Here is a 71,694-nt window from a genome sequence, read left to right on the forward strand (position 1 = left end):
TCAAGCACTAATGTCAATATTAATCTCCCACCTAATTTATTTATTTTTTTTTCTCAGGGAGACTTTAGAAACCAAATAATATTAAAAAAAAAAAAAAAAAAGGCTTTCTATGGCCCACAATTAGAGAGAGAGAGGTGGCACAACCAGGAGTCAAGACTGGCGCACAAGCTGAAAGGGCAATATTACTCTCCCACTGTTTTTTATGTTTTTTTTGTTTTTTTCAGGGAGACTTTAGAAACCAAATAATATTAAAAAAACCAAAAAAAAAAAAGGCTTTCTATGGCCCACTGAATGAGAGGGAGAGAGGTGGCACACCCAGGAGTCAAGACTGGCACACAAGCTGAAAGGGCAATATTACTCTCCCACTGTTTTTTTATGTATTTTTTGTTTTTTCAGGGAGACTTTAGAAACCCAATAATATTTAAAAAAATAAATAAATAGGCTTTCTATGGCCCACTGAATGAGAGGGAGAGAGGTGGCACACCCAGGAGTCAAGACTGGCACACAAGCTGAAAGGGCAATATTACTCTCCCACTGTTTTTTTATGTATTTTTTTTTTTTCAGGGAGACTTTAGAAACCCAATAATATTTAAAAAAAAAAAAAAATAGGCTTTCTATGGCCCACTGAATGAAAGGGAGAGAGGTGGCACACCCAGGAGTCAAGACTGGCACACAAGCTGAAAGGGCAATATTACTCTCCCACTGTTTTTTTAGGTTTTTTTTTTTTTTTCAGGGAGAATTAGAAACCAAATAATATTAAAAAAAAAAAAATAGGCTTTCTATGGCCCACTGAATGAAAGGGAGAGAGGTGGCACACCCAGGAGTCAAGACTGGCACACAAGCTGAAAGGGCAATATTACTCTCCCACTGTTTTTTTATGTATTTTTTGTTTTTTCAGGGAGACTTTAGAAACCCAATAATATTTAAAAAAAAAAAAAAATAGGCTTTCTATGGCCCACTGAATGAAAGGGAGAGAGGTGGCACACCCAGGAGTCAAGACTGGCACACAAGCTGAAAGGGCAATATTACTCTCCCACTGTTTTTTTATGTATTTTTTGTTTTTTCAGGGAGACTTTAGAAACCCAATAATATTTTAAAAAAAAAAAAAGGCTTTCTATGGCCCACAATTAGAGAGAGAGAGGTGGCACAACCAGGAGTCAAGACTGGCGCACAAGCTGAAAGGGCAATATTACTCTCCCACTGTTTTTTATGTTTTTTTTTGTTTTTTTCAGGGAGACTTTAGAAACCAAATAATATTAAAAAAAAAAAAAAAAAAGGCTTTCTATGGCCCACAATTAGAGAGAGAGAGGTGGCACAACCAGGAGTCAAGACTGGCGCACAAGCTGAAAGGGCAATATTACTCTCCCACTGTTTTTTATGTTTTTTTTGTTTTTTTCAGGGAGACTTTAGAAACCAAATAATATTAAAAAAACCAAAAAAAAAAAAGGCTTTCTATGGCCCACTGAATGAGAGGGAGAGAGGTGGCACACCCAGGAGTCAAGACTGGCACACAAGCTGAAAGGGCAATATTACTCTCCCACTGTTTTTTTATGTATTTTTTGTTTTTTCAGGGAGACTTTAGAAACCCAATAATATTTTAAAAAAAAAATAAATAGGCTTTCTATGGCCCACTGAATGAGAGGGAGAGAGGTGACACACCCAGGAGTCAAGACTGGCACACAAGCTGAAAGGGCAATATTACTCTCCCACTGTTTTTTTAGTTTTTTTTTTTTTTTTCAGGGAGAATTAGAAACCAAATAATATTAAAAAAAAAAAAAAAATAGGCTTTCTATGGCCCACTGAATGAAAGGGAGAGAGGTGGCACACCCAGGAGTCAAGACTGGCACACAAGCTGAAAGGGCAATATTACTCTCCCACTGTTTTTTTAGGTTTTTTTTTTTTTTCAGGGAGACTTTAGAAACCAAATAATATTAAAAAAAAAAAAAAAAAAAAAAAAAAAATAGGCTTGCTATAGCCCACTGAATGAGAGATAGCACACACAGCAGTGGCACACAAGCCCTGACTGAGGCCAATATTTTTCTCCCACTGATTGATGTAGTGTTTTTGTGTTGAGGTAGAATTTAGAACACAAATCACGGAAAAAATAAATAGGCTTTCTATGGCCCACTGAATGAAAGGGAGAGAGGTGGCACACCCAGGAGTCAAGACTGGCACACAAGCTGAAAGGGCAATATTACTCTCCCACTGTTTTTTTATGTATTTTTTGTTTTTTCAGGGAGACTTTAGAAACCCAATAATATTTTAAAAAAAAAAAAAGGCTTTCTATGGCCCACTGAATGAGAGGGAGAGAGGTGGCACACCCAGGAGTCAAGACTGGCACACAAGCTGAAAGGGCAATATTACTCTCCCACTGTTTTTTTAGGTTTTTTTTGTTTTTTCAGGGAGACTTTAGAAACCCAATAATATTTAAAAAAAAAAATAAATAGGCTTTCTATGGCCCACTGAATGAAAGGGAGAGAGGTGGCACACCCAGGAGTCAAGACTGGCACACAAGCTGAAAGGGCAATATTACTCTCCCACTGTTTTTTTAGGTTTTTTTTTTTTTTCAGGGAGACTTTTGAAACCAAATAATATTTAAAAAAAAAAAAAAAAAAAAATAGGCTTGCTATAGCCCACTGAATGAGAGATAGCGCACACACAGCAGTGGCACACAAGCCCTGACTGAGGCCAATATTTTTCTCCCACTGATTGATGTAGTGTTTCTGTGTTGAGGTAGATTTTAGAACACAAATCACGGAAAAAATAAATAGGCTTTCTATGGCCCACTCAGTGAGAGATGGCACACACAGGGATGGCACTGTAGCAGAAATGCCAATCTTAATCTCCCCCAAAAAAAAATCAAAAAAAAAAAAAAAACTGTCCTACAATTACTATCTCCCTGCAGTAATGTAAGCCAGGTATGGCAGGCAGCAATAGGAGTGGACTGATGCACAAATTAAATAAAAAGTGTGGACAAACAAAAAAGATAGCTGTGCAGAAAGGAAGGAACAAGAGGATATGTGCTTTGAAAAAAGCAGTTGGTTTCCACAGTGGCGTACACACAGCAATACAGCTATCACGGAGCCTTCTAGGGCAGCCCAATGAGCTACAGCGCTGAGGGGAAAAAAAAAAAAAAATAGCTTCCACTGTTCCTGCACACCGAAGGTGGTGTTGGACAGTGGAAATCGCTGCAGCACAAGCGGTTTGGTGGTTAGTGGACCCTGCCTAACGCTCTCCCTGCTTCTGATGAAGCGGCAGCAACCTGTCCCTAAGCTCAGATCAGCAGCAGTAAGATGGCGGTCGGCGGGAACGCCCCTTTATAGCCCCTGTGACGCCGCAGACAGCAAGCCAATCACTGCAATGCCCTTCTCTAAGATGGTGGGGACCAGGATCTATGTCATCACGCTGCCCACACTCTGCGTTCACCTTCATTGGCTGAGAAATGGCGCTTTTCGCGTCATTGAAACGCGACTTTGGCGCGAAAGTCGCGTACCGCATGGCCGACAAGCACAGGGGTCGGATCGGGTTTCATGAGACGCCGACTTAGCCAAAAGTCGGCGACTTTTGAAAATGATCGACCCGTTTCGCTCAACCCTAGCCGCCACGATTAGTTGCCTGTTTTCACAGCCAAAAAGATTCTCTTCATCTCTTTATGGAGATAAAAAAAAATCCAGAAAACGCAAAGAAAAGTGCACAAAACCCGTAGGAAAGCTCAGGAAACCACCAAACATGCGAATGATGGACAAATCGGGGCTAAAAACCTCTAGAGAAAGAGACGTGGGCAAAGTGTCTACTGCTGGAGAAGGCGCCCAGCTGTCCTGCAGGAGACCAGCTGTGGGCAGTGATCAGAGCCCGATGACCAAGGCCACGTGCAGCACACAGCGACCCACAGTGCCGGGATCACGGAGCCCCGCCTTCCCACAGCGCGGAGCCACGCCTTTCCACAGCGCAGCCCGGCCTTCCCACAGCGCGGTGCCCCGCCTTCCCTCAGCGCGCAGCCCCGCCTTCCCTCAGCGCGCAGCCCTGGCTCCTCCCACTCTCACATTTGACAGATACACATGAATGGATCTCCAACTATTGGCTGACCACGCCAAAGACTTCACAAACGTGCGACACACCCTCAGGCTCTGATTGGAAAACGCCCAGCAGCTGAGACTCCGCCCCCCGCACGGGCCGACACTCGGTTTGGCATTGGTCATGGTAGGTTAGGTTATGTGACCACGCCCCCGTCAGTTAGATTACGCCCCTTTCTTCAGATTTCTGACGTCTCCTCCCGATCAAGACACGCCCACTGTTGTGTGCTCGCTGCTTGGTGACACTGTCTCCTTCAGCCAATAACCGTCCTCGTTCCCGGGGAGCCGGGCGTGCCTCTGTTGCCGTGGTAGCCGGAGAGTGCGGCGGAGCGACACATCTAGGGGAGTCACCATGGAGGATGTGGGAGGTAAGGAGGGGCTCCGGGGGGCTCTAGCTGTCAGCGGCGGAGGAAGGGTCACCCCGGGCTCACGGCACCGGGTCGGGGCTAATCCGGGAGCTCTGCAGGCTGGCGGCACAGATGGCCGAGGATGCTCGGTATAATCCCTCAAGAAGCCGCACTGGGCCTGCGCCGCGGATCACATCTGCCACTGGCGGATACCGGCACAGGGCGGCACTGATTGCTGCGGGCGCCCGGGGCTACAGCTGACGGTGCACGTGCCAGTGACCCTGGGGAAAGGTTACATTATGCCAGTCTCTGCTGTGTGCCAGTCATGCCAGTCTGCTGTGTGCCAGTCTCTGCTGTGTGCCAGCCGTGTCAGCCTCTGCTCTGTGCCAGCCATGCCAGTCTCTGCTGTGTGCCAGTCTCTGCTGTGTGCCAGCCTCTGCTGTGTGCCAGCCGTGCCAGCCTCTGCTGTGTGCCAGCCGTGTCAGCCTCTGCTCTGTGCCAGCCATGCCAGTCTGTGCTGTGCCAGTCTGTGCTGTGTGCCAGCCTCTGCTGTGTGCCAGCCGTGTCAGCCTCTGCTCTGTGCCAGCCATGCCAGTCTGTGCTGTGTGCCAGTCTGTGCTGTGTGCCAGCCTCTGCTGTGTACCAGCCATGTCAGCCTCTGCTGTGTGCCAGCCGTGCCAGCCTCTGCTCTGTGCCAGCCGTGTCAGCCTCTGATGTGTGCCAGCCTTGCCAGTCTCTGCTGTGTGCCAGTTTCTGCTGTGTGCCAGCCATGTCAGCCTCTGCTGTGTGCCAGTCTCTGCTGTGTGCCAGTCTCTGCTGTGTGCCAACCATGTCAGCCTCTGCTCTGTGCCAGCCTCTGCTCTGTGCCAGCTGTGTCAGTCTCTGATGTGTGTCAGTCTCTGCTGTGTGCCAGCCGTGTCAGCCTCTGCTGTGTGCCAGCTGTCAGCCTCTGCTCTGTGCCAGCCTCTGCTGTGTGCCAGTTGTCAACCTCTGTTGTCTGCCAGCCATGCCAGTCTCTGCTGTGTGCCAGCCATGTCACTCTGCTGTGTGCCAGCCATGTCACTCTGCTGTGTACCAGCCATGTCAGACTCTGCTGTGTGCCAGCCATGTCAGCCTCTGCTGTGTGCCAGTCTCTGCTGTGTGCCAGCCTTGCCAGTCTCTGCTGTGTGCCAGCCTCTGCTGTGTGCCAGCCATGTCAGCCTCTGATGTGTGCCAGCCGTGCCAGTTTCTGCTGTGTGCTAGCCTCTGCTGTGTGCCAGTCTCTGCTGTGTGCCAGCGTCTGCTGTGTGCCAGTCTCTGCTGTGTGCCAGCCGTGTCAGCCTCTGCTGTGTGCCAGCCGTGTCAGCCTCTGATGTGTGCTAGCCATGTCAGTCTCTGCTATGTGCCAGTCTCTGCTGTGTGCCAGCCGTGTCAGCCTCTGCTGTGTGCCAGCTGTGTTAACCTCTGCTGTGTGCCAGCCTCTGCTGTGTGCCAGTCTCTGCTGTGTGCCAGCCATGTCAGCTTCTGCTGTGTGCCAGCCTTTGCTCTGCTGTGTGCCAGTCTCTGCTGTGTGCCAGCCGTGTCAGCCTCTGCTGTGTGCCAGCCATGCCAGTCTCTGCTGTGTGCCGGCCAAGTCAGCCTCTGTTCTGTGCCAGCCTCTGCTCTGTGCCAGCCGTGCCAGTTTCTGGTGTGTGCCAGTCGCTGCTGTGTGCCAGCCGTGTCAGCCTCTGCTGTGTGCCAGCCATGCCAGTCTCTGCTGTGTGCCAGCCAAGTCAGCCTCTGTTCTGTGCAAGCCTCTGCTCTGTGCCAGCCGTGCTAGTCTCTGCTGTGTGCTAGTCTCTGCTGTGTGCCAGTCTCTGCTGTGTGCCAGCCGTGTCAGCCTCTGCTGTGTGCCAGCCGTGCCAGTCTCTGGTGTGTGCCAGTCTTTGCTGTGTGCCAGCCAAGTCAGCCTCTGCTGTGTGCCAGCCTCTGCTGTGTGCCAGCCTCTGCTCTGTGCCAGCCGTGCCAGTCTCTGCTGTGTGCCAGTCTCTGCTGTGTGCCAGCCATGTCAGCCTCTGCTGTGTGCCAGCCTCTGCTGTGTGCCAGCCGTGTCAGCATCTGCTGTGTGCCAGTCTCTGCTGTGTGCCAGCCATGTCAGCCTCTGCTGTGTGCCAGCCTCTGCTGTGTGCAAGCCTCTGCTGTGTGCCAGCCGTGTCAGCCTCTGCTGTGTGCCAGTCTCTGCTGTGTGCCAGCCATGTCAGCCTCTGCTCTGTGCCAACCTCTGCTGTGTGCCAGTCTCTGCTGCGCCATCCATGTCATCCTCTGCTGTGTGCCAGCCTTTGCTCTGTGCCAGCCGTGTCAACCTCTGCTGTGTGCCAGTCTCTGCTGTGTGCCAGCCGCGTCAGCCTCTGCTGTGTGCCAGTCTCTGCTGTGTGCCAGCCATGTCAGCCTCTGCTGTGTGCCAGCCTCTGCTGTGTGCCAGCCTCTGCTGTGTGCCAGCCTTGCCAGCCTCTGCTGTGTGCCAGCCTTTCCGGCCTCTGCTGTGTCAGCCCCTGCTGTATGCCAGCCTCTGCCAATGACTATTGCAGCTGTGATCATACATGTGCAGGATGATTGTGCCTATACCCATCGACTTAGGGGGCTCCCAGTTGCAGGGGCTGGACCCAACCCTGTGGTAATGTTGCCCCTCGAGTGCCCATTTTAGAATGTATTTTTGTGTCTCTAGCTGTAATAATGCCCCCTTGTGCCATTCCCCACAATATGAATAAATAAGGTTTATACTGACATAACCCATGTGACAGATTCCTCCCAGCACACAGAGCCGGCGGGCACAGGGGGCACAGTGACGTCACCGCTCTGCCTGCGCTGGATGCTGAATTCTGTGGCCTGTAGTGAATTGTCCTGAGCTGTGATACCGCACACTACCTGTACACAGACGTGGCGCTGTTCTGTGGAGGAGAGGTGCCGACGCTCTCTCTTGTCCTGGACAATCCCTTTAAATGCTGTAAAGATTCTGATATTCTATAGCAGAATGCGTCCAGAAATTGTAGATTTTGATATCCTGGGCATGCGGATGAGATTTGTGCACATTTTTATAATCCGCAGCAGATTTTCCATACACAAAACCACATCTGCTGCATTTCTGTTCGGTGTGGCCGCTGCCTGCCAAATTGTGGCAGTTTCCATCCTTACAAATATATTATTACTCCCGAGAGCAGGAGTCCTGCTGGGAGCTGCATCAGAGCCCCCTGTATGGATGTGACAAGCCCCCCGACCATCAGATGGGGCGGTAATCGTCGCCCTTACTGGTGACCAGCAGCAGCCAGGAGGACAGCTGAGAATCTGCTCTGGAGGTCACCTCTGCTGCTGAATCCCAATCCTCTCCTTCATATAAGAACTGTTGGGGAAAATAGCGCAATAGGGTGTTATCCGAGATTAAGCCGTCAATGCAAGGTAAAAGCACTCACCAGACGCAGCTTAAGACCAGCATTGGAGAGATTCACTGCCGCAGATCCACGAGGGACCGGCCGAATACAATGTAGGAGAACGTGGTCAAATTCTGCGCTGCTGCATGTAATCCAAAGGTATTATTAAAGGTGGTCTTTATACAACGCGTTTCTGAGCTTCAAAGAACTCCTTTGTTCTTTTGTGGTATTTCCTGATGAAGGAGTTCTTTGAAGCTCAGAAACGCGTTTAATAAAGACCACTTTTAAAGGGACTCTGTCACCTGAATTTGGAGGGAACAATTTTCAGCCATAGGGGCGGGGATTGCCTTGTGCAGGCATGTACTACGGAGGACAGAGAATGAACTTCAATCCGATATTGCAGCCAGCGGGTAAGAAAAGGGTGAATCAAACACCCGAAAACCCCGCCCATATGGCTGAAAATTGTTCCCTCCAAATTCAGGTGACAGAGTCCCTTTAAAAGTGGTCTTTATTAAACGCGTTTCTGAGCTTCAAAGAACTACTTCATCAGGAAATACCACAAAAGAACGATTAAGTTCTTTGAAACTCAGAAACGCGTTGTATAAAGACCACTTTTAATAATACCTTTGGACTACATGCAGCAGCGCAGAATTTGACCACATTCTCCTACATTGTATCATCTCCTTTGTCACTGGTGGGGGGTGTAGTCACCAATCCTCCTATATACCACTGATGTAGGGGTGTAGTCACCATCCTCCTTTATGTCACTGATGTACGGGTGTAGTCACCATTCCTCCTTTATACCACTGATGTAGGGGTGTAGTCACCAATCCTCCTATATACCACTGATGTAGGGGTGTAGTCACCATTCCTCCTTTATGTCACTGATGTACGGGTGTAGTCACCATTCCTCCTTTATACCACTGATGTAGGGGTGTAGTCACCATCCTCCTATATACCACTGATGTAGGGGTGTAGTCACCAATCCTCCTATATACCACTGATGTAGGGGTGTAGTCACCATCCTCCTATATACCACTGATGTAGGGGTGTAGTCACCAATCCTCCTATATACCACTGATGTACGGGTGTAGTCACCATTCCTCCTTTATGCCACTGGTGGGGGGTGTAGTCACCATTCCTCCTATATACCACTGGTGTAGGGGTGTAGTCACCATTCCTCCTTTATGTCACGGGTGGGAGGTGTAGTCACCATTCCTCCTTTATGCCACTGATGTAGGGGTGTAGTCACCATCCTCCTATATACCACTGGTGGGAGGTGTAGTCACCATTCCTCCTATATACCACTGGTGGGAGGTGTAGTCACCATTCCTCCTTTATGTCACGGGTGGGAGGTGTAGTCACCATTCCTCCTTTATACCACTGGTGGGGGGTGTAGTCACCATTCCTCCTTTATGTCACTGATGTAGGGGTGTAGTCGCCATTCCTCCTTTATGCCACTGATGTAGGGGTGTAGTCGCCATTCCTCCTTTATGCCACTGATGTAGGGGTGTAGTCGCCATTCCTCCTTTATGCCACTGGTGGGGGGTGTAGTCACCATTCCTCCTATATACCACTGGTGGGAGATGTAGTCACCATTCCTCCTTTATACCACTGGTGGGAGATGTAGTCACCATTCCTCCTTTATGCCACTGGTGGGGGGTGTAGTCACCATTCCTCCTATATACCACTGGTGGGAGATGTAGTCACCATTCCTCCTTTATGCCACTGGTGGGGGGTGTAGTCACCATTCCTCCTATATACCACTGGTGGGAGATGTAGTCACCATTCCTCCTTTGTCACTGGTGGGAGATGTAGTCACACCATTCCTCCTTTATGTCACTGGTGGGGGGTGTAGTCACCATTCCTCCTTTATGTCACTGGTGGGAGGTGTAGTCACCATTCCTCCTTTATGCCACTGATGTAGGGGTGTAGTCACCATTCCTCCTTTATGCCACTGGTGGGAGGTGTAGTCACCATTCCTCCTATATACCACTGGTGGGAGGTGTAGTCACCATTCCTCCTTTATACCACTGGTGGGAGATGTAGTCACCATTCCTCCTATATACCACTGGTGGGAGATGTAGTCACCATTCCTCCTTTGTCACTGGTGGGAGATGTAGTCACACCATTCCTCCTTTATGTCACTGGTGGGGGGTGTAGTCACCATTCCTCCTATATACCACTGGTGGGAGATGTAGTCACCATTCCTCCTTTATACCACTGGTGGGAGATGTAGTCACCATTCCTCCTTTATGTCACTGGTGGGGGGTGTAGTCACCATTCCTCCTTTATGCCACTGGTGGGAGATGTAGTCACCATTCCTCCTTTATGTCACTGGTGGGGGGTGTAGTCACCATTCCTCCTTTATGTCACTGGTGGGAGGTGTAGTCACCATTCCTCCTTTATGTCACTGGTGGGGGGTGTAGTCACCATTCCTCCTTTATGTCACTGGTGGGAGGTGTAGTCACCATTCCTCCTTTATGTCACTGGTGGGGGGTGTAGTCACCATTCCTCCTTTATGTCACTGGTGGGAGGTGTAGTCACCATTCCTCCTTTATGTCACTGGTGGGGGGTGTAGTCACCATTCCTCCTTTATGCCACTGGTGGGAGGTGTAGTCACCATTCCTCCTTTATGTCACTGGTGGGGGGTGTAGTCACCATTCCTCCTTTATGTCGCTGCTGGGGGTGTAAATATAAAGAAACCCGGCACTCAACTTATAGTGAATCTCGTAGGATTTATTAAAGCAAGAAACGTTTCGGCCTGTATTGGCCTTCTTCAGTCAACTATATACAAAAATTGAGAAATTATATAATGAGTTAACATCACTCAGAAAAGGAAGAAAATAAGGTATATACACAAACAAAGGACACAATGGAACGGTCAAATAAAGGAATATGTGGTATAATATAACAGAGGTAAACCAGACTATTGCACAATAAAATACAGATCTCTGACTCAGGATGTATGTCCCCCCAGACACTGAATGTGCTGTTGTACCTGTTATGGTAATAAAATAGATGTGTAAAGTCGCTTAGTGGACTGTAGAACATACCGTGCTGCCTGTGGGAGCTGTAGAGAATAGGGCAGAAAAGATCTGCCAGTGCTGTTTATCTATGGGGAAGGTGAAAATAGCGCCAGTAAATAAGAGGCAGAGAGGTACAGAAAAAACCCCTGTTGGTAGTATATAGGTACGCATACCAGAGGATTGTAATGTGTGCAGGCTCACAGGGTCCGGCTGAATAAAGATTAATGAAGTCCTCGGTGGCCTGGATGAAGGGAGTACACTATTAGTGCCAATGCTATACAAAGCGTGCGGTGCCAGGGAGTTAGGGTACAGACCTGAGAGAGAAGAATGGAGGGCGTGCGAGTCCTGGCGACGCGGTATCCACCGCTTGTCTGTCCGGACTGTGGGCGCGCCGTGACTGATGTAAGAGAGTGGGCGTGGCTTAGGTCCGTGATTGGAGCAGTCCTAGCATGGAGTGAGTGAGGGAAGCTGGGCGTGTGCACTGTGTGCGTTCCAGTGACCTCATTATGCGTTCCACAGGACTATGGTGGCTCAGAACGGACAAATAAAGGTCCCAATGGTGTAGGAAGGGGCCGTGAGTGATTTACGTAGATCCTATGTGGTGAAGATCAGTACCGGTGACTCTGTAAAGGGAGAGGCAGAGTTAGTACACAGTATATGACATATATGTATATATACACACGCCTAAGTAGACAATGGATCTATAAACAATTTCAATAGGAGTAAACGGATAGCTTTAGGAATGTAGCCTGGCATAGAGCAGGTCTAGGATTAAATAGACATTTGGGGCAAAATGACATAAACATAACAGTAAAGAAGGAGATTGTACCCATGTTTCATAAAAACGACAACAGGTCATATTCTCTGTTGAGACCCCTTGGATGAAGGGTCCCTAACGTGTGGATCCAGTATGCCTCACGTTGTTTCAATCTTTGGATTCGGTTGCCACCTCTCCGTGATTCTGGTACATGCTCAATAATCTGAAATCTCAGTTGAGAAACGTTATGATTATGTGCAATGTAATGTTCGGGTATGGGGAGAAGGAGGTTCTTGCAACGAACTGTTGACTTGTGTTTACTTATTCGGTCCCTAACGGGCTGTGTTGTCTCCCCAATATATAACAAGCCACAGGGGCATTTGATGAGGTAGATGACAAAAGCAGTATCACAAGTATAGTAACCCCGGATCTTTAAGCGTTGGCCTGAGTGAGGATGGTGAAATGAATCTCCTCTGATGACATTGCTGCACTGGTTGCAGTGGAGGCAAGGGAATGTACCGAATTTTGGATTTTGTAAAAACCGTTGTTGTGGGGTGGTTTTTGGGGGAGGTATATCCGCTTTAACGAGTTTGTCTCTGATGTTCGGTGCTCTTTTGAAGCAGGGAAGAAACGGTGTACCGAACTCTGAGACCCTAGGATATGCTTCATGGAGCAAATGCCAATGCTTACGGATGGTTCTATGAAGTATGTAGGCATAGGGGTGGTAGGCATGTACAAACGGGATTCTGTTAGACCCTCTGTCCCTATTGCCAGAATTGGTTGGAATTGTGTAGGGAAGGACTGAATTCGGGTAGCCACGTTGACGAAACTTAGCATGGAGCTCCTCTACCCTAATAGAGCGTGTAGTGTCGTTAGACACAATACGATTGATCCTTTGGACCTGAGATTTTGGTATCGAATTTTTCATGGATTTAGGGTGAAAGCTGTCGAAGTGGAGGAGGCTGTTTCTGTCAGTTTCCTTAGTGAAGAGGTCTGTGGAGAGCGATCCATCATTTTCTTTAATGACCCAAGTGTCAAGGAAACTCAATTTTTTAGGGTCATGGGCCATGGTGAAAGATAAACCCGGCCAAGAAGTATCAAGGAACTGATGGAAGGTCTGAAGAGACTCAAGTGGACCCACCCAAATACAAAAAATGTCGTCAATGAAGCGTTTCCATGACCGAATGTGGTTACGGAAGAGAGGATGTGTATAGATAAGTGTAGCTTCATAATCCGCCATGTAGCTGTTAGCGTACGGGGGCGCGACGTTCGACCCCATCGCGGTCCCCCGTATCTGTAGATAGTATTTATCCTGAAACATGAAAAAGTTGCGTGAGAGTACGAGTTTCAGCAGGTCAACACAGAGATTAATCTGATCACTAGCCATGTCAGTGGAGCTAAGGAGACGACGTATTGTGTCTAAACCTTCCTCATGTGGGATTGAGGTATATAGGTCTTTTACGTCAAAAGACACCAAGAGGGCTTCATTACGTATAGTACCTAGTTGTTTAATATGGGATAAAAAGTCACCCGTGTCAAGAATGAAAGAGGGTGCATTTTTAGTCAAAGGTGTGAGAACCTTCTCAAGGTAGACTGATAAGGGAGATAGAATGGATTCAGTCGAGGCCACTATAGGTCTCCCTGGTGGACTTTGTAAACTTTTATGAATTTTGGGGAGTGTATAGAAAACCGGAGTAATAGGATGTTGCTGAGTGAGAAATTCACATGTTTTGGAGTCTAAAACTCCCAGATCTGTATACTTTTGTAAAGTTTCTGATATAAGTGCCCTAGTCTCGCTAGTGGGATCTCTTAATAGTGCCTTGTATATTGTGGCATCTTCCAATTGTCTCGATATCTCATTGATGTACTCTATTTTATTCATAACCACGATGGCTCCCCCTTTATCAGCAGGTTTTATGACAAGATGAGGGTCATCTTGTAGAGATCTCAAAGCCTGTTGGTCGAGGGCTGTGAGATTAGGGGCAAAGTGTAGCTGACCACTGTTGATATTTGAGCATAACTCATGAAAGGATTTGTACACAAGATCAATGAATGATTCAAGAGTGTGGGAGCCACGTGGAGGTCTCAAAGAACTTTTGGTTCTTAGACCCAGGCTCGCTGCGGTTAATAGTTTAGAATCTGACCTTATGGGTACGGGCGGTGTATCATGTGGTGGCACCTCTGAAAAATACGCTTTTAATCTGAGTCGACGAAAAAATTTAAGTAAGTCCATTTCGAGTTCAAATGTCCTGCACCTGTAAGATGGGCAGTATGATAAGCCCTTTTGTAGGACATTGTGTTCGGCTATCCCTAAAGTCCTGGAAGAAATATTGACAACTAAAGGCCAGTTACCTGGGAGCGGGTCACGCGTTGTTGTATGCTGTCTCTGCCTGTGTCCTTGGCCTCGCCTCGTCCTCTTCGCCTGGGTTGTCTGCGGCCTCTCGAAAAAAAATGACTCATGGGTGCTGGTTCTCTCCACTCTGGTTCTGACCCCGAAGTGGAAAAGTCTACTGAAGATCTGGAAACATTTCTGTTTGGGGCCCACCTGGTAGAGGGTTTGCTGCGCCATTTGTAGACTCTGTCCAAGTCGTAGTCCTCTGTGTCCCGTGCGAACTTATTTCTTTTCTTGTCTTCCGTATCCTTACGATGTAGGTCCAGAACAGTTTGAATTTGAGTTTTCAGGGCACTCAATTCTTCTGTAGTGCTGGCCGCGGCTAATTGTGTCTCGATGCTTTGGATCCGGGCTGCACTGGATTCGATCTCTTTATGAAGGTGTTCTATAGTTAAGGTAATCAGATCGAAAGAGCTCTTATTGAGGATCTTTTCAAATTTACAGCAATACTCCGTGGAGTCACTAAAGAGAGTGGGGCGTAAAGGGACTCGCAATCCACGCGGTATACGCTGGACCCGTAAATACTCTGTTAATGTTGCGCAATGCAACTCTATGTTAATCAAGTGACGTTTTTCCCTCTCCAAATCTCTACCCCTGGTTTCCCTGGGGGGGATTTTAAGAAAGTCACTAGAGATGGTGGATTGTGCAATGATGTGGGAAGTCTCCTCTGCATTATAGGAGAAGACTGTGGAAGTCATGACCGTGGGATGTGCTATACGTAAGGGTATATGTGGGGTGTAGTCACCATACATCAGATATCAGGACACACATAACGATCTTTTCTCCTCCCATGTTACTAAGTATAAAATACTGTAAAACACCAGCTTCTAAAAACATTCCGTTACAATCAGAGATAGAAGTGCCCGGATCACGCTCTTCTTGAAAGTTGTGAAAATTGGAGATCTTCCATCATTTACATCTATGGATTATTTGTGCATGTATTAAAAAAAATAAATAAAAAAAAATAGGTGTGAACATGTCAAGAGTTTCTTTTGGCTAAAGATAGTCATATAGCAGACAGCTGTAACCCTCCCCTCTGACACGTGCACTCTGTTTGGGTGAAAGTGCTTGTGTTTTCATTAGGCAGAAGGGAATAAGTTGCTGTGATACCGCTAGTGGCAGCTACATCATTTGTCAGGGAAGAGTCAGGAGGCCTCCATACTTGTTAGGGGGCAGCATGGTCCCGCCATAACCCCTCGACGGATTCCGATGACATCAGGACATCCCCTATTCTTCTATTATTGTATAACTGATATGAAACGTCTTTTCAGGATTCAGAGAAAGCTGAGTGGTTACTTTTGTAGATATTTCAAAGTACCTTTGCTTTTCTTACACATTTGCTTTAAGAAGCCCCCTTTCCACTTCTGGACCATCACATTTTGTCGTACACTTGAGTTGAGAGGTGGACACCCTCTTGAGCCCCAACTGACCGTATGAACTAGGCACATAACCTTGTGGGGCTGCAGTCCATATAAAAGCTGCACATTTAGACCCATTCATTTGCAGTTTTTTTTATTACCGTATTTTTCTTTTTTTGTCTTGTGGAATTCAATGTAGTTTTTATGCACTGTATGACTTTTAGGCTAAAGCTAAAAAATGGTCTTTATTTTTGTCCTGAACCTTTTTGGGGGACTTTTTATTGTTAAAATAACTGGCTTACATGGAAAAAACTGCAAGGGGAAAATTTTTGCCAAAATTAGTGACTTTTTACAAGAACATGCAGTGGAAGTTAGAGCCCCGTCTTCCTCTTCATGTTCGGTTTGGGCGAAAGCGTGGACAGTGACGCGAGTGCTGATTGGGCGCCGGGCACCACGTGTCATAACCGCACGAGAGCCCCGGGACTGTGAGCGCCAGTGTGCAGCTCTTGACACCGTTTTTAAGGATTTCTGTTTTGAGCCAGTACTCACACCAAGCACTTTGTCAGACAATGTCACTCGGCTGCATCCGAGGCAAGTAAAAAGATTCCAGGAGAGGTTTTGTCTCCGGCTGAATCCTTGTATTATGGGAACAGCAACCACTGGTGAAAAGGTGATTCTTAGCCAGGGATGTACGGAGGATGAACATGAGACAATGGAGACTGAAAGAAAACTGAGTAAGAAGGGAGAGGACACCTGCATCATAGCTGGACTACAGGGAGACAGACAGGTCAAACTTCAAAAAGCAGCTATCAAAAAACTGACCGTCACATCCAAACACAAACCAGGTGTGAACAGGGGCTTAGCTAGAGTCGCCAACTCATATACAATCAACCAGATAAGGCAGCACTCTGCAGCACCATAGCATGCAAACTTGAAATGTGACAATTGAATTGCAGTACTGCACTGGAAATATGAAAACATTGAGAATGCTTAGCACACAAATTGGCATTGACATGCCAGAAGGATCGAAGATGAGGAAAAATGTCTTTTTACTGGTGTTTGGATTTTTGGGAGGATCTGCTGAAGCTTCTGACCTATTCCGCTCCTGTCTGGTCACTTGATTTGACTTTCATGTTTGCTCCTTCTCAGGCTGTTACATTTTTTCCGTGTTTGGCCTTTTTCCGTGCAGATGTTACATTTCCGAACAATGACTTCACTCAGATGAAACTTTCTTTCCCTGGAATAACATTTTCCCAGTTCCATGTGAGCGGCGGACCTCACAGAGGAGCCGGCTGGTTTCTGCGTCTCGTGGTGTGTTCAGCCATCCATCAATGTCCAGCCGACCTCTTGTCTGGGCTGTGAAGGGTTCCCTTTTTGGCAATTCTTTAGGGTACACTATAGAACATATAGCGGGGAGAGCAGTGGGCAGGCATGGCTTGCTACTATGGGAATGATTTTTCATTCCCCCTAATTATTGAAAATGGCTTTGACATCTCAGTCGAGAGGGGCAGCTGATGGCTAAATATGTGGGGACATTATCATGCTATGTGCAGTATTTAAACTTCTGGGACCTTCACGATTTTGGACCGTGGGGGCAATTAAAAACATGGTGGGGGGAAAAAAGCAAAAAAGATTAAAAAAAAAAAAAAGATTAAAGAAGTTGTCCACTACTTGGTCAACTTCTTCTCATATCCCTCGCTTAGCCTCAAGAAAAATTATGAAGCCTATACTCCCCTCCCGTGTCGGTGCCGTTCCCGCGGAGTCAGCATTAGGTCTCCCGGGACTTCGGTGCTATTGTTGCTACACATGACTCCGGCGTCCAATCAGTGCTGGCGTTACTGTCCCCGCATTCAGACAAATGAGGAGGAAGTCAGAGATCAGCTGCAGCCTGGACTTTCTCTTCATGTTCGATTTGTATGAAGATGGGGACAGCGCCGCCGCCATGCCATTTGATGCCATTTTTGTTCTCCATCTCTGTTCTGTGAGGAGCTGTGTAATCATCATCAGTACCTGTAATAGGAGTTCTGGACCCCTCTCTATCCCTCTTCTCTATTTCCATCATGAAGAACCTTAGTGGTAGCATCCATCCGTCTGAGTTGAATGGAGGCTGGACATGTGCACCATAACTGCATACATTCTTTATAGGTGTGCTGGAGAAAAAACAGTCTTCTGCGTTTTGTTTCTGTCTCAAAATGAAGTGAAGTTGCCCAAATTCAGCCACTGACCCATTCAGACAGAGGTCTGCAGAGCCCCGTTATTTAGATCCCAAGGGTTAGATCTCCACTGATCAGAAAGTTATTACCTATCCTGGGGACAGGTAACATCTAATAAAAGAAATAAGGCCTCATTCACATGTCAGTTTTTTGGTCAATGTTTCATCAGTGTTTTTAAGCAAAAATCAGGAGTGGAACCTATTGGGAAAAAAACTATAGCTGAAAGAAATGAACCTGTTCTGTGTTTTGGAGCCATTCCTGGTTTTGATGATGAAAGACTGACCAGAAAAACTGTTGTGTGACTGAGGCCTTACTCTTCCAACCAATCTAAGGCCGTTTTATAAAATGAGTACAATTCTGCAGATCCTCTGAATCGTGAAGATTATTTCCTGCTTTGTGACGTGTGATCTTTTATGTCTTTGTTTGCAGTGGGTAATGTGCGTGAGGGAGTCATTTAGTTCTGTCACATTGCTGACATATCCGGGGGAAATAAGTGCACCCCTTATACTACACAGATAGATCACGTAATGTAGTGCGTGCATTTCTACAAGCTTCAGCTCAGATCTGCCGCATGTTAAAGCATGACCGCCGTTTTCATTTTTATGTTAGAAATCAGTAGTACATGGACAAATATATCACTTATTAGTATATGGGATGAGGGGAATCTGTTCCTTTCTTCCAGGACTGATCCTTCTCAAAGTTCCCAATTCATAGGTATAACCTGTCTTCAGTGAATATACAGATTTTGCCATTACTGAGAGAGGAGAGGACAGTTGGTGCTCATAAGGTTCTATGGAGATCTGTAAGTGTTCTCTCAGGAGCACTTGCAGCAGAATGTCTGTGTGGCCTCGAGCTCCCCTCCCTTCATAATAAATGACAGTTGTTGTTTTTTTACCCCTATTATGATAAAGTGAATGTCTGTCCTCACTGAAGACTTTGCCCTTGAATTGAGAATGTAACATTAGTTCAAGAGGAGAGAGAAGCAGATTTCGCTGATGAGATAGATTACAAAGTTGCTGAAAGGGGTATTCCCATCCCCAAGATCCTATCCCAATATTTAGCAAGTTTAATAATAATATTAGCAAATACCTCCAATTGGAAATTCAGTACAGTTCTTCTGATTCGCTATGTCGCTTACCCCATGTGCAGTGCATTGCAGTAGCTTAGGTATTCATGGTTATGACCACTAACAACTGACAAACTGTCACTATGAGCGGTCGTAACCATGGATACCTAATGTACTGTAATGGCCTGCACATGGGGTAAGCAACATCGCTAATCAGAAGAACTATACTACATTTCTAATTGGAGGTAATATTGCTAATATTATTAGTGTTACACCTACTACATATTGCGATAGGATCTTTGAGATGGGAATACCCCTTTAATTTCATGTGTACTATTGATTTATTAAAATGAAAACGGCGGTTACTCTTTAAAGAGTTTCAGTGAGTATGTGGTCACCGGTGTCTGTGGTGTGTGGCTAGCTACTTCTGTGACTAGGCATAGGTACAGTATCTAATGTCACGTGGCCGTCATCCAGGGCTGTGGAGTTGGAAAGCCAAACCTCCGACTCCTCAATTTCCATGACACCGACTCCACCAAGATGGCCTCCGACTCCACAGGCCTTCCGTCATCCAATCTTTGCTGCAGTATTATGTCTCTATGATCTCGTCGTAGTGCAGCAGCTGCACTGTGTAGGACAGGACAGACATGGCAGAGTCATGTCGGATACTGTGGTGAGTGTGAAATGTGTCTAACTTTTATCAGGCGCGTCATTGTGATGTGTTCGGCGCACTATTAGTCATCTGGTCCTATGTATTCATCCTGCAATCTGTGTTTTTCAGAAAACATTTCCCCTGAAAGCCTCAAGCCCTGCAAAATCTGCGGCAGAACGTTTCTTCCACCTGCTTTGGTATGTGTGTCTGTGTAGTATTATTATTATATGGTAATAATTAGTAATATATATTTTTTAGTTTTTTTAGAGAGAGAAAGTATAAGTATATAACATAAAGGGGCCCTAATACATGTGACACTGTAATATGAGAGATTTAACAAAATTGAGGCGTTATCCCTAGCAACCAATCAGGCTTCTGCTTTCAGTTTTCAAAGGACGACTGAAAAATCTGAGCGGAGTCTGACTGGTTGTTATGGACGACTCTGGGGCTTATCCGGTTATAGTGGTTTGATAAATCTCCCTCAATATGGAAGAGAGATTTTTCTACTGGTGCAAAGTAAAATTGGAGCAGTTGTGTGTGGCAACCAATCAGCTTCCAGCTCTCATTTGTAAGAAGCTGTTTTAATAATATGAGCAAAAACCTGATTGGTTGCTATCGGTAATGTCCCCACTCTTTCCTTGAACCAGTTGTCCTCTGAGGACGTGTTTTTTTTTTTTTCTTAAATACGATGCATGTATTGGAGCTAAAAGTAATTTTGGACTTTGGGTTTCATTAAAAAATGTAATGAGACTTTTACAGACTCTTTGGGCCCAATTCATCAAAGCGTTCACATGAGAATTTTGGTGTAAAAGTTTTGAATAGTTCCAAAATGTAGTCACAACTCGGAGTTAAGACGGTGGGGGTGACACCGTGGCAGTGGGGAGGTGAGACGGGGGGGGGGGGGGTTACACCACAGCACTGGGGGGGATGAGGCGGGGGGTGACACCACAGCACTGGGGAGGTGAGATTGAAAGTGACACTGCGGCACTGGGGGGATGAGACGGGAAGTGACACCACGGCGCTTGGGTGAGACGGGGTTGTGACACCACAGCACTGGGGAGGCAAGACTGAGGTGTGACACCGCGGCACTGGGGGGATGAGATGGGGTTGGGACACCATGGTGCTGGGTTAAGACGGGGTTGGGAAACCACGCCGCTGGTTAGAGACAGGGATGGGACACCATGGCGCTGGGTTGAGATGGGGGTGTGACACCATGGCACTGGGGGGATGAGACGGGGGGGTGACACCACGGCGCTTGGGTGAGACAGGGTTGTGACACCACAGCACTGGGGAGGAGAGACTGACGTGTGACACCGCGGCACTGGGAGGATGAGATGGGGTTGGCACACCATGGCGCTGGGTTGAGACGGGGTGGGACACCATGGCGCTGGGTTGAGATGGGGTGGGACACCATAGAGCTGGGTTAAGACGGGGTTGGGACACCACGCCGCTGGGTCGAGACAGGGATGGCACACCACGACGCTGGGTTGAGACAGGGGTGGGACACCACGGCGCTAGGGCGAGACAGGGGGGTGACACCACAGCTCGTCTAATTCTTGACGAGCGGGGGCGTACCTCACTCCAGTCAGTGCACGGAGGTGCACACCGCTTGCCCACACCACACCATTCCTTTTAAATACAATGTGAACAAAATGTAATATATAGAGAATGTTGCACACACAAAAAGGAAAATGAACTGAAAACTGGCGTTTTGGGTCCCTGCGGATCTTATAGAAAAGCGCTGGTTACATTCATGTCCCAGACAGCGAGGCCGTCCAGTATGTCTGTATTTATTGGTCCTAATGCATTTCTTTGTCTCTTGAAACATATTTTTATTTATTTTTCTAGAAAAAACATACTCCGATATGCCAAAAATCCGCAGTTAAAAAAAGGAAAGTGTTTGACTCCAGCAGACAGCGAGCAGAAGGAACCGAAATTTCCACCGTTAAACCCATAAAGGCAAAAGTAAGTGTTGGAAAAGTATATTAAGGGGGTTATCTGGTCATAAGAAATCGATAACTTATCCTCATGATTGGTCATCAATATCAGATCATTGGGGGTCCGACTCCCGGCTCCTCCACCGATCGGCTGTTCTTAGTTCCGCTTGACAGCAATTTGCAGCTCAGGTCATTGTGTAACTTTTTTTTTTTTTCATTGTACAATGGCTGCTGTAGATCAGATCCTAAGGATGGGTTGTCAACCTCATACAGTGGGGCAAAAAAGTATTTAGTCATTCAGCAATAGTGCAAGTTCCACCACTTAAAAAGATGAGAGGCGTCTGTAATTTACATCATAAGTAGACCTCAACTATGGGAGACAAACTGAGAAAAAAAATCCAGAAAATCACATTGTCTGTTTTTTTAACATTTAATTTGCATATTATGGTGGAAAATAAGTATTTGGTCAGAAACAAAATTTCATCTCAATACTTTGTAAAATATCCTTTGTTGGCAATGACAGAGGTCAAACGTTTTCTGTAAGTCTTCACAAGGTTGCCACACACTGTTGTTGGTATGTTGGCCCATTCCTCCATGCAGATCTCCTCTAGAGCAGTGATGTTTTTTGGCTTTTCGCTTGGCAACACGGACTTTCAACTCCCTCCAAAAGTTTTCTATAGGGTTGAGATCTGGAGACTGGCTAGGCCACTCCAGGACCTTGAAATGCTTCTTACGAAGCCACTCCTTCGTTGCCTTGGCGGTGTGCTTTGGATCATTGTCATGTTGAAAGACCCAGCCACGTTTCATCTTCAATGCCCTTGCTGATGGAAGGAGGTTTGCACTCAAAATCTCACGATACATGGCCCCATTCATTCTTTCATGTACCCGGATCAGTCGTCCTGGCCCCTTTGCAGAGAAACAGCCCCAAAGCATGATGTTTCCACCACCATGCTTTACAGTAGGTATGGTGTTTGATGGATGCAACTCAGTATTCTTTTTCCTCCAAACACGACAAGTTGTGTTTCTACCAAACAGTTCCAGTTTGGTTTCATCAGACCATAGGACATTCTCCCAAAACTCCTCTGGATCATCCAAATGCTCTCTAGCAAACTTCAGACGGGCCCGGACATGTACTGGCTTAAGCAGTGGGACACGTCTGGCACTGCAGGATCTGAGTCCATGGTGGCGTAGTGTGTTACTTATGGTAGGCCTTGTTACATTGGTCCCAGCTCTCTGCAGTTCTTTCACTAGGTCCCCCCGCGTGGTTCTGGGATTTTTGCTCACCGTTCTTGTGATCATTCTGACCCCACGGGGTGGGATTTTGCGTGGAGCCCCAGATCAAGGGAGATTATCAGTGGTCTTGAGTGTCTTCCATTTTCTAATTATTGCTCCCACTGTTGATTTCTTCACTCCAAGCTGGTTGGCTATTGCAGATTCAGTCTTCCCAGCCTGGTGCAGGGCTACAATTTTGTTTCTGGTGTCCTTTGACAGCTCTTTGGTCTTCACCATAGTGGAGTTTGGAGTCAGACTGTTTGAGGGTGTGCACAGGTGTCTTTTTATACTGATAACAAGTTTAAACAGGTGCCATTACTACAGGTAATGAGTGGAGGAAAGAGGAGACTCTTAAAGAAGAAGTTACAGGTCTGTGAGAGCCAGAAATCTGGATTGTTTGTTTCTGACCAAATACTTATTTTCCACCATAATATGCAAATAAAATGATAAAAAAACAGACAATGTGATTTTCTGGAATTTTTTTTCTCAGTTTGTCTCCCATAGTTGAGGTCTACCTATGATGTAAATTACAGACGCCTCTCATCTTTTTAAGTGGTGGAACTTGCACTATTGCTGACTGACTAAATACTTTTTTGCCCCACTGTATGTCTGGATCACCCCTTTAAAACTGTTTGGTTACAAGGGTATTTACAGTAATTATGGTGATATTACGTAATATATAAAACGTCATCTGAAGTCATGATTTTGGTAAGTCCTTTTCTTTATTTGTCTTGTGGTATTAGTTACCGTTTTTGGTTCCAAATTCTTCAAAATGGCGCACACAATTCATTAATTTGGCTTCAAAATAAAAAATGTTCCTTTTTTTCCTGCCTTCAGCTGTTTTTGCAACTTTTTGCATTGATGAATCGGGGCCTAGGGTATGACTGACATTAGAAAGTAGTGTCTGCTTTTTTGGGGGGGTCTACGTTCTGACGGCTTTACCTCCGCAAGTTCACAACTTGCTCTGAACTCCATGTTCGCTCACATTTGTATAACCCAGTAAATCCCATTAAATTACAGTCTTTTCCGAACTCTAAGGCTACTTTCACACTAGCGTCGGGAACAACCCGTCGCTGTGCGTCGGGCCGACGTTCCCGACGCTAGCGTGGTCTCCGCCGCACAACGGGGGCAGCGGATGCATTTTTCCCACGCATCCGCTGCCCCATTGTGAGGTGCGGGGAAGTGCGGGGAGGTGGGGGCGGAGTTCCGGCCGCGCATGCGCGGTCGGAAAAAGCGGACCGTCGGGAGCAAAAAACGTTACATGTAACGTTTTTTTCTCCCGACGGTCCGCTACCACACGCCCAAGCATCGCAAAACGGACGCAACGTTTGGCAATGCGTCGCAAATGCGTCGCTAATGTTAGTCTATGACGAAAAAAAGTATCCAGCAAGAACTTTTGCTGGATGCGTATTTTCGGCAAAACGACGCATTTGCGACGTATTGCAGTTAACGCTAGTGTGAAAGTAGCCTAAAACGCATTGGACCGTAAGACGCACCCCAAATTTAGAGGAGGAAAATAGGAAAAATATATATATATTTTTTTAATGTGTCAAATGGGGATCCGTCTTATAGTCCAAATTTAGATTGCCGGGGGTGGCAGCGGTGGAGCGGGGTCACTGCAAACAGCGGCAGGAGTGGGGTGATGCTGCAGGCCCTTGGCAGGGAGGAGGGGGTGTCCCGGCTGTGATTTAGGGATCTAAATCTGCTCATGTGCCGCCTCAGGCAGACATTTTCTTGAAGCCAACCATAAGGACACCCCTCCTCCCAGCCAGGGCCCAGCATTGCCCCACTGCTGCCGCCGTCGGCTTCCTCCTCCTTGTTAAGCTACATTCGGACTATAAGATGCACCCCCATTTTCCTCCCCAAATTGTTTTGGAAAAAAGTGCATCTTACAGTCTGCAAAATATGGTAGATATGTTTTCTTCGTTTCAGCTTGAACCTCCAAAGAAGCAATCAAACTGGAGGAGGAAGCATGAGGATTTCATCGCCACAATCAGAGCCGCCAAAGGTCTTGATCAAATTATAAAAGAAGGAGGAGAGCTTCCTCCACCGCCTCCACCTTCATATGACCCAGGTGAATATTGAAGAGAGTGGACTGGTGTTTTATGTAAGGTCGGATACCAGTATCCACTGACAGGTCCGCATTTCTGTTAGACCAATTGGGCATAAAATACCTGTACAGTGTTGTCCTACGAACAATTAGCACTGTCATCACTCTCCTTGCCTTACATGCGGAGGAAGCGAGAGCTGCTGCTGCCCTATCACTTCCCCCGGATGTAGTACTGCTACATATGCACATATACATACATACAGCTCTGCTACATACACACAGCTCTGCTACATATGTTCATATAAACATACACAGTTCTGCCACATATGCACAAATACATACACACAGCTCTGCTACATATGCACATGTATATTACAAACACAGTTCTGTTACATGCACATTTATATACACAGCTGTTACATGCACATTTACATACAGCTCTGCTGCATGCACATTTATATACTCACAGCTCTGCTACCTGCACATTTACATGCACATATACACAGCTCTCCTACATATGCACAGCTCTGCTACTTGCACGTTTATAAACACATACAGCTCTGCTACATGCACATTTACATACACAGCTCTGTTCCATGCACATTTACATTCACACAGCTCTGCTGCATGCACATTTACATTCATACAGCTCTGCTGCATGCACTTTCACAGAGCTCTGCTGCATGCACATTTACCTTCACACAGCTCTGCTGCATGCACCTTCACACAGCTCTGCTGCATGCACATTTACATTCACACAGCTCTGCTGCATGCACATTTACATTCACACAGCTCTGCTGCATGCACATTTACATTCACACAGCTCTGCTGCATGCACATTTATATACTCACAGCTCTGCTACATTTACCGTATATACTCGAGTATAAGCCGACCCAAGTATAAGCCGACCCCCTTAATTTTGCAACAAAAAACTGGGAAAACTTATTGACTCGAGTATAAGCCTAGGGTGGAAAATGCAGCAGCTACCGGTAAATGTCAAAAATAAAAATAGATACCAATAAAAGTAAAATTGAGACATCATTAGGTTAAGTGTTTTTGAATATCCATATTGAATCAGGAGCCCCATATAATGAACCATATAGTTCATGATGGGCCCCATAAGATGCTCCATACAAAATACGCCCCATATAATGCTCCATAAAATTTATGATGGACCCCATAAGATGCTCCATATTAAAATATGCCCCATATAATGCTGCACATATGCTGATTATGGCCCCATAAGATGCTTCATACGGATATTTGGCCCATATAATGCTGCACAAATGCTGATTATGGCCCCATAAGATGCTCCATATAACAATGTGCCCCATATAATGCTCCATGCAGTTCTTTATGGCCCCATAAGATGCTCCATATAACAATGTGCCCCATATAATGCTCCATACAGTTCTTTATGGCCCCATAAGATGCTCCATGTAACAATGTGCCCCATATAATGCTCCATACAGTTCATTATGGCCCCATAAGATGCTCCATATAACAATGTGCCACATGTAATGCTCCATGCAGTTCTTTATGGCCCCATATAATGCTCCATACAGTTCATTATGGCCCCATAAGATGCTGCATATAACAATGTGCCACATGTAATGTTCCATGCAGTTCATTATGCCCCCATAAGATGCTCCATATAACAATGTGCCCCATATAATGCTCCATGCAGTTCTTTATGGCCCCATATAATGTTCCATACAGTTCATTATGGCCCCATAAGATGCTCCATATAACAATGTGCCCCATATAATGCTCCATGCAGTTCTTTATGGCCCCATAAGATGCTCCATATAACAATGTGCCCCAAATAATGCTCCATGCAGTTCTTTATGGCCCCATATAATGCTCCATACAGTTCATTATGGCCCCATAAGATGCTCCATATAACAATGTGCCCCATATAATGCTCCATGCAGTTCTTTATGGCCCCATAAGATGCTCCATATAACAATGTGCCCCATATAATGCTCCATATAACAATGTGCCACACATAATGCTGCTGCTGCAATAAAAAAAAAAAAAAAAAATGACATACTCACCTGTCGTCGCTGCTCCTCCTCCTGAACAGTCACTGCAGAGGACACCGAAGATGGGGCGGCGGTGGAACGAGGAAAGGTGAATATGAAATACTCACCTGCTCCCAGCGCCGTCCCTACCAGCTTCTCCCGGACAGATGGTCTCTGGCGCCGGCAGCTTTTCCCTCTGTTCAGCGGTCACTGGTACCGCTCATTACAGTAATGAATATGCGGCTCCACCCCTATGGGAGTGGAGTCCATATTCATTACTTTAATGAGCGGTACCACGTGACCGCTGAACAGGGGAAGAAGCTGCCGGCGCCGGAGACCATGGGACATGCAGGGACCGCGTCAGGAGCGCCGGGAGCAGGTGAGTATGTGACCGTCGTCGCTCCACCTCAACCGCCGAACCCCCCCTTCCCCCGCCGACCATGACTTGAGTGTAAGCCGAGAGGGGCACTTTCAGCCCATTTTTTGGGGCTGAAAATCTCGGCTTATACTCGAGTATATACGGTACATGCACATATACACAGCTCTCCTACATATGCACAGCTCTGCTACTTGCACATTTATAAACACATACAGCTCTGCTACATGCACAGCTCTGCTGCATGCACATTTACATTCACACACCACTCTACTACATGCACATTTGCATACACACAGCTGTTACATACACATTTATATACAGCTGTTACATGCACATTTACATACAGCTCTGCTGCATGCACATTTATAAACTCACAGCTCTGCTACCTGCACATTTACATGCACATATACACAGCTCTCCTACATATGCACAGGGCTGCTACATGCACATTTATAAACACATACAGCTCTGCTACATGCACATTTACATACACATCTCTGCTGCATGCACATTTACATTCACACAGCTCTGCTGCATGCACATTTACATACACACACATAAACACACTATACATACTGAAGGTCCATCAGCTGCTCAGGACGTGCATGCATCCATATACATCAGTGTGGAGCATTTAATTTTTGCATTTTCATTTTTCCCCCTTCTCCTAAGAGCCATAACATTTGTTACTTTTCGGTAACCATAGCCATATTATGCATTGTTTTTTTATGGGACTAGTTGTAGTTTTGAATGACTCCACTAACTTTACCATATAACACACTGAGAAATGGGGAAAAAATCCTAAACAGGATCAAATAGTGAAAATTAAAAAGCAATTTCTCCCTTTGTTTATTTCTCTTTTATTTGTATGGTGTCAATTATGCAATAAAAATGACCTGGCAGTTAGATTTCATTATGCACACACATAGAAGAGATCTGTCAATCAACTGAAATATGGCAGAGAGAAGCCCCTCGGGGGACTGGTCAGCTCTCTCACTACAGCTAGCGGTCATTTTTTCAAAATATGTTTGCTCTGAAACACTGCAGCTTTTCAGCGTGAACCATACCTGGCTGTAATCGCACCATCAGGCTGCCCATAGTTCAGATAGTGTGAATCTAATGACATTTTCCCTTCAACTGAGGCTCACGAATTAATGAACTTCAAAGGATAAAGGTACCGTCACACTAAGCAACGTCGCCAGCGATCTGTGACGTTGCAGCGTCCTAGGGAGCGATATCGCTGTATTTGACACGCAGCAGCGATCAGAATCCCGCTGTGAAATTGCTGGTCGCTGCTAGAAGGTCTGCACATTATTTGGTCGCTAGGTCGCCGTGTATCGCCGTGTTTGACAGCAAAAGCAACCATACCAGCGATATTTTACACTGGTAACCAGGGTAAACATCGGGTTACTAAGCGCAGGGCCGCGCTTAGTAACCCGATGTTTACCCTGGTTACCAGCGTAAAAGTTAAAAAAACAAACAGCACATACTCACCAGCGCGTCCCCCAGCCTCTGCTTCCTGACACTGACTGAGCGCCGGCCCTAAACTGAAAGTGAAAGCACAGCGGTGACGTCACCGCTGTGCTGTTAGGGCCGGAGCTCAGTCAGTGTCAGGAAGCAGACGCTGGGGGACGCGCTGGTGAGTATGTACTGTTTGTTTTTTTAACTTTTACGCTGGTAACCAGGGTAAACATCGGGTTACTAAGCGCGGCCCTGCGCTTAGCAACCCGATGCTTACCCTGGTTACCCGGGGACCTCGGCATCGTTGGTCGCTGGAGAGCGGTCTGTGTGACAGCTCTCCAGCGACCAAACAGCGACGCTGCAGCGATCGGCATCGCTGTCGCTATCGCTGCAGCGTCGCTTAATGTGACGGTACCTTAAGTAACATGTCATGCCATGTCAACCCATCGTCTCTCCACAACGCGCACACTGCCAAACCAGTCATGTAACTGCTGCTGTCAGTGATTGACAGCAGCAGTTAAACGTTTAAATAGCCGTGATCTCTGTTCTCTCCAGTCGCTGCTGCCAGGTTCTGAGCCCTCTGCTTATATTCCACGCTCCTGTGTGACATATATTCATGTTATATGGTCACAAAGAGGTTAACGGGCTTCGATTCTTAGAAGGCCGAAGATACTGTTTCACATGCACATCAAGGCCTTAACATCAAACCGTATGTGACAGCACACTGCTATTCCCCTTAGTCATCTTGTTCCTTGGGGTGTGACCTAAATAGAATGGGCTGGGATATCATACATATTTCATCTAAAAGAATGCAGACACAGCTTGTTGTTTTTTTCCTCTTTTTTTAGACAGGCTATTAATAATCACTGACACAGCCTGTTTTTCTGCTTTATCCATCTAGACTATGTTCAGTGCCCGTACTGTCAGAGAAGGTTTAATGAGAATGCCGCTGACAGACACATCAGCTTCTGCAAGGAGCAAGCAGCCCGCATATCCAATAAAGGCAAATTAGGTGCTGAGCCGAAAGGAAAAGCCGCTCCTCGGACGCAGGTAACGAGAATGTGCTCTGCTAGTGATCACAGAACATTTGCATCCAGAATTTCTAAGGCTGGTCTTAGAGGGAGTCTGTCAGCACGTTTTTGCTATGTTAGCTGAAGACAGCATGTGGTAGGGGTTAAAACACAGAATTCAGCGATGTCTCTCTTATCGAGCTTGGTGGTTTTGTTTGCTTGTAATGATTGTTTTAGCACCAGGAGCTTATCATTACTGGACACAGCAGTGCCTGCTTCCTGGTCAGACTCCGCCCCCTCTTGTGATCGGCATCTTACTGCCTACGGACATTGTATTTACAGGGCCTGGTGTGGGCGGGGTTAGCTTCCTCTGCTCTGATGAATTGCTAATTGTGTCAGAACCCAGTAAACTAAGTGAAATATCGCTGGATTCAGCTTCTCTTTGACTACATCAGGCTGCTGTCAGACAAGGGAGCAAATACCTGCTGACAGATTCCAAATTTAACATACGGGCTTTCCACTTATTAATCTGCACTGACGTTCTAAAACGTGAGCGCAGAGTAAGCTTCTTGTATAACATCGCAGCGCAGACTCCCCATACAGAGGGTTTATTACCATCCCTGTCTTCCCGATTGCTTTGTACACAGCTCTGAACAAGCACTGAGTATACAGTAGAGAAAGCGCTGTCAGTCCTTCCTTCTCTGGACTCAGTGGTCATTTGATGGGTGTAAGGAGTCAGCAGGAGCTGCTGGGTCCTAGGAGAAGAAGTCAGCATTACTATGCTGGTAGGAAGCTGAATTTCCCCTGTAACTGTGGCTAAAATACCAGCCCTGGTTGCAGTGGGAATAAAAAGAATGTATTATTATGTTAAAATGGCCCCCACATGGCTTTGTTAGGAGTTCAGATAAAGACTGATAAGAGTAACAAAATCCTCATCACCCAGGCATAACAGGCTGACAGATTCTTAGCAACACCAATATCTACAATCTTAAATATTTAAGCCAAAAAATAAGCATACATGGAGAAAACACTAAAACACAAGGCTTTTGAGAAAGGCTAAAACAAATCTTTAATTACGATACTTAAAAGAAAAAAGAATAAAGGTATATAAATATAAAAAAAATAGAAAAGTGGGAATAACAAATGTAGGAAAAGAAGGTGGGTGTACCTGGAAATTGATATCGAATGAAGCACTGCAATATTATATTACTGATCAGTCATGATTATTCAAAGCTCTGATAAAAAAGTGGACTCGCATATGATACCCATAATGTCATCCTGTATAATATCAGGTATGAGCAACAACAAAGTTTAGAAGAAACGTCCTGGTAGACTCATTTAATGGTATTAAGTTACCACATATGAGAGCAGAGTAGAGCATGCATATAAATTAGCAAAGGTATACAAACATCATTAAACAAACAATAATATTAAAAATAATATTACCAGCAGTGCAAGGGATCACAGGGACGCACCACACCCGACGCGCGTTTCGCTATGGAAAGCTTCGTCCCCTGGATTGATCAGTAATATATTATTGCAGTGCTTCATACACTATTTATTTTCAGGTACACCCAAATTCCTTTCCTGTATTTGTATTCCCCATTTTTTTATACTTATATACCTTTCTTCTTATTTTTTTTTTTTTAATTATTGCAATTAAACATTTGTTTTAGCCTTTCTTAAAAGCTTTGTGTTTTAGTGTATTTTTCTCAAAGATTCGTAGTTAACTCATTCTACAGCCTGCTATAGACAGGGCAACACAGAGGCTAAAGAAGACAAAGAATTACATTTTTTTTATTTTTTATTAAACCCAATGACTAAAATTATTTTTAGCCCAGAATACATGTACCGTATATACTCGAGTATAAGCCGACCCGAATATAAGCCGACCCCCCCCTAATTTTGCCACGAAAAACTGGGAAAACTTAATGACTCGAGTATAAGCCTAGGGTGGGAAATGGAGCAGCTACCGGTAAATGTCAAAAGTAAAAATAGATACCAATAAAAGTAAAATTAATTGAGATATCAGTAGGTTAAGTGCTTTTGAATATCCATATTGAATCAGGAGCCCCATATAATGCTCCATAAAGTTTATGATGGCCCCATAAGATGCTCCATATTAAAATATGCCCCATATAATCCTGCATAAAGGTTAATAATAATAATAATAATAATATGATGCTCCATAAAGATATTTGTCCCATATAGTGCTGCACAAACGTTATGGCCCCATAAGATGCTCCATACAGACACTTGCCCCATTTGCTGTTGCTTCGATAAAAAAAAAAAATCACATACTCACCTCTCGTCGCTCAGGCCCCTGGCACTTTCAATATTCACCAGAGGGCGCGCACTAACCACGTCATCGCGCCCTCTGACCTGAGCGTCACTGCAGAAGACGCTGAAGACGGCGTGGCGCCGGAACGAGGAGAGGTGACTGTCGCGCAGCGCAGCACTCCCCTCCCGGTTATACTCACCTGCTCCTGGCGCGGTGCAGTCACTGGATTTCCGGCGCCTCAGCTTCTTCCTGTATTGAGCGGTCACCGCTACCGCTCATTACAGTAATGAATATGCGGCTCCACCCCTATGGGAGGTGGAGCAGCATATTCATTACTGTAATGAGTGGTACCATGTGACCGCTCAGTACAGGAAGAAGATGAGGCGCCGGGGAACCAGGGACCTGTAGGGACTGCGCCAGGAGTAGGTGAGTATAATTAGACAGCCCCCGCCCCCCTCCCCTGCCGACCCCTGGGTATGACTCCAGTATAAGCCGAGAGGGGGACTTTCAGCCCATAAAAATGGGCTGAAAATCTCGACTTATACTCAAGTATATACGGTATTTAATTCTAAAAGGAAAATTGTTCCCAAAGGTGAACAACCCCTCTTAAAGGGGTTTTCTCATGAACAATGTTTATTGTAATCAATAGATCTTGGAATAATAATAATTTCCACAATTGGATGTGATTAATAAACTGTTCCTGCTCCTGTATCAGACACGGCCATTACATAGTATACAGCAGGGACACATTGATAAGATTATCTCAGCACAGGGACATTTTATTTTAACACATCCAATTGTGGAAATTATTATTATTCCATGATCTCTTGAATGAAGTGAACTGTGTTCGTGGGAAAACCCCTTTAAGAATAACAGTGCATGAATTGCGTAGGCCACAGCTTAGCACAGTTCAGTACAGTGCATAGGCCACAGCTTAGAGCAGTTCAGTGCATGCAGTGCATAGGCCACAGCTTAGAGCAGTTCAGTACAGTGCATAGGCCACAGCTTAGAGAAGTTCAGGACAGTGCATAGGCCACAGCTTAGAGCAGTTCAGGACAGTGCATAGGCCACAGCTTAGAGCAGTTCAGTACAGTGCATGCAGTGCATAGGCCACAGCTTAGAGCAGTACAGTGAATAGGCCATAGCGTAGAGCAGTACAGTGCATGTAGTGCATAGGCCACAGCTTAGCATACTACAGTGCATAGGCCACAGCTTAGCATACTACAATGCATAGGCCACAGCTTAGCATACTACAGTGCATAGGCCACAGCTTAGCATACTACAATGCATAGGCCACAGCTTAGCATACTACAGTGTATAGGCCACAGCTTAGTGCAGTGCAGTGCATAGGTCACAGCTTAGACAGTGCAGTGCATGCAGTGCATAGACCACAGCTTAGACAGTACAGTGCATAGACCATAGCTTAGAGCAGTACAGTGGATAGGTCACGGCTTAGACAGTACAGTGCATGCAGTGCATAGGCCATAGCTTAGAGCAGTACAGTGCATGCAGTGCGTAGGGGCCACAGTTTACAGCAGTACATTGCATGCAGTGCATAGGCCACAGCTTAGAGCAGTGCAGTGCATAGGCCACAGTTTAGTGCAATACAGTACATGCAGTGCATAGGCCACAGCTTAGGAGTCACACAAGCATTGATTCTCTTGTGCGAGAGAATCAAATCAATTCTGTAAATGACTCTCGGCTCAAACGCTGATAAGAGTTTGCTCAGAGTGTCAGCTTAGTATGATTGATTCGTCGTACTGGTGAGGAGACAATGGAGAACAAGATTTCTCCATCTGCGGAAATCAGACTGCACTCAGAGGTCATCCGAGTGCCTTCTGATGTTTTCCACACCCCTATAGACTCGAAAGAGTGAGTGCGATCTGATTTGTGCAGCAACACGCAGCATGCTGCAAATTTTTTGTCATGTTGAATTGGCATGAGAAAAAAAACTGATCAGCACTGCCCCATAGAATAACATTGGTCCGCGTGCTGTCTGATAAAACATTGTCCGATGTATACGCTCGTGTCAGCGAGTCCTTACACTACAATTTTGTTTGGATCCTTAACACTTCTGTTAAAGACACTGAAACAGAAGCATGATGTGTACAAAGGTGACTCTCTATGTTTTCTCCGGGTTATCAGTCTCGTGGTGTTGCACATGGCGATATTCTGTATTAATTTCTGTTTTCTGTATGTTTGCTGTCATTCAGCCGTTACTTACATGGTCAGCAATAATGGTTCCTATTAAATGACAACTGGTAGAGATCCTGAAAATCACTAAATAATTTATCCGGTTAGTTTGTTTGCCCGATGTTCATGCGGTTCTTAAAGACGTTGTCCACTACTTTTACACAGAAAACTATCCTTAGAATAGGTCATCCATGTCTGATCGGTCGGGGTCCAACACCCCGCACCCCGCCGATCATCTGTGTCTGTGTCGGCGGACACTATGAGAAGACGGGCCAATCAGACATTGATGACCTGTCCTAAGGATAGGTTATCAATGAGAAAGTAGTGGACAACCTCTTTAATGAATTTGGAGCTTGTGAAAAGTGACGTGTGCCTCTGTGCAACAAGCCAGAGATCTTACTCCAGTCAATGTAAGGAACGCAATCACTCGTAATAAATTAGAGGAGCTTTGATGTCTGCGTTGCGTTTAGAGCAATTTACTCCAGAATTATATCTGAAGCGCTTTGATGAATCCGGCTGACGCTGAGCTGCTATCACGTGTAGCACTGATGTCTGCAGACGCACCAGCCTTGACCTCGCCATGTGTTCTTTGTGTAACATCTGTGTGTATTTATGTGCAGTACAAGCCCCCATCACTGAAGAAGACTAATTCCCCTGCCTCCGTGTCCACAGCAAATTCCCGCTTACCCCAACCACCGAACTTGGGGAAACCAGCCTCAGGTAATGCGCCTTATGTTCAGTGTGTGTCCGATGTGATGTAGTCAGTCGTTCCTATCACTATAATGTCAGGAAAGTGACGGTCCGGTCACAATGGTGTGCCCGGAGTCCCAGCCACAGCCATCAGGTCGTTTATCAGACCACTCAATGTAGGGCTTCGTTCACATTTGCGTTTATTTTTTTAATTAGATATGGATTTGCAAATAATTATATGAATTTGCCTTTCTGATCCTCTTTATAAACAGAGTTTTTAAACTGATTTAGGGAGCACAGCATCGCAGTGGACGGTGGAAGCCCCTCTCATATATGATCGTCTTGCCCACCCTGGCACCATTGTGACACTGATATCTCGCACTTTACTACAGCTCTGGGCTGAGATCGGTGTGTTATATCTCCATAAGTTAAGTATTGAACACATGAAGAAAGAGAGGTGCAAAAAGCCATGGAAAGTCGTGACACCAGCTGAAATCTATCAGTAAGGGTGCTTTCACACTGCTTTTTGGAACTTGTTTGGTGGCCCCATGGGGGATTATGTCTGACCCCCAATCACCACCCCCACGAATCGAGGTTCGACCGAGCCATAGTCGTGCATCATCTTCTAATGTATACACCTACTGGAGACGGTCATCCAGACACAGTTTACTACTTCTGAATGTCTTCCTCCAGTAGGTGTACACACCCAATAATGATGTGAGAGGTTCGGCCGTAAGCCTCAATGGGGCCACCGAACAAGTGCCAGAACGCAGTGTAAGAGCACCCTAATTAGAAAGCAATCCTGCCACTTGGTGAAAAATATTATCAACTGGTTCAACTGATGGCCTAAAAAAAAGGGGTCCCATTTTCAAGATGCCACACAAGAAAAATCTCCTGATAGGTTAAACCAGTGAGCTGTCTCAAGACCCTCGCAACCTTATTGTTGCAAAACAAACTGATGGCATTGGTTACAGAGGAATTTCTAAACTACTGAAGATTCCAGTGAGCAGTGCTGGGGCCATAATCCGGAAATTGGAAAGAACATCTTTTCATCATTCACTGGCCACGGCCCCCACAAGATTTAAGACAAGAGTGAAAAGAATTATCAGAAGTATTGTCAAAGAGCCAAGGAACACATGTGGAGAGCTACACAAAGACATGGAATCAGCAGGTACAATTGTTTCAAAGGAAACTATAAATAATGCACTCAATCTCCATGGCCTGTATGCACGCTCACCACGCAAGACTCCATTGCTTCTCGGAACAAAAAGCATATGCAAGTGTGTTTAAAGTTTGCTCAACAATATTTAGACAAGCCTGTGAAATACTGGGAGAGTATTGTCTGGTTAGATGAGACCAAAATTAAACTCTTTGGATGCCATAATACAAACCATGTTTGGAGGCTAAAAGCACCTGCATATCACCCCAATAACACCATGCCAGCAGTGAAGTTTGGGTGGGAACATCATGAGGTGGGAACATCATGGTGTGGGGCTGTTTTTCAACATATGGCACTCGCAAACTTCATATAATTGAAAGAAGGATGAATGGACAAGTGTACCGAGACATTCTTGATAAAAACTAAAGCTCAGAGTTCATAGAAGTAGCCCACTGAACCTTCAGGATTTGAAGAGTGTTTTGTGTGGAAGAATGGGCCAAAATCACACCTGAGCAATGCATGCGACTAGTTTCTCCATGTAGGAGGTGTCTTGAAGATGCCATCACCAACAAAGGTGATGACGTATTAAATACATTTCAGTAAGCATGTTCCATACTTTTTCCCTGTGTCATTACTCATTATTGCACATAACTTAATTTATGGACATCTATGGTTTGATTTCTTTGCCTGTGTGGATCGGATGGGTTGTTACTGACATCTGCTGAGAATTTCATGTTGATGGCACCTTTAGAAATATATATTTTTTAGAAAATTGGTGTGTTGTTCATTACATATTTCACCCGCTGTATACTCTATGGTGACATGTTGGTGTAACCTCATAAGGTCTTTAAAGAAATCTTGTCACCAGCTGACCGACATGAGAGCAGCATTATGTAGGGGCTGATTCTAGCGATGTCACTTACTGGGCTGCTTGTTTTAAGTTTAATATATAACACAATTGTATCTGCTGCAGCTCTGCTAGTCTTCTTAATGATGAGCTTCTGCTATGTAATTCTAATATTTAAGACCTCCAGCTTTCTCCACCCCTCACCACTGATTGGCAGCCTTTTCCCTACACTAAGTGTAGACAGAAAGCTTCCAATCGATACCATGGGCCCGGGTATACAAAGCTCATTTGTGAGAAGATTAGAGGAGCTGCAGAGCAGGTAAACTGATTTTATCAAAACTACAGCAAGAAGCCTAGGAAGTGACACATCGTTAGACTTAGTCTTAGCTTAAGTCGGGTGACAGATTCTCTTTGCTGTTTTCAAATTACGAGGAGCTCTCCTTTTATCAATAAGTGATTTACCTTCTGTGCGGGTGCTGCATACCAGCATTTTAGGGTTCAATAACACTGATATTATTGAGGCGGCCATTTTTACCGGTAAAGTATAGGTTCAGTAATACAGTGGTAACAGAAATCCAAAATCAATACAATAATGGCACTTTCACCTAAAATTCTGCTTTCTGGCTATAAAATATTTTTCATAGGTTTGATGCAGACATATGTATATATAGATGGATACGGTATATCCATGTGTGCATATATACATATACACGTCTCCTAATACACACATATTGTACTCCTGGTTTCCGGTATACTGTACCCTGACCTGGCGGTGACTTCAGTAGTCCTTAGCCACCGGATCAGAGCCCTGTGAGCCTCCTCCTTCCCACCAGTATCCCCCGCGCCTCTCCTGGTTAGTAGGCCCAGCTCGCTGTCACATGTAGCACAATGCAACAATGACGTCCCACCAAGCCTACTAATGAGAAGAGGCACTGGGGATGGCGGCAGGCAGGATGAGGTTCGGAGGGATCGGGTCCAGTGGCCACAGACTACCGACATGGCTGTTGGACCAGGATCCTGCGGCTCTTTTTGCTCCGCTCTACTCTTTTATATTTCATTCTGTATCATGTAGGTATAACGTCAGGAAAACCAGCCGCTGCAGTAACTGGAAGCCGTCTTCAGACACTTTCTCCAGCCCAGAAAAATGCTGTTGTGTCAAGTCCTCAGACCGGGTAGGTGCTATCAATATTGCTGAAGGATTATATATGGGTAGTTATAGTTATAGTGTGTATGTTATGGTGGCAAAAATGATGAAAGATGGAGACCGCAGAACAGGAGTGCCACGTAGATGCCGAACCAGCACGCAGCAGTACCAACAAAGAAGGCCATGAATAAATCTGTTATGGACTCCCAGGAGTGGTCCCGTCACATTTATGGCATAAATGTCTTCTGCTTTATGGCAATATGGAATTGCTCCTAAAATAATGACTGAGATTCCAGAACCTCTCAGCGCTTTCCTACGTGTTCCCCCTCCACCCCATGTGCTACAGCTGAGATTACTAGCCTATACAGCTCGGGAGGCCTTACCGGCCTCTTCTCTGCCAGCCCGATTCTCCAAGCTCTTGACAACCAGAACTCAGTGGGGCCGTCAAAGATCCCTGGCACAGCCCTGGTATCTCAGGCCCACTCCCTTACGTAAATGACATAATTCTTGGATCACTTCTGCCCATACATGCCAACTGTTCTAAGCTGTGCTCCAGGAGAGTTACACTTTTATTGGCCTGAATACGTCCTTTATTCACAAATCATCCCACATCCCCAATGAATATGCTGTGCTGCCCGTGAATGTGAGCCTGAGAGACGGAGGCTACATGCAGCAGGTTTGTGCGGAGCCAGAAGCTTCCCGGTGTTTGTTTCAGAGTTGGAAAATGTACTTGTGCCCAGCTTGTTTCTTCAGTTTTCAATGTCTGGGCTGCCACAGGCGGAGATGGCTGCACTGACAGGCTCCAGACGGGCCATCTTATATGTGTCTCTGTTAGCAGATAATAGTGCCGCACTGTAGGGGCCTTGCTGTGTGAGCCTCTCTGCGTGGATATCTCTATGTGGGCCTCAGTATGTGGACATCGCTATAGAGACATCACTATGTGGACATCTCTATGTGAGCCTCGCTATGTGGACATCACTATAGGGACATCGCTGTGTGGCCCTCGCTATGTGGACAGCTCTGTGTGGGCCTCGCTGTGTGGGCCTCGCTGTGTGGGCCTCGCTGTGTGGGCCTCGCTGTGTGGGCCTCGCTGTGTGGGCCTCGCTGTGTGGGCCTCGCTGTGTGGGCCTCGCTGTGTGGGCCTCGCTGTGTGGGCCTCGCTGTGTGGGCCTCGCTGTGTGGGCCTCGCTGTGTGGGCCTCGCTGTGTGGGCCTCGCTGTGTGGACATCGCTGTGTGGACATCGCTATGTGGACATCGCTGTAGGGACATCGCTATGTGAGCCTCGCTATGTGGACATCTCTACGTGGGCCTGGCCGTGTGGGCCTCGCTATGTGGACAGTTTTATGTGAGCCTCCCTATGTGGACATCGCCGTGTGGGCCTCACTATGTGGACATCGCTGTAGGGACATCGCTATGTGAGCCTTGCTATGTGGACATCTCTATGTGGGCCTGGCCGTGTGGGCCTCGCTATGTGGACCTCGCTATGTGGACATCACTATAGTGACATCGTGGTGTGGCCCTTGCTATGTGGACCTTGCTATGTGGACATCGCTGTAGGGACATCTCTATGTGAGCCTCGCTATGTGGACATCTCTATGTGGGCCTGGCTGTGTGGGCCTCGCTATGTGGACATCGCTGTGTGGGCCTGGCCGTGTGGGCCTCGCTATGTGGACCTCGCTATGTGGACATCACTATAGTGACATCGTGGTGTGGCCCTTGCTATGTGGACCTTGCTATGTGGACATCGCTGTAGGGACATCTCTATGTGAGCCTCGCTATGTGGACATCTCTATGTGGGCCTGGCTGTGTGGGCCTCGCTATGTGGACATCGCTGTGTGGGCCTGGCCGTGTGGACATCGCTGTGTGGGCCTGGCCGTGTGGGCCCCGCTATGTGGACATCTCTATGTGGGCCTCCCTATGTGGACTTCGCTATGTGGACATCGCTGTAGGGACATCGCTATGTGAATATCGCTATGTGGACATCGCTGTGTGGGCCTGGCCGTGTGGGCCTCGCTATGTGGACATCTCTATGTGGGCCTCCCTATGTGCACCTCGCTTTGTGCACCTCGCTTTGTGCACCTCGCTGTGTGGACATCGCTGTGTGGTCCTCGCTGTGTGGTCCTCGCTGTGTGGTCCTCGCTGTGTGGTCCTCGCTGTGTGGACATCGCTGTGTGGTCCTCGCTACGTGGACATCACTGGGGATCCAGCTGGTCTTTTATTAGTGATTCTGGGCACAGTCCTAGAACAGTTCTGTACTCATGCTATTACTAGGCCGGCACTAATGTTCTGCTTACACAGATCCAGGAACATCACAGTGAGGGATATCTGCAGTGGTGATGCTGTGTGCTCAGGCTTTGTGGCGCGTGGCGGGGAATCTGCTGTGATCTCTGAATTTGGGACAATTCTCACTTGGTGACATTTGCAGGTCTAGGGGCTCCATATTTAGATGACAAACTGTGTTGGTTTTGAGGGATAGGGTCAGAGTTGGGCACACACAATTTTCCACTCACCTGACCTCCTGCTTTCTTGAGTGAAGCTTCTTAAAGGCATCTAGCCAATATTGGGGTCCCTTTAAAACGCAGTTAGCTGGCCACATACTGTATTTATACTGAATGCATCTTTCACATAAATAAGAACATAACTTTTATGTCCGACTGGACCGAGCAAGAAGTACAAAACCATTCTTCAGTCCTGATGGACATCAGACCACAGTAGTCAATTATTGGCTGCAGGAAGTACAGAGAGCGGCTGGGGCCAGTGATTGGCTGCAGCAGTCACATGTCTGTTCAGATTTAGCAGGAAGTACACAGACCAGCTGGGGCAAATGATTGGCTGCAGCAGTCACCTGTCCGTCCAGAGGGAGCAGGAAGTACAGAGATGAACAGGAGACATTTGTATCATTGAAGCTGGAGTCTAGAAAGATTGGTAAAGTGAATTTTACCAATTTTAATATTTTACTTCATTCTGCGAGCTGTTTATTTTGAAGTGGTATACACATGTATAAACCTATCCGAAACGGTAAATTATTGTAGGATTGATTTATAGAGTATAGTGAAATAAGAAAATGAATAATAGATGTGATACATAACATGCCTTCCGTCTTTCATACTGTGTATTACATGTACTGTCCACTGGGTGTCGCTCTTTACCCTAAACTTGCAGATGTGGTCATCCGGATAGGGAGTGGGAGATTATTTTAAAGGCGGAATCTTTACGAATCCCCCTTGTATCCTGACCAATAATAGTTGTGGCTTATCATTAGATTAAGGCATGTGAGATGGCTTGGGCTGTCTGGGTGGTTGGGGCCTGCTTACGAGACCCCTGCAGAAGAATGAACAGAGCAACTGATATGTTGGATGTTAAAGGTTGCAGCTTTCCTCACAGACGGCACAGGTCCCCGGTCCGTACCATGGCTGCTGGTGGAGGAGCAGTGACCGGACCAGTCCATCAGCCTCCTCCAATAGAAAACCTCACATGGAAATGCTTTTGTATTGGAGGAGGCTGATGGACGGGTCACTGCTCCTCCCCCAGTAGCCATTGTACAGATTGGGGACCTGTGCTGTCTGTGATGGAAGCTGCACTAACCAGAGCAGGAGGAGAACCTGTCATACCTGTATAATAAATGTAAGGAACCGTGTCCCCGACACATCTGATAAATAACGATAATGTGGCCGCCCTCGTCTATTCATTCTGCAGCCAGCAATAGACGGTGTGAGACAGTGCAACATTCTTAATAATACCCATTTGAAAAAATGATTTTTAGCCCCAATTGCAAGTATTTAAGTAAGAAAAAAAAAAAGTCCCCAAATGTGGGAAACCCCTTCATCAATGTCTCAGTGGGCTCCAGGTGCGAGAATTCCTTATGATAGGAGCAGTATCTGTGACTTTCTTCCCTATACAGAGTGTATGAACCATGAATGCACCATGATGATATAAATGGTGGGCGAAATCAATCTGCTTGCTTCATTCTTCTTTCCGGTGTGGTTGTAGTGCATGCTCTACTTGCTTTTGACAGCTTGGCTTTCACTAAAAGCTTTAGACGCAGAGATCATGTCATGGGGATTTTCATAGCACTGTAAAGTTCTAAGGGTTTTCTACTACTGGTATATCAATGAGCTAGTCTCTGGAAAGATCATTAATATAAGATCAGTGGTGATCCGTCACCTCCCCACCCAGTCCTCCGTTCCCAACACTGTTTCGTGTCCGCTGCCTACAGATCAGCTTTTCTCATTCGTCTCACTGGAGGACACAGAACCATGGGATAGTCTGCTGCCACGGGACGCTGCCACTATTATTGGAATTTAAATAAAATTGTCTCCTCCCCGGCAGACTATACCTCGCCTGCTCGCATCAGGCTCTTCACTTTTTGATACTTCCGTTGTCTCCCACTGACACTATCTGAGTCTCAGACCTTTTTTAGGCCTTAGAGGCCAGGTTAGGTGTTAACCTTTTTCCTTTTTCAGATGGATTGCTTTTAGGGTAATTTTGCACTCTGTTTCCCCCAAGTAGCTGCAGTGAGTAGAGTTGAGCGAATTTGATAGGGTCCCTGCTTATTCGGCATGCATGGAGAGCCCAACACACATGTGCTGTGACAGTGACACAGCCACGACACATGCAGCTGCGGCGCCGGACAGCTGATCAGCCGGCACGCTCCATGTATCCGGGTTCCCTCTGCAGCTTATTCGGCAAGTGCTATAGTTTTCCGAATAAGCAGGGACCCGATCAAATTCGCTCAACTCTAGCGGTGAGTACAGGATGTAATTTTTCAGTGGTATCCTCTCACGCCAGGAAGGCTAGACCACATACTTTGATGCAGTCAGCGATCAGGTCCCCGAACAGTGGTTTATAAGCCTCGTGGTCCTCTGCCTGCCCAGCCACAATAGCGCACGTGTTCCAGAAGATGGAGTCTAGGAACATCTTATTGTGTGGCCAAGACTAAAGTCCTGCAGATATGGTTGGCTTCGGCTGACTGTCTAATGTCTATGGGGTGCCGGCTGACTGATGGTTGGGACAGATGCCTAAAGTGCGTATACCAGAGGTGTCAAACTGCATTCCTTGAGGGCCGCCAACAGGTCATGTTTTCAGTATTTCCTTGTATTGCACAGGTGATAATTTAATCACCTGCACAGAATGATTCCAGCACCTTGTGGAATGCTAAGGAAATCCTGAAAACATGACCTGTTGGCGGCCCTCGAGGAATGCAGTTTGACACCTCTGGCCTATACGATTTAGGACTGCTGATTGCATTGTTCTCCCGTAGATATGCTGGCGGGTCAGTCTGCGACTGTCTCATAGAGAACACAGAAGCACTCGTCTGAACCAGCACTTCTGTGTATGTGAGGTGATGATGGACTGAAGCATCATCATTCAGCACACAGCCATCTAGTATGTATGGCCAGCTGTAGTCATAGCAAGTGCACCTACTCAAATTTCATTGTAGGCTAACTAATTTCCCCATGTTCTGCAGTCAGAAGTTTACGGATGTAATCGCCTACAGGAAGACTTGGAAGGGAGTCCAATAATAACAATGTGATTAATTCAAGCACCAAGGGAAAACCTCGTGTTTATTGAATCCATCTATTCGACAATCCTATCTTTCAAGAAAACTTGTTTGGTGTGTAGAATGCCTTAACACTAAACCTTGGAGCGATTACTAAAACTAAACAGGCGATGACCTTGACCTCCCTGTAATTCTGCGGGATCATGTAGTGAAACAATCTGCATAGCACAAACCTGTGGGAACACCGGGATTAATCATGTTCTGAACCCTTCTGGTACTTCTGTAGAAGACGGCTGAGGAGGACAGGTTGGGGTCAGGGTTGTAATGGTTGCACGTTTCTGCTGTTGGCATCACTGTTTCTCTGCCAATTCAGGTGATTGTTGAAAAGATTGCCCCTTCTCAGGTTTTTATCTGCAAATATCCTCAAAGTTGACTGTACAGTCAAGATGAGCTTGTTACTTCGTAGCCTGATATCTCCCTACGCCCAGTGCTGCCATGACTCCCGCTCCCAAAACTAATCCTTCCAATTAGAAGGGTTGTGCAGTGAAATAAGTTCAGTTATCCGCAGAAGTGGTCTGTCAATGCCATAGCAGACCTCAGGCTGAAGGGAGTCCTGCATGCTGTGATGGGACAACGACCTCTGCTGAAAGGGAAGGGCAATGCCTGATAGTCCTGACACCCTGAGGATGAACTATAACCTCCAATTTCTTATATCAGAGAAAAGTTTCTAAATATTATTAGCGCATCCTACATCCAATAATGCTGCCATAATCCAAAATGTGAGTACCAAAGTGGCTGTAATATAATAGCACAAGGCAAATACACTATAGGCACAGAAATCTGTAAATGGTGCAGAACGGACAGCAATGTGAAGGCGCTCTTCAGGATCGACAGTGTGGACCTGTGGAATGGTCACGCTGCTGGTCCAATCTGTGCACCCTCCAATGCTGCCAGCAAAGACAAATTTGTTTCTGGGGGCAGTGTAACTCAATATATCCAGCACTCCGGCCAGTTCTAAAACTAAAAAACATGTCAAAGCTGCGGTGGCTGGTAACCTAAGCAACAAGCAGCGAACTATAGAGTGAAAAATCTCAGTTTTACCCACTAAACAACATGACACAACCCCTTTAAATGCCCCACCTCATCATATCTTTTATCTATATGTAAGGTCAGGCCCATACATGTTGGATTTTTCCACTACAATGAATCTAAGGCAATATCTGCATGTGTCGCCAGCGGATTTCCTGCAGATTTTACCTGTGTGTTACGCTGTCAGAAGTGTCACCAAAGAAGCTAACTGGACGGAGTCAACAAGACTAGGAGTCTCTAAAACTGCCGTGCCCACTAAATGATTAGGCGATAGCTTGTCGCATAGTGTTGGTAGTAATGAGCATAAAAATTGTTGTTTTTTTATTTTTCATTAAAAAATATATATATTCTCAGTGGATTTCCTGCATGTTTTTCCCCCCAAAAGGGAAATCCATAGTGAATAAAATTGACCTGAGGATGAGATATAAACCATTCCACAGTTTAACTTGTACAAATCCACAGGTAAAATCTGCCGCTTTTCCATTGCACGCGATCGTTAACCATTTACTTATTTCATTTTAGAGGATCGTTAAAGTCAAGAACACCACCCAGCTTGGCGAGAAACCCAGCCCCGGGTCTATCCGCCAATAAAAGGAAAACTTACAATGCAGAAAGCTACTCGAGGTACTGTGCTCCGTTCCCGTTAATGTCGGTTTCTATATCGCAATATGTATTAAAAACAGAAATCTTGCAATTTTCACACTGTTCTCTAGGGTCTTTTTTTAAGACTCTAACTTCCTGTTGTTTTAGGAAACAATACATGTACATAGTACCCATTAACAGAGTCTAAACCTTTTTGTTTTGTACCAAAGCATCCACTGAGCGTGTCCAGAGGTCATTGTGAAGGGAGGGCAGCAGGGTCCGCTGTGACGTCACCTGTTGTGATTGGTGGACCCTGTATAGAGGGGTTATCAGTCATTCTAATCTTGCATCTACTGATCTGAATCTGCTGAAAACTCCTCCTGGAAGGTCTGGAGGTATGAGTTTAGAAAAGCATGAATGGCCACTGTGAAAATTGCAAGATTCCTAAATTTGTTTTTAAATAAAGATGGGGGAAAAAAATTTAAGTTTGGGGATTTTTTTTTTTAGATTTTTTGATGATAGGCTTTCCTTTAAGGACACAAACATTTTTCATCTTTCCATCTTCAGTTTCTTCTTCTCCCCTTATTCAGATATTCGTAACCTTATTTTTCCATATAAAGCCTTCTATTTGGAGCATACAATACTGAGATCATTGTTATTTCACTTTCAGGAGGTGAGATGAACAAAATTAGCAATTCTGGCATAGTTTTTAATTTGTTTTCCTTTTTTCATAACATTCCCAGTGCATGTTCGTTAATTATATAATAGTTTATTTTCCAAATTAAATAGCTTTTTATTGCGAAAATTTGTCTTTTTGAGGAATTAAACTGCTGAGATCTGAGTTTTCTCCACTCCTTTCAGACGTAGCAGAATGTAAGAGAATGTAAGGCCATGTTCACACTAGCAGTATTTGGTCAGTATTTTACATCAGTATTTGTAAGCCAAAACCAGGAGTGGGTGATAAATGCTGAAGTGGTGACATGTTCCTATTATACTTTTCTTCCGATTGTTCCACTCCTGGTTTTAGCTTACAAATCCTGAGGTCAAATACTGACCAAATACTGACCGTGAGAATGTGGCCTTAGATGTAGCTGTTAGTCATGGGCGAACCCGAACTGTAAAGTTCGGGACCCGTACCAAACACATAGTGTTCGGTCACAAGGTCCCGAACACGGGTTTCCATGGGAAACCCGTGTTACAGTTCGGGTCCAGGCCCTGTAAAAGAAAGAATAAAATTAACCCCTTTCTGACCTCGGACGGGATAGTACGTCTGAGGTCAGTTCCCCCTCTTTAATGCAGGGCTCCGGCGTGAACCCGCATCAAAGCCGGGACATGTCAGCTGTTTTGAACAGCTGACATGTGCCCGCAATAGCGGCGGGTGAAATTGGGATTCACCCGCCGCTATTAACTAGTTAAATGCCGCTGTCAAACGCTGACAGCGGCGCTTCCGGCTGGGCGGGCTGGAAATGAGAACATCGCTGACCCCCCGTCACATGATCGGGGGTCAGCGATGCTTCTGTATAGTAACCATAGAGGTCCTTGAGACCTCTATGGTTACTGATCCCCGATAGCTGTGAGCGCCACCCTGTGGTCGGCGCTCACAGCACACCTGCATTTCTGCTGCATAGCAGCGATCTGATGATCGCTGCTATGTAGCAGAGGCGATCGAGTTGTGCCAGCTTCTAGCCTCCTATGGAGGCTATTGAAGCATGGCAAAAGTTTAAAAAAAAAAGTAAAAAAAATGTGAAAAAAATATAAAAGTTTAAATCACCCCCCTTTCGCCCCATTCAAAATAAATCAATAAAAAAAAATCAAACCTACACATATTTTGTATTGCCGCGTTCAGAATCGCCTGATCTATCAATAAAAAAAAAGCATTAACGTGATCGCTAAACAGCGTAACGAGAAACAAATTCAAAACGCCAGAATTACTGTTTTTTGGTGGCCGCGACATTGCATTAAACTGCAATAACGAGCGATCAAAAGAACCTATCTGCACTGAAATGTTATCATTAAAAACGCCAGCTCGGCACGCAAAAAATAAGCCCTCAACCGACCCCAGATCATGGAAAATGGAGACACTACGGGTATCTGAAAATGGTGCAATTTTTTTTTAGCAAAGTTTGGAATTCTTTTTCACCACTTAGATAAAAAATAACCTAGTCATGTTAGGTGTCTATGAACTCGTACTGACCTGGAGAATCATAATCAGTTTTAGCATTTAGTGAACCTAGCAAAAAAGCCAAACAAAAAACAAGAATGGGACTGCACTTTTTTTGCAATTTCATCGCACTTGGAATTTTTTTCCCGTTCTCTAGTACACGACATGCTAAAACCAATGATGTCGTTCAAACGTACAACATGTTTCGCAAAAAATAAGCCCTCACATGGCCATATTGACGGAAAAATAAAAAAGTTATGGCTCTGGGAAGGAGGGGAGCGAAAAACGAACAAGGAAAAACGGCAAATCCCAAGGTCATGAAGGGGTTAATAATAAACATTATAAATATTATACTTACCTGTCCAGCGACGCGTCCTCTCATCCTACTGTCTCCTGACAGCATGTGCTTCCGGGGCTGCTCATTACCTGCCGGCGGTATTCACTGCACTCGGCAGTCTTTGACGTCACCACACGAACACTGCTGGAAAAAGCCAGAGTGCAAGGTTAGGGTGACAGCAATGAGGTTGGAAATGTGGAGCTTTGCAGCACTGTAGAGTGCTCTGTGGATACATGTTTGAAAGATTACATTGTTACCTATAGTAGACCACAACCAGCGCAGCAGCTGGTACAGGGTGGAGGCTTCGGTGTAACAGCTGGACAGAATATGAGCCTGGCTACTGCAGTTATGATAGGCTGGTGAGGGAAGAGTTTCGTGGAGAGTAAACTGATTAGTAATGAGTTACAGTAGTTCAGTAATGAAGGAACAGTTTGAGTTTTTGCTATTTTGTTGGTAAGAAAAGGGCAGATTCTGGAAATGTTTTGAGGTGCATGTGAACTGATCGAATGAGTGTTTGGATATTGGAAGCTTAGGAAGATTTTAAATATCAAGTTTACGTAGGTTAGTAGAGAGAGCAAACACAAGGAGATCAGTTGTGGAGGACATGATGGTAGAGGAAGTGAGCGCTCAGCGGTATTTTGTAGTAATGTGAAGGTGATGTCAGGAGAAGATGTGCATAATTGTGTGCAATCAGCATAGAGATTGTAATGAAAGCCAAAAGTTCTCTCTCTATCTGAAATTGAATCTCTTCTGGAAATCTATCTGAAAAGAAGCGGGAACCTGCAAATGAGCTCTAGGGACCATCAACAATATGGGGAAGGGGGAGAGGAAGAACAGACAGCAAATAATAAAAAAAGGAGTGGTCAGAGAAGTAGGAAGATGACCAAAAGACAGCGTTATCCTTAAAGGGAACCTGTCACCCCCAAAATCGAAGGTGAGCTAAGCCCACCAGCATCAGGGGCTTATTTACAGCATTCTGGAATGCTGTAGATAAGCTCAGATGTATCCTAAAAGATAAGAAAAACAGGTTAGATTATACTCACCCAGGGGCGGTCCCGGTCCGGTTCTGGTCCGATGGGCATCGCGGTCCGGTCCAGCTCCTCCCATCTTCTTACGATGACGTCCTCTTCTTGTCTTCACGCTGCGGCTCCGGCGCAGGCGTACTTTGTCTGCCGTGTTAAGGGCAGAGCAAAGTACTGCAGTGCGCAGGCACTGGGCCTCTATGACCTTTCCCGACTTTTCACAGTAAAAAAAAAAAAAAAGAATGGGCCTGATTTATCAAGATCGTGTGGGACGATTGGCGTACACCTGCGTGCTCCTCGCCACATAGCTTATTCCAGTCCCTACTGGAATAAGATTTGTGGAGTGGTGATCACCTCTGCTCGGCACGAATTTGCCCCATCTCACCCCCACCTCCGCTCTCTGTTGGAATTGGGTGAATATGGCATAAGAATTCAAACAGTTTCAACATTTAATCACAGCCTGGAGTTGCCCCCAAATTATGTGACTTTTTAAAGCTTTTTATGCCAGAATACTGTCATAAAAGCTTTAATGAATCGGGTCCATTGTGTTAATTCTCTTCTACAGGTCCGTACAGTTATGGCATTACTACATTAACTTTTTTCCTTCGTTTTTTTTTAAACAAAAAACTCCCAAAAGTCGTAGTTTGTTTATTTTTATTATTATTATACAAAAAAAACTCCCCAAATTCTTAGTTTGTTTCCCCATATTCTGATTGCCGTACTTTTTTTTTTTTTACTTTTTTTTTCTTTTTTCTATTGGTCGATAGAGTTGCATGAGGGCTATCGACCAAAAAAATCTCAAAGGAAAGAAGCCCACATGAAAATTTGTCATGGAAAACACTGTGGAAAAATGCCCCCATGTAAAATTGCCTCTACTGAAAAGAGCCCACACAAGGTCTTAGTGGTTGAAAGATCCAAGTAGTGCAGCGTGTATTGTATCTGATAAGGGAGCAGTCAGATCCTACAGGGGCAAGTGTAACATCTGTCTAATGTGCAGATAACACAGTACATGGAGTAATCGGCACGAAGAGTCCTGTCCGCTTCTCCAAACTTCTGTCTGCAGAGCTCACAGGAGGGGAGGGGATCAGAGCCAACTCCAAATGCAACAATTAAGCCCCCCATATTTATGGTTTGGCCGAAAGCCTAATGTGTATCTGGGATCCCAACAAATTAGTGTCGGGGGGGGGTTAAGGAACCGGAATGTCCAGTTTTGGACTGCCAGTCTTTCATTTCTTCCTGAGGTAGGATGCCACCAGAGATGTGTGGTAGTGGCTTTCTCATAGAGAACACAGGAAAGCTCAGCAGAGCGAGCACTCTTGTATATAGGGGAGGTGGTACCGGCCAAACAAACACCCAAACCATCGTCCAGGCAACAGATATCTAAGCGGTATGAGAAGCTTTAGACTCAGGTACCGAGCAGTAGGACACAGTTGGAACACAAGTTTATCGAGCTGTATCTGCGCAATACATGCAAGATGCCCATCTGCCATACATGTGCTCTACGGTGGATCTCACCAAGGGGTTTAGAGTTCCTAGGGAGAGCGGTAATATTAGAGATACACTTTTATTTTGTGTATAGTCTGCATGGACATGCCTGTTTTGTGTAGCACACTTTTCAGCTTTGTTGTGTAGACTTTGACAGGATTATACCCCATAATATGCTGAATTCATGTGAATCTCTCCTTAATTTTTCTAGGCCTGATAAAATGGGTTACGATACTGGAGACCACTCTGATGCCATGAATGGAGGCCGCATGAAAACCGGAGATAATAATGGATCAGGGCAGATGACAAAGTTTTGCCACGAGTGTGGCACCAAATACCCCGTTCAGTCAGCCAAGTTCTGCTGTGAATGTGGAGTACGAAGAATGGTTCTCTGAACGTTGTGTGCTACAAAAAGCCAAGCATTACACCACGGAAAAGTAGGCTTACCAAGACTGCTGAAACGTATGGTATCGAAATGACTGGGATAACATAACGCCATGAGAAAACGCAGTCTACGTTGGCAAAGCGGCCTGCAGGTTAACATCTTAGGATCTTCAAGAAAATGAATATATGATTATCATGCTATAATATTACAATTGGCTCTAAATTTAAAAAAAAAAAAAATCTGTATCTGACAGTATCACCCGTAACATTCACTAATGGTTGTGAATACTTTAGTGCAATGTGGTGACGGCAGAGATGAACACTAACTCCGGTGATGGAACCTTGGAAGGGATAACACTGGCCATAGATGGGTCTGATGTCTATGGTGTGGCCAGATGCTTCCCAATGCCCATGGTTTGGGGCAGATGACAGGTTGGATTTTCTGTCTGCCTCTTACCTCCTGTTGCTGTTTGGAAATAACACGTAGGAGGCCATTTTGAGGTATCAGAATGCGAAGTGTTGGCCCCTGTTATCCTGTGTCTATGGCCGGCTTAACAGAAGGGCCGTATATATTGCACTCATAAGTCTGGCACTGGAAGCTTTACTTTTCTATAACTGCATGTTCACTAGTACTAGGGTTGTTCTCAGAATGCGGAGTATGCAGGTCTGTCATTTTATGGGACTCTTTATTAGTTATGTATGCTGCGATTGATGGGCGTTTAGGACTGTGCGGTCTATTTTGTGTTTGTTCTCTGAAATCTACATGAAGGATTTTACCATTAGATCTTAATGTTTTATTTATATTTATTGCTTTTCTATAGTTTCGTCCATTTACAGTGGTTCACTATTTTATTCTCCAATTTACAATCTCACGCTCCATTTTTAGATGACAAAATTCAATTGTATTTGTAATGCCTGCATAAAGATATCAAGGGAAGATCACAATCTTCTGGCACCTTTTGTAACTCCTCTTGTAAGGTGGAAAATCTTGGTTTGGATCACTAGAGTAGATCTCTTGGGAAGTTCTAACATGTAATTTTCATGTCTATGCAATTTCTGCATTCACCCGACAGATCTTGTATAAAAAGTTCTAAATAATAATTAGCTATTGCCACCTCCTTCATTTAAGGAGCTTTGTGTTTTGGCATGGAATACCAATACATATCACCTGGAGGTTTAATTAGTTAATAATCTTAGCTGTGTCCATTCCTTACTTTTGCTATTGGCTTGAGATATCCCCAGATGTATGATGTCCATTGCAGATTAATCAACTTAAATTTTCCAGTTCTGGAGCAACAGGCACTATGCTGTCCCCTTTTACCTTATACTCCCCTAACAAAAGGCAACATAGGACCTAATTGGTCTCTTAAAGTGAACATGTCAGCAGGATTTTGCTTTTTAACCCCTTCACCCCGCGGCCCTTTTTCGTTTTTGTGTTTTCGTTTTTCGCTCCCCTCCTTCCCAGAGCCATAACTTTTTTATTTTTCTGTCAATATGGCCATGTGAGGGCTTATTGTTTGCGGGACGAGTTGTACTTTTGAACGACATCATTGGTTTTACCATGTCGTGTACTAGAAAACGGGAAAAAAATTCCAAGTGCGGTGAAATTGCAAAAAAAGTGCAATCCCACACTTGTTTTTTGTTTGTTTTTTTTTGCTAGGTTCACTAAATGCTAAAACTATCCTGCCATTATGATTCTCTAGGTCATTACGAGTTCATAGACACCTAACATGTCTAGGTTATTTTTTATCTAAATGGTGAAAAAAAATTCCAAACTTTGCTTAAAAAAAAAAAAAAAAAAAGTGCCATTTTCCGATACCTGTAGCGTCTCCATTTTTCGTGATCTGGGGTCGGGTGAGGGCTTATTTTTTGCGTGCCGAGCTGGCGTTTTTAATGATAGCATTTTGGTGCAGATACGTTCTTTTGATTGCCCGTTATTGCATTTTAATGCAATGTCGCGGCGACCAAAAAACGTAATTCTGGCGTTTCGGATTTTTTTCTCGCTACGCTGTTTAGCGATCAGGTTAATGCTTTTTTTTAATTGATAGATCAGGTGATTCTGAATGCGGCGATACCAAATATGTGTAGGTTTTTTTTTTTTTTATTGTTTTATTTAGGATGGGGCGAAAGGGGGGTGATTTAAACTGTTATATTTTTAATATTTTTTTCACATTTTTAAAAACTTTTTTTTTTTACTTTTTCCATGCTTCAGTAGCCTCCATGGGAGGCTAGAAGCAGGCACAGCCCGATTGGCTCTGCTACATAACAGCGATCATCAGATCGCTGTTATGTAGCTGAAATGCAGGTGTGCTGTGAGTGCCGACCACAGGGGGGCGCTCACAGCAGGCCGGCATCAGTAACAATAGAGGTCTCAAGGACCTCTATGGTTACCATCCTGATGCATCGCCGATCTCCGATCATGTGACGGGGGTCGGCGATGACGTCATATCCGGCCGCCCGGCCGTATGCGGTAGTTAAATGCCGCTGTCAGCGTTTGACAGCGGCATTTAACAGGTTAATAGCGGCGGGGGAATAGCGATTTCACCCGCCGCTATTGCGCGCACATGTCACCTGTACAAAACAGCTGACATGTCGCGACTTTGATGTGGGCTCAGCGCCGGAGCGCACATCAAAGGGGGAGACACGGCATGCGCAGTACTATTACGGCGCATGTCGTGAAAGGGTTAATCTACTGGCATTGTCATGTTGGTGTTGTTACACTGATTAAAATGATTCCTCAGGTGAAGAAATCCATCGTGTGGTTCTTGTGTTATTAGTGTTAGAAGCTTTCAGTTAATGATATTCCCGTGATCTGGGGCCGGACTGTAGGCAGAGTCTTATCTTGGTGCTCTAGGCCAGAGAATCCAAGAAGAACCTGCCCACAGGCCGCTCCGAAGCACAAACATGTTCCTCATCATAGAGACAGGTAATGATGTGGAACATGTTTGTGCTTCAGTGCGGCCTGTGATCAGGTCTCTTCTTGGTCTCTGTGGCTTAGAGCATGAAGCTAAGACTGTGCCTACCGTTCTGCCTTGGCGCACGGTCATCTCATTAGCTGAAAACTTGTAAGGCTGCCGTCACACTATCAGTATTTGGTCAGTGTTTTACATCAGTATTTGTAAGCCAAACCCAGGAGTGGAACAAATAGAGGAAAAGCATAATGGAAACATATGCACCACTTCTGTATTTATCACCCACTCCTGGTTTTGGCTTACAAATACTGATGTAAAATACTGACCAAATACTACTAGTGTGATGGCAGCTTACACAAGAACCACAAGACAGATTTCATCAACCCAGGTATCCTTTTAATCAGTATAACAACGCCAACATGACAATGCCTGTAGCTTATGTAAAGAAACAGAGGAAAATACTGAATGCAAAAGTCCAAGATATAGTATTTAAAAAGGTATTTTATTTATTATAACATCGGTAACAACAAAGGTGAGGTAAGAGTGGAAAAAAACTCCAGGGATAAAAAAGGGGACACACCACAAGGGACTGAATAAAAAATATACAAAATGATAGCTAGCAGCAACAAATTAAAGCATAAGTGTAAAGTGCCAATGTGAAAAAGTTGCAAACATATGACCTGATAATATCAGCAAATATACTTAAAAATTGCAAATTAAAAGCTGCATAAGTAAATCAAATGTAGGTATAAAGAACTGCACAAACGAGTGAATATAATGAGTATATGCAGGTTAGATGGTAGGTATCTGCAGGTATAAAGAAGAAAAATCACAAAAATGGGACTAAGGAAAAAAGATAATGATGGAAGGTAAGGATATAAAGTGCCTGTGCTAAAAAAGGAGTGATCAACAATTCATACTGAGGTCATTCATAGTGTACAATTTAATTAACTGAATGTAGGTACAAAAGATAAATGGAATAAATCCTCACATAAATACCTAGAATGCATGCAGCAGGTCCCTTGGATGCACCCACCCCGACGCACGTATCTGCGTCTGACCTCGTCAGTGGGTGGCGACATCCAGAGGGAGTGAGGTATTTAAATGGAGAGCAGCCAATGGGAGTGGGAATGGGTGACCGCACTAGAGGTTACTAGGCGACGCCGCACCACAGATCTACGCTGCCCCCTGTATACCAGCATCAAACACATTGACGGTATACATGCAGCAAAAACCTTCCTTATGTCCGACAACTCTCTGGTTATGATAGATTTTGTTACAGAACTACTTTAATTCTGACTTACACATAATTTTTTCACCGTTAAGGGGTCTTTCTCCCTAAAGCTCCAGGGTACAGCCATGGGTGCGCCATATGCACCATCTTTCACTAACCTGTTCCTGAGGCTGTGGGAGACGTACCTCTTTCTGTCTGACAGATACCAAGAGATGTACCGTGTCCTTTTTTGGACGAGGTACATAGATGATATTTTTTTCATCTGGCAAGGCGCTGCTGAAACTGGGACTAAGGAAAAAAGATAATGATGGAAGGTAAGGATATAAAGTGCCTGTGCTAAAAAAGGAAAATCAACAATTCATACTGAGGTCATTCATAGTGTACAATTTAATTAAATGAATATAGGTACAAAAGATAAATTGAATAAATCCTCACATAAATACCTAGAATGCGTACCTCAGGTCCCTTGGATGCACCAACCCCGACTCGCGTATCGGCGTCTGCCCTCGTCATTGGGTGGCGACATCCAGAGGGAGTGAGGTATTTAAATGGAGAGCAGCCAATGGGCATGGGAATGGGTGATCGCACTAGAGGTTACTAGGCGATGGCGCAACACAGATCTACGCTGCCCCCTGTATACCAGCATCAAACACATTGACGGTATACATGCAGCAAAAACCTTCCTTATGATGTCCGACAACTCTGGTTATGATAGATTTTGTTACAGAACTACTTGAATTCTGTCTTACACATCATTTTTTCACCATTAAGGGGTCTTTCTCCCTAAAGCTCCAGGGTACAGCCATGGGTGCGCCATATGCACCATCTTACGCTAACCTATTCCTGGGGCTGTGGGAAACTGACCTCTTTCTGTCTGACAGATACCAAGAGATGTACCATGTCCTTTTTTGGACGAGGTACATAGATGATATTTTTTTCGTCTGGCAAGGCACTGCTGAAACTGTAAATTAATTAATGTCTCATTTGAACACAAATGATTTGAACATCCAGTTAACCTACAAGTATGATATCAACCGTATTGAACTTTTGGACGTAACAATCAAAAGAGATTCAAATAACATACTCCAAACAGATATTTATAGAAAACCAATAGCAACAAATACGCTATTACATAGGTCCTCTTCACATCCTCCATCTCTAATTCGTTCCATACCAGTAGGACAATTTTTGCGACTTAGCCAACTATGTTCAACAGATGCAGATTTTGAAATACAGGCCAGTGAAAAAAGATTTATTAACCGTGGCTACAGTCATCGTTGTTTTAGGAGAGCTTACAACAAACCCAAACATTCCATACAAAACTATCTATTATATTCTTCTCATAAACCATCACCATCCACCCAAATCCGATTAATCACTAAGTATAACACCCAGGCTAGCAGAATGAGAAATTTACTCCTAAAGGCCTGGCCCATCCTCTTGGCAGACCTATGTGAACCATGTATCACTTTTCGGCGTCCCCAAAATCTACGAGACAAATTAGCGAAAAGTCACTATCAAGTAGACAAGTAGAACCAATCTCAACAAAGTAAAGGCAGTTTTTCATGTGGTCATTGTGTTGCATGCCCAAACATTGGTAGAACTAATACATTTAGCAATTCCGCAGGATCCAGGACCTTTAATATCAACCATTTCATCAACTGCGAAACAAAATCTATATATATATATATAATTGTTTAAGGGGTACTTCAGTCTTTCTGTCCTCAACTTCCGTAACGGAAATCCCGCGTCGCTGATTGGTCTCGCCAGCTGCCTGTCATGGCTGCCGCGAGCAATCAGCGACGGGCACAGTCCGATTAGTCCCTCCCTACTCCCCTGCAGTCAGTGCTCGGCGCCCGCATACTCCCCTCCGGTCACCGCTAACACAGGGTTAATGCCAGCGGTAACGGACCGCGTTATGCCGCGGGTAACGCACTCCGCTATCGCTGCTAATAACCCTGTGTGTCCCCAACTTTTTACTATTGATGCTGCCTATGCATCAGCAATAGTAAAAAGATGTAATGTGTTATATACTGCATGGGCTGTGCTATATATTACGTAGCCTGTGTTATATACTGCGTGGCTGCTATATACTACATCGCCTGTGTTATATACTGCGTGCCTGCTATATACTACGTGGGCTGTGTTATATACTGTTTGGCCTGTGTTATATACTGTGTGGCCACTGTTATATATTGTGTGGCCTGTATTAACGCATCGGGTATTCTACAATATGTATGTATGTATATAGCAGCCACATAGTATATAGCACAGGCCACGTACTATTTGTCTGCTATATACTACTTGGCTCCTATATACTGCGTGGCCTGTGCTATATACTATGTGGCTGCTATATACATACATACATATTCTAGAATACCCGATGCGTTAGAATCGGGCTACCATCTAGTCTGTTATATACTATGCTATATGCCCTTGCCCAAAAATCTATCGGCCTCACAAGCCGACAATTAAAAATACGGGTGCGAGAACACGTTAACGGTATTACTGCGGCTAAAAATGAGGACATTTCCACTCTAAAAACAATTCCAAAACATTTTAAACTTTTCCATAAATGTGATCCATCAGTGTTTAGAGTGAGAGGTATTGATAAAATGTTACCTTCCATACTGGGAGGTAATGTCAGTCAAAGGTTAGCACAAAAGAAACAAAGTGGATTTGGATGCTCAACACAGCCTACCCTAATGGCCTAAATGAAAATATCAGTTTTGTTCCATTTCTCTGACCACCTAGTTATCCAGAGTTTTTATTTCCATTTTTAACTAATTATTTATTATAGTAATTATATATTTTTAATTGTTTAGTATATATTTATTTTGTGAGCACTATTATTTTTTTTATATTTATATACATCTATGATATGAGCACTTTTTTCACTACCGCCTTTTAATATATGCAACAATATTTTTCAATTTCAGATTAGTCATGAATATCTACTGATTCTTATTTTATTTTTTTATTTCTCACATTTTTATCACACTCATTTGTGCAGCTCTTTATACCTACATTTGATTGACTTATTAGCAATGTTTTAGTATATTTGCTGATATTATCAGGTCATGTGTTTGCAACTTTTGCACATTGGCACTTTACACTTATGCTTTAATTTGTTGCTGCTAGTTATCATTTTGTGTATTTTTTTTATTCAGTCCTTTGTGATGTGTCCCCTTTTTTTATCCCTGGAGTTTTTCTCCTTACCTCACCTTTGTTGTTACCAATATTATAATATATAAAATACCTTTTTAAATACTATATCTTGGACTTTTGCATTTGGTATTTTCCTCTGTTTCTTTGTCCTGTTTTTCCGATATGTCCAAATATTTTAGTCCATTATTTATGCATATGGCTTTGATATAATACCCTTTATTCACTGCTCTTATGGCCATATATTATGTGTACGTACCTTTTGAGGCTTGCGTGTAAACTGTAGCTTATATAGCAAAATCCCACTGACATCACTTTAAAGAGATTTGCAACATCTTCATCCACCGTTTCCATCATATTTGACGGTAGGAATAGCCCTATGCAATTATTTATGTTAAACAATCAACTTCTCGTGGAAACCCAATGATATAAGCCAATAAGTCGAGCCTTATGATGGTTTTACACAAGAAGTTTTTGGTCCATAATGAGCGCTATCCTCTAATATTACTAGTTGATCGCCGTTGTTTTTTGGTCCTTTTTACATGGGCCTGTGAAAGCTGTATTGAGGCCGAATGAGCCTTGATGTGATTGCTCGGTTCCCGTATTGTTTGTATGTTGTTGGCTGCACATCAGTTTCACAACGGAAGATTTGCTGCCTACAATAAATTTTAATACCGGCATAAGCGATCCACTCAGCCAGTAAACAAGCGTTTTGTTTTCGGATGATCGGTGGCACGCTTGCATAGGATTTTGATCAGGAACGAGCTCTATGGAAGCTCTTCGAGATGATTATTGGGCTGTGTAAAGAGCCCGTGAGTCTGGCAAGTTCTCCTAACATTAGACTATGAAGGAGTCGAATCGAGAGTCTGGGCAAGGTTCTAGCAAGCGTTGGACATTTTAGTATAAACTGTTTGTAGAGCTTATTAATAATGCAGAAAAGTCAAATTCTGAGTGTTGAAAATAATTCTGCCTTTCTAGGAAACTCAGGTGGAATATCAATGACTTTAACATGTAGACCTTTTCCTTTTTCTGTGTTAGTTTTACTCAAAAACTTGAAACAACGTAAACTTTTAAAGTTGTAGTAAATATGAGCTGCACCTTAATGTCTGCGACACATTTGTGATACAAGTAAATCATGACATTCTGTTGTGTCCCATCTCTCCCAGCAGCTTGTGGAGCTATATACTGTCTGTAGACGTGTTCCTGCATTCAGTTATAGGAACATGTGCAACTATGCTGGTGTGAGCGCACCTAATGTGCTATCAAACAAGCTAAAAACGCCCCCCCAGCCTGCCCTAAAGACCAGTGTGGAGGTGAAATTTCCCCCTCTCCTGGGATGAGTATTTTCTGAGGCCATCCCATAGCTCCAGCACAGGCACAGTGGAGCGTTGCCATTCAAGCAATACGACATTAGCGCTATTATGGGAAAAGGTGCAATTAAACTGCACTTAGTGCAGAGACTCGCCGCACTCTACTGCTTCTATAACTCATATACAGTTGCATGGAGCAGCAGCACTATTCAACCTCTGCTACATTTACACTTCTCTGCTACATTTACACTTCTCTGCTACATTTACACTTCTCTGCTACATTTACACTTCTCAACACAGTTGAGGGGGATGGAGCCTGCATTTTAGTGATTTGTGGAGCCATAATAATTGGACCTCTACCAATCCTAACATCGGGGGTCTATTGTTCCTTGTGTTAGTGGAGCAGTAGTGTGCTGACATGCCTGCCACTCTGACAGACGATGAATGGAGCAGTGATTGTTCATGTGCAGTAACACACGGCCCCCATTCTCATGTATGATCATTGGGGGTCTGACTACTGGAACCCTGTGGTTTAGTTGGTGGGACAACCCCTCTAAGGAACACTCTGGGCACAACTTATATATTGTGTTATGCCAAATTTTGAGCCTAATGGTGCTGGGCTTGACGCTGGGACGTAAAGGATTACTCTCAATAGCTCTCTTCAGGAGCACCATGCTTCTCTGTCACCTGGCTTCATGCTTGCTTGCCAAGGTCATTACGCTCCTGAATATTGATAATTCAAGTATGGCGGCTTGAATGGACCACTGGTCTGAACTGTGCTCCTTCAAGACAGATTCTCCTCTGCATTGGAGGAGTGCAGGAGCACTGACGCTGGGTAGATCCAGCAATCTGACAATTCTTTCAAGCGCGTGCTCCTTGCCTAGATAACCAGCCATCGCTGACAGACTGCATTTTTTGAGAACGAAGATTTTTAATATGTGGTAAATTGCAATGTTGCTCCTTGTTTTTCACAGGCTCCTTGTAAATTTACCTTATTTATGACTATGAGAATCACTGCGTCATACGCTGCACCCCTAAGCTCTACTCTAAGCTGGACGCCATGTACAAGATTTGACTGCAGTGTTCTTTTCATGGATAAGATGACGGTATGAGCAAGCTCGTGATGGCTGCATGGTAGCTCCATGTTCCTACGCTAATCTCTATGCTTCCTTAGGATGGTTTCACGCTGCACATTTTTGTGAAAGACACCACTGCAGTTTTTGATGCTGGTGTTTTTTGTTTTTTTTAAAGTCAAAGCCATAAGTGAATTCATAAGCAATGAGGAAATATATAAGAAAGACTTCTCCTTCCTGCTGGATCCACTTCTGGCTTTGATTTTAAAAGTTCCATCAAAAATTCCCCAAAACTCTGCTTGTGAAACCAACTTTGTTGTAACTCCTATGATCACATCTGTTAGTAATATGCCTAGTAATGCTTATGGGAGCACACTACAACCTACTCATATTCTGGTGTACAAAGGATCGGTAACATAACATGTGCTGTGTTTGGACTTCATAACAATCATCACCTTGGTCTCCTAGACACTTTTCAACATGAACGCATTGTATGTTTTCTGTAGCACCATGTTGTTGGAGCGCCCCCACACCGCCGCAGGGCCGAGGGGTACCCGGAGCCGGGCCTCTGGGTCTCAGTCCTGGGGTTGTCATGGTGGCTAGACCCGGTCCGTGGCCCTGTCTGTCAGTGGGGGACGTCCGGTGCAATAAGTGGTGTTGTAACGGTGGTGTAGCGGTGCAGTTGTGGGGTGCAGGTCGCGGTAAATAACGAGGACACCAGGTTGCAGTCTCTTTTACCTCTTTACTGGAGATCTCTTGGTCCTCAGTCCGGAATCTGGCCCACCAGGCTGCGCAAGTCCGGCCGGTCCAATGGCACCTCCAGAGTTCTCCTCACAGGTGGAAATCAGTGCCTTCCTTCTTAGCGCTGTGTGTTGTAGTCCTTCCCTGCTGTGCTCACGGAAAGTACCCCACAACTGTTGTGTTTGTTTCTTAAGTTCCCTCACAACTCGATTAGATGTTCCTCTCTTATTCCGTCCCTCCCTGGTATTCAGGTTGGAACGGCACCCGTTTGTCAGGTAGGCCTGGAGTTCTTCCGGGACCCTAGAGACGCCCCTCTCCCGCAATTGCCCCCCAAGACTTCATAGGTGATATGTGGTAGACAGCCCGCCTGAGACTGACTGTCCTGCCGCTGTTTGGAGTATGGCTTAAAGCTGTATATTATTCCACTCCCTCGGCGTTCCGGCCACCGGTAATGCGCCTCAGCAAGGTGCTGCCTCTTTCAACAAAACCCCTGCTGGTATTCTCCGTCTGCTTGATCTCGTTTCTCACTCAGCACAATCTATCTCGCTTCTAGTCCTTTCTTGGGCACCGCCGCTATGCTGAGCAGGCACGGTCCCGTTACGTTCTTTCCAATGCCAAGCCTCTGCCAGGGTCCCACCCCTGGCAGAGACCCTACTGTCTCTTCCTCCACAACACCCTCTCTCACTAGGTGTTGCTTCGTTCAATCCAGTCAGCGTTCTCTCTAACTTCCTGCCTGACCCCCAGTTTACCCACTATGGTGGGGAGTGGCCTAATGAATAGCACCCTTAGCTCCCCCCGGAGGCCCAGCTGTGAAACATATTGGTGTCTGTGATACCTGATTGGAGGAACTCCTTCAGTGCCATCAGACGCACCATGGCTCCCCTTAGTGGCGGAGCCACAGTACTGCAACGACCAGGACTCTGGGGCGCTGCATTGTCATGTGTTGGCTCCTCTGTTTTGGCACCAAACCCATATGATATTAATTAGGAATTTTACGTTATTGGTAGTGATGAACGCAAGTTCTTGTTACTTGAGTTTGCCTTGGGTGCTCGGGTATGCACCGAATATCGGAGGTGACATGCTCGAGTCCCCGCGGCCTCATGTTTCGTGGCTGTTAGACATGCGGGGATTGCCCATGTAGTCAGGCAATCCCTGCGTGTTTTGTGGCTGTCTAACAGTCGCGAAACATGCGGCTGTGAGGATTCGAACATGTCTCTCGAGCACCCACGATACTCGGTGCATACCCGAGCACCCTCAGCAGACTCGAGTAACGAGCACTTGTGCTCATCACTAATTATAGGGCAATAATGTAAAGGTAACAATCATTTTGTAAAAATGATATAGGCTGCAATGTGCCACCAATCAATAGACAGCCATGCTCTGAGACCCCCATCGATCGTTGAGAGGTGTACGTGCTCAATAGTAAGTGAATGGGTCTGTACCCCACTATAAGAGCTGCGCATTTCAGACCAGTGTAGGGGGTCCCAGGACCCAGACTCTGATTAGCAGCCACTATAATTTGTAAAATGTTTTTGTAAGTGATGGACACCTTTTATGTTCTGTAACATCTGTATGTGGTAGAGTCTAGTGTTTATTCCAGGGTATCCATCCAGTCCATTGTGATCCCCTGTACTGTGCACTAAAATAAGCAGCTCCTTTGTTTTTTTTGTCACTACATTTTTTTCTGATAACACCGATTTAATATTGTGGTCGACTTCATGCTTTCTATTGCTCAGTTATAGACTGACCATTACACTGTACAGAGCCCTTTTGCCTAACTGTTGTGATGCTCAAATAAAACCTGTCCAAGCCACCTGTTATTATGTCTGCTTTGTGTGTTTTTTACAGCATTATTCCGCTTTAGATTATTTCTCTGCTCGTATAATGCGCTTGTGAATGCATATATTCTGTGTCTGCACAGTACGTCCACCCGCTGGAGCAGAATTTTGTGCTTCAGAGCCTCTCTTCTGTAATTCAGAACTTATCAACCATTGTTGTTTTATTTCATTTTATTTTGCATGTTGCAAAAAAATAAACCTCAATGAGCTTGAATAAGATATGCAGTCAATTACGAGGTTACATATACAAAACAGAAGTCCTATTATTACAGCCTGGGAGAAATATACATGGAACAGAGAAAAAAAGGACTCTCCGGCTGCATAAGACATGAGGACTGATATCAGCGCCCCAAGCCATGAGCAAAATCACCAGATGAGCGCTGGTATCAGGGTCATCACACTCCAGGCTGAGATGAGGAAAGAAGAAGTAGAACTACCATAATGGAAAAGGAACATAAGAGCAACTGTAATTACTGTGATACTTGAGGTTCAAGGGTAACTGTCAACCATTATTTTAGTGAATGTGAAAAACTCTTCAATCACCGAGTCACAAATTTATCACTTAGTCACCTCAGCTCCTTCTTCACTGCTTGTAAGCTTTCTGTATTTTACAGCCATGGCTGCAACCAAACAAGGCTCTTTGTGAATTATGAATACTAGCCTTAGGGCTCGTACACGAGACCGATTATATCGGATGAATGCTGTCCATGGTTTTCAAGGCTAGCGCTCGTACCCATGGTATTCTATGGAGCTGTGCACTTGATCCAATGAAGAAATCTGAGACCCGTCCGATTTTTGCCAAATTTGGCAAAGCAAGTCTTTGGGGCCGTGAAAAATATCAGACTGCACTAGGATTACATTTAAGTGCGGTTCAACTTTTACGAACTAAAATAATGGAGAGGGTAGAGAAACTGGTTTTTGTTGTTTTTTTTCTTCGAGAAAAACCGATGTCACTCTGATCGGAATAATCTGACTGGTCTTCTCAGATGGAGAAAAAATGATTTTGTACACCTATAAGTGATGAGCGAATATGCTCGAATAACGTCTTATCTGAGAATGCTCGGGTGTTATTTGAGCATCTGAGCTTGCTTGTATATTATGTTTGAGTCCCTGTGGCTGTATGATTTGCGGCTGTTAGGCAGCATGAACACATGTGGGGAGTCCCTAACGTCAACAAATCATGCAGCTGCAGGGACTCGGACATAATATATGAGCACGCCCAAGATACTCTGATAAAACCCGAGCGTGCTTGTATATTATGTTCTAGTCCCTGCGGCTGTATGATTTACAGCTCTTAGACAGCCTGAACATATTCAATTATTGCTTGTTCGTTAGACAGGCTCAACACTTGGGGATTCTCTAACAGCCACAAATCATGCAGCTGCAGGGACTCGAACATAATATTTGAGCACACCCAAGATACTCTCATAAAACTCCAGTGTGCTCGTATATTATGTTTGAGTCCCTGCGGCTGTATGATTTGCAGCTGCTAGACAGCCTGAACACATTTGATGATTGCCTAACAGCCACAAATCATGCAGCCGCGGGGACTGGAACATAATATACGAACACGTCCTAGATACTCTGATAACACCAGACCGTGCACAGACATAATGTTATCCAAGCATGTTTGCTCATCATTAGTACCAACCCTTATTTATTACTAACGTTACTTTTACATGAGATGTTTTTGACCGCATGGTTAAATAAAAAAATACACAGAAAAAACTGAACATGGTCTTACCACAAGTTGCAGAGTTTATGTATTGTCTAAGTATGTGAAGGCAGTCTTAAAAAGTAAAAAGTGTATAACTGAAATACATATGGCAGTAGATGGTTATAGATTTGCCAATACAGAGGTAACTTTACATCTTATGCTAACACACCCTTTCAGCCAATGTACAATCTTTTGGTTAAAAACACAAACCCAACTTGTTTGGGTAAGATCAGACTGTCCGACTAGCCGCAGGTCCAAAAGTCCACCCTGCCACGGTGACCAATGACTGCAATGTTTGGAACAAAATCATGCCATCATTGGCCCCTGTGGCTGAGTGGATTCTTGGTCACAAGACATTTGGCAAAGTTTGATGTCACCCTTTTGGTTTAAACGAGCAATCTGGCTACAACCAATTCTAACATACACTGAGGCATAACATTCAGTGAATATGGCCTCGTTCAGGCGCTATATTTTTACATATGTGTTCTATCTGTGGTTTTCATGGATAAAACATATACTCCTTATAGTCTATAGGGCTGTTCACATCTCCATATTTTTCTGCACACTGTGTGTCTTTGATTCGAGTCATGGATCAAGATCGCCCATTGAAATTTATGGATTCGTAAAAATCACAGACAGAATGTGGATGCCATTAATATGCCTGTCTGTTCTTAACATGGTTCTTAGAAACTTTACAATATTGGGCCAGGTTTTGGCAAACAATAAAATCACTAATGATAAAAATGGACGCACTAACCAAACACTGCTGAACATCAGTCCTTTTTCATGTATGAGAAATAACCAGATGTTGGCATGAGGACTAATACCGATCATCTCATGACGATGGACCCTGTGATGGACTGGGATAGTTAAGGCAGAAAATGAACAGTCAGATGTTGTGCCATCTCACATAAAAGCAATTATAGCCCAAATTGCTAGAAATGTTAATTTCACATCACAGTGATACTCCCTGATGGCAGGAGGCTGATGCCTCTGCCATATTTCAAAACCATTTCCACCCGTGGTTGAAAGTACAACAAAGAGTTTAGGGTTATTCTAATGAAGCATATTTGGGATGTGCTGAAAAAAGTCCAATCCATGGAGCTAAACTTACACCATTTAAAGGATATATTTTTTAATTCAATTATTGATAAAATACCGCAGGAAACCTTTAGGGTATGTGTCCACGTTCAGGATTGCATCAGGATTTGGTCAGGACTTTCCATCAGTATTTGTAAGCCAAAACCAGGAGTGGGTGATAAATGCAGAAGTGGTGCATATGCTTCTATTATACTTTTCCTCTAATTGTTCCACTCCTGGTTTTGGCTTACAAATACTGATGGAAAATCCTGATCAAATCCTGATGCAATCCTGAACGTGGAGACATAACCTTAGAGATTTTTGTAATTCCAATGCCATGACAATACAGAGATGTGTTTGTGGTACAAGAGAAACCTTAAACAGATTTATGCAGGTGTGTATGGCAAAACCAGCCATTTCTTCATTGTTGTCTTTATAGAATGTATTTGAGGACCACTATCACCTGCGCTTAAACTTGGAACAGTTCTGAAATACAAAATAAGGGCACTAGACATAGCGTCTCGTAGACCTCTGCACCCACCAAAACTTTCCAGGCGAAAGCACTGGCATTTTTGCTGGCTTTTTTTTTTTAACTACTGCCTCCATTTTTTAATCTATACCTTTAAGAACAGGTCACCTCTTTTAACCACTTCAGGGCGTCCGAACTCTGAAGCGTTTAAAAGAAGTGACATAAGACGGAATCTGTACACGTCAATATCGGTTTGACATTGCTGTGCATTATGTTCATTTTATGGGGTACATTTTGCAGCGCTTGTTCAGCCTGAAAAGACGCCATGTCCACATACCCAATTAGGACAAAATAAAGGTGAGCACGGTTAATTACATTTTTGGATCATTACCATTTTGCAATAGGCTAATCATAGATTAGATTGCAACCGGACATTTTCTGCCAGATTTGTACACAATCAAGCGAACTGTCAAACCCCATCAAAACTCGGCTAGAAAAATGTAACTTGGTTGAATGTTTTTCCTGTCTAGCTCCATTATTTTCCCCTGGGATAAGCAGTGACTGGAATTGGAGGCGGCAGCTCGCTTCCTTCCTCCATAGGTATTTTATTTTTGTTTATAAGAAATTAAATTGCAAATTATCAGAGAAAGCAATTAAATTTCTCTATGGACAATGATGGAGATCTTTTGCTTTTTTTCCTTTCTGCAATTGTTGCCTTGTAGTGAAGAGTGAACGTGCTTGGATAAGCTGTTATCCGAGCATGCTCATGTGCTAACTAAGTGTCGTCCGTCTGCTCGAAAAATATGTTCCGAGTCTCCGCGCCTGCATGTCTCCCAGGTGTTCGACAGCTGCAACACATGCAGGGATTGTCTAACAAACAGGTAATCCCAGCATGTGTTGCGGCTGTCAAATTGCCAGGAGACATGCAGGCGAGAGGACTCGGAACATATTTTTCGAGCACGCTGACGACACTCGGTTAGCACACGAGCACACTTGGATAACACCTTATCCAAGCACGTTCGCTCATCACTGGTGCCTTTTTTTCCTATGTTGAAGATCACTTTTATGGGAAAGAGTAGAATTGTACCATGTAAAGACAGCAATAGGGACAAATCTATAGCCATCTCCTGCCGTATGCCTCTTGTTTGAGAAGAGCCTACCTGTCTGTATAACATGCAGAAGACTTGTTGAGGAAGCGTTACGTGAATATGTCTTCCCTCTCCACCTCAGCACATTTTGGTTTAATTGTTTTCTTTGAAATATGATGATACAACTAATTTTCGGGTACTCTGCTCAATATAAACAGCTCTCTTGGTTGCACACATTTGCAATATGTCATTACAGAGTGTGAATTTCTTTGGACTAATAATTATATTTTAATAGACTTTTAGTTTCAGTCTTTAGATCTACAACGATGATCTGCATGTAAACTGTTCAATAACGCTCAGTTCACATATACGTCATGACTTTAATTTATAACTTAAAATTGGGTCTGTTGGGTTCTGCTCCAAGAATAGCGATGGATCTGCTCACGTATGAGACGAAGTGTGAACATAGGCATAAGACATATTTCATGACACTGGGGACAGTGTGTGAAAGTAACAATGCAAATTGCCTCTTCTGAGAAAAAGAGGACTTAACTCTATAGCGCCACCTCTTGATAGTAGAGATCCTACAAGTCACAATCAACCCTTTAACGAGTCGTGCAATATGACTTAGGATAAAAGCCAAATCAGAGCTATTGGCCCTCGTCAGTGCGAAGCATGAGAACTGATTTGGCTAGGTGAGAGGCTCTGGACTGGGGTCTAAGGGGTAACGTTTCTCCTTATGGAGAGTGACATACCAGCTGGCTTGTCAAGGTAAGGAGGCTTATTCGCCGTGCAATGCTCCTCTGGGAATTTAAATATGCAAATTGCCTCTTCTGAGAAAAAGAGGACTTAACTGTATAAAGTACCAATGAGTACTTTAACTTTGGCTGTAAATCATAACGAACCCAAATGTACACTGAATGACCACTTTATTTGTTACCTCTGCCCATTTCACCAATAAGGGGGACCTGTCACATTCGTCATGTAGTCTCCACTGCAGGCATCGTGTTGTAGAGCAGGAGGAGCGGAGCCAAATGATCTTTAGATTTGCAAGGAGAGATACAGTATTAGTTGAATATTACGGGTTGTGCCATGAAGAAAACATGCGGCAGTATAATCTACCTGTAATTTCAGAACATACAATGCATATTCAAGTATAGAAAATGTTTCTCATACTTGTCAGTTCAGGATATGGCTCATAGCTTTTGCTATTGCCTATGATCATGCAGGTTAGGTGTTCGAATCCAGGGGAGACCAGATCTCAAGAAGAGAGAACAATTTCTTGCTTCATTGAATGTAAGTATGTATAGAGCAGAGAGATGCTGGCCCCACCCACGAGGAAGAGCTGCGGAGCAATGAAGAAGGCAAGAGAGAAGACATTGCAGGAAGTGAGTGGAAGTCAGAATATTTCCCTGACCTCTGGGACAGCGGAACATCTCCCTCAAATCGGGACTGTCCCACTTGATTCGTGACTATAGGGAACTATAGTTTTGTGTTTAGCATTGTGACATAATTTCATTTTTATCATTTTATTTTAGATCTTTTTGTTTCCTTCTGACTTCTTCACATGAATTGTTCAGCCAAGCAACAGGCATTGATCAGCTGCAGTCTTCAAATTCTTGGTGTTGGTCCTGTCCTTCTCGGCCATTATTCACACTTACGTCACTTGATATATGTTTTTTTTAATTAAAATTATGCTATGTACCCTCCGTTATTTTAATGCACTATTTATTTATTTCTTTACTACGGGGTATTTGCTCATTTTGTTTCCATCTTAGGTTTCATTTGTTTAGTGGCCAGTGTGAACATGCGCCTACATGTTGCATGCACACCAGCTTATATTTAAGTTCATTTCTTTAGGTTTTAGTCTTCTTTCTTCTGTCTACTACAGAATTTTGAGAAAGATTCCTCTTTTAGCTTAGTAGAATGGAACATCAGGCTGCTGCTCCAGCAGTCACTTGACTTCCCTTCTCACCTCGAAGAGGACACAAGGAAGTGGGGGACAGAGTCAGTGGCATGTATGAACTCTGCGGGATCAATAAATGAGGATCTGTTTTTTTGTCTAGAGTTAATTTTAGGCTTGCAATCCTCCTCCTAGCCTTACATAATACTAGTTTTCTGTCCTGATTGTGAAATAATTGTACATCTGGCATGGGAATGATTGTTCTTAGTCAGAAAACAAAAATGTGATAGAAAACTGCTTTTTTTTAATTTTTTTTGCAGGATTTTCCGATTTTATATACTAGGAAAATTCTACATGAAATGACTTTGTTCCGACTCAAAAAATTAATTAACTTTTAAAGTCCACTATAAATTTTAAAAGGGAAGAGTACCACTGCCAGAATCTTTTGGTGGCAGATTTTCTTCCTGACAGCAAAAGACTTGGGTAAATTAAATCCAACAACTTATTCTCATCTCCCTTGATAATTGCCAGTAAGGTCAGGAGGCCTTCATAGAATTTTCAGTAGGGAAAAAAAGTATTTAGTCAGCCACCAATTGTGCAAGTTCTCCCACGTAAAAAGATGAGAGGCCTGTAATTGACATCATAGGTAGACCACAACTATGAGAGTCAAAGTGAGAAAACAAATCCAGAAAATCACATTGTCTGATTTGGCAAGATTTATTTTGCAAATTATGGTGGAAAATAAGTATTTGGTCACCTAAAAACATGTAAGATTTCACAGACCTGTAACTTCTTCTTTAAGAGGCTCCTCTGTCCTCCACTCATTACCTGTAGTAATGGCACCTGTTTAAACTTGTTATGAGTATAAAAGACACCTGTCCACAACCTCAAACAGTCACACTCCAAACTCCACTATGGTGAAGACCAACGAGCTGTCGAAGGACACCAGAAACAAAACTGTAGCGCTGCACCAAGCTGGGAAGACTGAATCTGCAATAGGTAAGCAGCTTGGTGTGATGAAATCAACTGTGGGAGCAAAAATAAGAAAATTGAAGACATAAAAGATCACTGATAATCTCCCTCGATCTGGGGCTCCATGCAAGATCTAACCCTGTGGGGTCAAAATGATCACAAGAACGGTGAGCAAAAATCCCAGAACCACATGGGGGGATGTAGTGAATGACTTGCATAGAGCTTGGACCACCATAACAAAGGCTACCATCAGTAACACACTGTGCTGCCAAATATTGAGATCCCGCAGTGCCAGATGTGTCCCCTTGGTTAAGCCAGTACATGTCCGGGACCATCTGAAGTTTGCTAGAGAGCATTTGGATTATTCAGAAGAGTATTGAGAGAATGTCATATGGTCTGATGAAACCATTGTAGAACTATTTGGTAGAAATAAAACTTGTCATGTTTGAAGGAGACCGAATGCCGAGTTGTATCCAAAAAGCACCATAACTACTGAGAAGCATGGGGGAGGCAACATCATGCTTTGAGGCTGTTTCTCTGCAAAGGGACCAGAGTGACTGATTTGTGTACATGAAAGAATGAATGGGTCATGTATTGTGAGATTTTGAGTGCAAACCTCCTTCCATCAGCAGGGGCATTGAAGATGAAACATGGATGGGTCTTTCAGCATGATAATGATCCCAAGCACACTGCCAGGGCAACAAAGGAGTGGCTTCATAAGAAGCATATGAAGGTCCTGGAGTGGCCTAGCCAGTATCCAGATTTCAACCCCTTAGAAAACCTTTGGAAGGAGTTGAAAGTCCGTGTTGCCCAGCGACAGGCACAAAACATCACTGCTCTAGAGGAGATCTGCATGGAGGAATGGGCCAACATACCAACAACAGTGTGTGCCAACCTTGTGAAGACTTACAGAAAACGTTTGACCTCTGTCATTGCCAACAAAGGATATGTAACAAAATATTGAGACGAACTTTTGTTAATGACCAAATACTTATTTCCTCCATAATTTGCAAAATAAATCTTGCCAAATCAGACAAGGTGATTTTCTGGATTTGTTTTCTCCTATTAACTCTCAAAGTTGTGGTCTACCTATGATGTCATTTACAGGCCTGTCGCATCTTATTAAGTGGGAGAACTTGCACAAGTGCTGCCTGACTAAATACTTTTTTCCTCAGTGTAAATGGTGGCCCACATCTATCAAATTTGTCAGGTTCAGAAGATATACAGGACCTTCTCACAAAATTAGAATATCATCAAAAAGTTAATTTATTTCAGTTCTTTAATACAAAAAGTGACACTCATATATTATATAGAGTCATTGCAAACAGAGTGATCTTTTTCAAGTGTTTATTTCTGTTAATGTTGATGATTATGGCTTACAGCCAATGAAAACCCAAAAGTCATTATCTCAATAAATTTGAATACTTTATAACACCAGCTTCAAAAAACATTTTAAAATCCGAAATCTTGGCCTACTGAAATGTATGTTCAGGAAATGCACTCAATACTTGGTCGGGGCTCCTTTTGCATTAATTACTGCATCAATGCGGCGTGGCATGGAGGCGATCAGCCTGTGGCACTGCTGAGGTGTTATGGAAGCCCAGGTTGCTTTGATAGCAGCATTCAGCTCATCTGCATTGTTGGGTCTGGTGGCTGTTGATTACTTTATATATGGATATAATAGTATGACTGTACAAGCCCTTCTCCCCCAATAACAATTATATCTTATTTTCTAAAGATTTGATGTTCCATTCATGAGCAATTTAGCCGAGAAGCCATTTACAAATCAGGCTGGAATTGCGCTAGAGGGATGTCAGCCCAATTGAAAGAATTAGTTCAAGCGCACTGACATGCCCCCAATGTAATGGCTTCTATGCTAGATTTCGCATGACTGGTACATCGGATCTCAAGAA

At 44.5% G+C, this 71,694-nt stretch overlaps 1 protein-coding gene across 2 annotated transcripts; it reads left to right on the forward strand.

Annotated features, from left to right (window-relative positions):
• Nucleotides 1-4,129: 4,129 nt before the first annotated feature.
• ZC2HC1A (zinc finger C2HC-type containing 1A) lies at nt 4,130-52,062 on the forward strand. 2 transcript variants are annotated; one of them, XM_077270698.1, is made up of 9 exons: nt 4,130-4,441; nt 19,400-19,467; nt 21,119-21,235; nt 24,412-24,553; nt 29,296-29,444; nt 34,499-34,598; nt 37,647-37,746; nt 44,831-44,932; nt 50,107-52,062. In XM_077270698.1, exons 1-9 carry the CDS (start codon nt 4,426-4,428, stop codon nt 50,288-50,290), a joined length of 978 nt encoding a protein of 325 aa, XP_077126813.1. In that variant the 5' UTR covers nt 4,130-4,425; the 3' UTR covers nt 50,291-52,062. The 2 variants fall into 2 exon arrangements, with proteins under 2 accessions (XP_077126813.1, XP_077126814.1); XM_077270699.1 differs by lacking the exon at nt 4,130-4,441 and adding an exon at nt 4,511-4,569 and having other exon boundaries at nt 50,107-50,505.
• Nucleotides 52,063-71,694: the final 19,632 nt, after the last annotated feature.

This window comes from Ranitomeya variabilis, chromosome 6 (assembly GCF_051348905.1).
Source record: "Ranitomeya variabilis isolate aRanVar5 chromosome 6, aRanVar5.hap1, whole genome shotgun sequence".
In the NCBI taxonomy this organism is placed as follows: domain Eukaryota; kingdom Metazoa; phylum Chordata; class Amphibia; order Anura; family Dendrobatidae; genus Ranitomeya; species Ranitomeya variabilis.

Excerpts from the sequence above, each read along its gene's own strand:
- ZC2HC1A (XM_077270698.1), top strand. Across the intron at positions 21,236-24,411 it reads TTAAACCCATAAAGGCAAAA|CTTGAACCTCCAAAGAAGCA; the intron begins GTAAGTGTTGGA and ends TCTTCGTTTCAG. Across the intron at positions 29,445-34,498 it reads AAGCCGCTCCTCGGACGCAG|TACAAGCCCCCATCACTGAA; the intron begins GTAACGAGAATG and ends ATTTATGTGCAG.